Source organism: Eutrigla gurnardus (assembly GCF_963514095.1).
Source record: "Eutrigla gurnardus genome assembly, chromosome: 18".
Taxonomy (NCBI): domain Eukaryota; kingdom Metazoa; phylum Chordata; class Actinopteri; order Perciformes; family Triglidae; genus Eutrigla; species Eutrigla gurnardus.
In genome coordinates, this window is record NC_139929.1 from 19,306,449 (window position 1) to 19,378,537 (window position 72,089).

General features: G+C 42.2%; 1 protein-coding gene and 2 long non-coding RNA genes across 5 annotated transcripts; all 3 read left to right on the forward strand.

The window, feature by feature from the left end:
• Nucleotides 1-15,531: 15,531 nt before the first annotated feature.
• On the forward strand, nucleotides 15,532-59,452 carry LOC311029002. The gene is made up of 3 exons (XR_014598829.1): nucleotides 15,532-15,715; nucleotides 57,752-57,820; nucleotides 57,881-59,452. It is a non-coding gene; the product is annotated as an uncharacterized lncRNA (long non-coding RNA).
• On the forward strand, nucleotides 54,849-57,884 carry LOC311028984 (uncharacterized protein). Its single transcript, XM_084033829.1, has 6 exons — nucleotides 54,849-54,884; nucleotides 54,978-55,114; nucleotides 55,372-55,465; nucleotides 55,558-55,893; nucleotides 55,987-56,143; nucleotides 56,676-57,884. The coding sequence occupies exons 2-6, from the start codon at nucleotides 54,978-54,980 to the stop codon at nucleotides 56,780-56,782; spliced, it is 831 nt and encodes a 276-aa protein (XP_083889955.1). The 5' UTR covers nucleotides 54,849-54,884; the 3' UTR covers nucleotides 56,783-57,884.
• Nucleotides 59,453-65,226: 5,774 nt separating the features above from the next.
• On the forward strand, nucleotides 65,227-67,672 carry LOC311028770. Of its 3 annotated transcripts, XR_014598782.1 has the most exons (5): nucleotides 65,227-65,359; nucleotides 65,454-65,577; nucleotides 66,489-66,582; nucleotides 66,777-66,930; nucleotides 67,336-67,672. It is a non-coding gene; the product is annotated as an uncharacterized lncRNA (long non-coding RNA). The 3 variants fall into 3 exon arrangements; XR_014598781.1 differs by having other exon boundaries at nucleotides 66,489-66,930; XR_014598783.1 differs by lacking the exons at nucleotides 65,227-65,359; nucleotides 65,454-65,577 and adding an exon at nucleotides 65,870-66,395 and having other exon boundaries at nucleotides 66,489-66,930.
• Nucleotides 67,673-72,089: the final 4,417 nt, after the last annotated feature.

A 72,089-nucleotide genomic window follows, 5' to 3' on the forward strand; every position in this document is an offset into this window, starting at 1 on the left:
TCTGAGGGGCTGTTTGGCTGGATGTCATGGTGGAAATGACCTAGGGTGCATTTTACTCCGAACCATCACTTTAACTAACTCACGGTTTTCACTAAACCTGCTTCCTGAAACAGGCCCCAGATCCAGTAAGGGTGCTGCTCTGCTGATTTGTTCGTCAGATACACCCGTCGCTCCTCAGCAGCCCAAATATGGACTTGAGGCTCTAAAGCCGTAGCTCGTCTATGACAGACTCGGTCCTCCATATGAAATCCAGCCTGTTCTGCAGCTTGGTCCCGACATGGGATCATTTAGTTTGTCTGTGATGCTCCCACACACGGCATCATGGGAAGTGTAGTTAGTTAGTCAGGTTAACGTCTACCATGCTCTGTTGTTGTCTGAACCTAAGTTTGTGTGAAGATGGAAGTTTATTTTGAAAAGATATTCTGGCCAAGCTGTTATTTGATGCATTAAAGGTAGAACATGTTGTAAAATTACCATATTAATGATCAAATTTATATATATATATGTAACACCCTTTAGTTACACACACACTGTAATCCCCAATATTTCTAGTTCAACTATGTTGAGCTATACAGTCTGATTGAGTTTTGTAGATGCAGTTCCTTTATTTCACCAGCAGGGTGCGTATTCCACACGCGCTAGCGCCGCGCACGCTCGTAGATCCTTGTATCCCCTGCTTGTTTCTTTCCTTCACTGATGCCGATGAGGACAGACACTAGCCGAGAAGAGAGCTTGCTAATGTTAATAGCTAGACTAAAAGTGGTTAAAACTTTATTTTGTCTTGCGTTATTGATCCGTGAGGTATCCACAATCCGCGAGGAGGTTTTTTTTTGGAGTACCGGACATTACCGCGTTGTTGTGTTTTGTCGAGGAAAAACTCCGGTGAGTAGCAACAATTAGCGCTCAGCATAGCATGCTAGCGGATGCCGACCACGGCTAATGCTGACTCATTTCATGAATACATCCTTAGTATGTTTCGATATGTTTCTGAGAAATGTTTAAAACCAACCGGAGGTATGTAAGAGTGTGTATTTGAGTTGAGAATGTGGTTAATGTTGTATTTCTGTGTGGAAGTTATCAGTGCTAATCGAGCTATATTGCTATTTGCCTCGTGCTATGGCTAAAATGCTAGTTAATGCTAAACAGCTAACCAAGCTGGTTTTGCGAGCTGAAACACGTGCAGCTGTGTTCATTTGAGTTAGTGAGGGACAGTAATTCGATTAATCATTCTTAAACATGATTGATATGTGGTTTAATTCATATTTTATGTGCACTATGCGGTGGTTAAAGCTAAAAAAAAAACAGTTAAAAACATTTCATATTACACACTTTTGTGTGTTGGCTGTTAAAAATTAATTTTATAGCTGTATATGAAACATTGTCAATGTGAATAGTCAAGTTCATTGATTTGAGATTTAAAGAGAATAAATACTGTGCAGTTGATTTAGATAAATGTATAAAAAAAGAGAAAGAGATTAACAATAGATATAAAACTGCTGCTCTATGCAGGTTGGTTTTATTTTGGTGTATGAAACGATTCTGATGGCGAGCCAGAGCCCAAACCCGAGGAACGTGGAGCAGGACACCGGCTTACATGCGTGGAGGGTGTGACGTCGGAACAGCTCATCGTGCATCTGGAGAAAGCATCTATCACACCATACAGTTAAGACTAAAAAAAAAATCACACTACCCGGGTAGATGAACAATTACATGAACAATTGCACTACCATACATTAAAGGACTAATACAAAAACAGTGGACACTGACTAAATTGGACATTTTACTATTTTTGGACTTTATTGGACTTTGTTTGTTTATTATTTTGGGCCCATTATTTCATTTGCACTTTAAACAATATTTTTGTGAGTTGTAAATTTGTTTATGCTGTTGGTTACAACTGAGGTTTTGAATGGGTTAGCTTGGCCCTGTTGTTCTCAGTCACCTTCTGTGGTATGGCCCATTGGGATTTGGGTACTTCTATTCCATACTGGTTGCAGATGTTCCTGTGTACTATCCCAACCACCTGGTTGTGCCTCTCCATGTACGCTGATCCAGCTAGCATCTTACACCCTGCTACTATGAGCTGGACTGTCTCAGGGGCTTCTTTGCACAGTCTGCATCTTGGGTCTGATCTGCTCTGGTAGATCCTGGCCTCTATGGCTCTTGTGCTTATGGCCTGTTCTTGTGCTGCCATGATTTGTGCCTCTGTGCTGTCTTGTCAGTCCTGCATTTTCCAGCCACTGGTAGGATTTCTTGATATCAGCCACTTCCTCTACCTGACGGTGGTACATGCCATGTAGGGGCTTGTCCCTCCAGGTTGTCTGCTCCTCCTCCTCCACACTCTCATCAGGGTTCTGCTGCCTGAGACATTCACTTAGCAGTTCATCCTTCGGGGCCATTTTTTCGATGTAATCTCAAATTTTCGATGTTTCATCCTGGACTGCGGCCTTGACGCTCACTAGCCCTCGGCCTCCCTCTTTCCGCTTAGTGTATAGCCTCAGGGTGCTGGACTTGGGGTGGAACCCTCCGTGCATGGTGAGGAGCTTTCTAGTCCTGATATCTGTGGCTTCTAGCTCCTCCTTTGGCCAGCTTATCATTACAGCGGGGTATCTGATGACTGGTAGTGCGTACATGTTGATGGCTCGGACCTTGTTCTTACCATTCAGCTGACTTTTCAGGACCTGCCTTACTCTCTGGAGGTATTTGGCTGAGGTTGATTTCCTTGTGGCCTCTTCATGGTTTCCATTAGCCTGTGGGATGCCAAGGTACTTGTAGCTGTCTTGGATATCACCTATGTTGCCCTCTGGTAGGTCGATCCCCTCAGTCCTGATCATCTTTCCTCTCTTGGAGACCATCCGGCCACACTTGTCCAATCCGATTGACATCCCTATATCATCACTGTGGATCCTGGTGGTGTGGATCAGTGAGTCTATATATATATATATATATATATATATATATATATATATAAATAATGTGTGTAATACACCTAATGTGTGTGTGTTTAATAACTAATAACTGGTGTGCACTCAGGCCCTTCATCATCATCATCATCATCATCATCATCAACAACATACTCAAATGATAACTCTTAACACACTTGTGAAATGTTTATTTACAGTATTTATAGTACCAGAGCTTATTGTTTCATATACATTTACAGCACAGACCCTCAGGGAGTCGAGAGCCGCCGTCGTCTGCGTGTTTAAAACGATCCATGTTTATTGCTTCAGAGAGAACTGCACCATGGGAAGTCAGTCATTCATGGAAGAGGAAACATGAAACGGCTCTTTACAATACGGTTGAATAAACCTCTTAAAAACAATAAGAATTATTTGCACCATGCGCACAAAATTAGAAAAGTCAAATTTTCTGGCTGCAATATTACACAGAAACACCTGCAATAATAAAAAAAACATGCACACACAAGAGTGTAAAATCATCAAATATTTCCTCTGAGCATGGCACCAAATAAAAATGAGACAAAACACCAACAGGGTGGCGTTTGTTGTTGAGTTTGTGAAGGAGACGACAGGAAACGACCAACATTTGGCTTCGGAATTCAAAAATCAAGTTGCTTCTTGCTGTTGTGTCACATCCCAACGGCAAATCCACCTCTCAGCATCCACCCACATTAAACACAACATGGTGTCTGGGATCTGTGGCAGGACTTCAAAACCTCTGCCGTTTCTCAATATGCGTTCTTCTCTGTACTTCTGTTCTTGTGGACTTGAGAAACGTCATCAGCGTCGGACCGAGTACTGTTCCAATTCAAAGTTCGCATCTGGCCAAGTACGGTCAAATACCCCGGATGTGTTCTTGCCCCGCCCATTTCACCGAGGATGCATCGGAGGAGACTTGTGTGGACTTTGGGCAGTTACGTATCCCAGAATGCATTTCAATAAAGCAATGGCGGAGGAGAAGTCGCACAATTGTTGTTCCGTCCGTCGCCGAATGGCGGCTCTCCTCCGGCGGATGCTCCTCCTCAAACGCTCCGCTTCCTCTTCCGCGTCGACGTACATCGCCCCGGCGATAAAAGTAGCGGCCAACTGCGCCATATGTCGTCAATTTGACAACAACTGACACGTGACAACAACAATAACAATATAAATAGATAATTAGCTAAATTTCCGCTGCGTAACTGCTCTCTCCACTACAACAATAAAACCCACAACATTTTCCCGCCACTCGCCCTTTATATAGGCAATTTTCTGAAAATTTATATTCATATTTGTATAAAAAGAAAACATCATATTATATCCTCAAATAATATATAATAAAATATACAAATGAAACGGAGTTGTTTTTTATAGTGTTTATTTTATTTTAACCAGTGAAAATAACCGGAAGTTGAACGCCGTCAACCGGCAAAAACGATGACGTCATCAAGTACGTTCCTGTTGCAAATGCAGAAAAAACACCGTTCTCCCGTCCTCCCGTACCCCGGGAGTTCGTTCTTCCAACTGAACTCCGCAAGTCTAGACTCCCGGAGTTCACGAGTTCAAACTTGGCGTACTGGGTATTGAGAAACGGCCCTCCTCTTTTTCAACATTGTTCTCCTTTCCCAGAATGCCTTGTGTTCTGTGATCATGTGATCAGTATTGAAAGCTCACAGAAGTAGTGAAATCTAATCTAATTCCAGTATGTTTCAGAATTGGTTTCAAGATTTAAATGATTGCTTTTAAAAGGGATATTTATGTTCTGTACTGATGAAAAAACACAAGTATAAAAATATATACACTGACTTGTCATTTTAACTGGTTAATTGTGCATAAATGCTCAGGTCGTTTTGCGTCTCTAATAACCACTCAAAGAATATTTATCAAAACTGTTTAAGTTCAAACCCCATTGAACAGAGTTTACCTTTACAAAGGGATTAGTCTCAGTGATCCAGTATCAGTGAGGCTCTGATGAGGACTGAAGACTCTCATATGAACCACTGAAACGTGTTGATTCGAGCGACTCACACAGATATCAATCAGTAGATTCGACATTCTGTCATAACTCATGAGGTCACCGTCCGCCATCTTGCCTGTGTTTCCTTTTGACATGTGATCTGTCAGCTCAATAGATACGTTATAAGCAGCAAACATATGTTTAAATGCAACATGGCTCAAAGGTCTTATATTAATATGTTGAAGTAGGTGTCTTTCTCTCTTCTATGTCTGATTGCAATGAATAATATATAAATATATCAGAACACCAAGCAAAATGAACAACAATACATCATTGTCTTCAATAGAAATACAGAATTAGGATTACATGATTCCATATTTGCACGTTAAGTAACTTGATATTCCAGTAGGGGGGATGTGTGTAAATGGAAAAGAAAAATCAAAACAAGAGAAAACCACAGGGTGATGTCACATGACGCCAGAGCTAAACGCTGCATCAGCAGTATGGAACTTTCAGTCTGCATTAGTATGTTATGGACACTCAGCTGCAGCTATGTGTTCAATGGACTTCTGTTGGATATTCCTTTACCCATCCTCGCCTTCAAGTTCTCTCACTGGGAGAGGACCCCTTCATGGACTGTGGGAAATGTGGTTTCATGGGGAATATTTATATAATATAATGCTTGAGTGATATTAGGGGTTTAATTATCATCCAGGGTGGGGGTAGTGTTGCCGGTCTTATGGGTAACCTGCGTATGTGAGGTGAGGTGTGATGGGAAGTGTAGTCCCCGTGGATGTGTGTGGATGTGAGAAGCCGCTGCTCCCTCGCTGCAGCCGGTGAAGATGATGTACAGATGAGTGTTGTTAGCCAGCAGAAGTGTATTAGATGAGCTCAAGATTACAGCCTCACAAGACTGCAGTGTTCCTGTCCTCTTGTAGACGACTCAATGAAAGCCTCTGGTTGGACGGTGAAGGATCTCTCCTGTCATTCTTCTGGTCGTGTCACCCGGACACTAGAAATGCGGGTCACCAGCTGAACGAGCAAAGGTCACGTTAGCATCCACAGCGTGCTCCCAACTAGGGTTCAGGGCCGATAAGCTGGAAAGGTAACACACCGTAACAACAGTGTTTACGGAGGCTTCTGGTTGGACCTATAACAACACACGCCGACCACAAGGTGGTGCTGTTTCCCTGCTATCTGAAGTTATCTGAGGGCTTTATGACATCTGTAGGATGTATGTTTAGAATAAGTTATAAGGTTGTTTATATATAGAAGTTACTCCAGAGGTCCAAGACTGATTCCATGATGATGTGATGTGAAACTATTTGAATTTGAAAACTGCAGCAAAGTGACTGAGAACAATGATTTTACACGTTTGAGTCCACTCCATGTTTTCAGCTTCTATCATTTCTTACATCCAACATTAAAGACAGAGACCAATCGTCAACGTAGACAGACTATTGACTTTTTATTGGAGGAACTGTTTTGGTGGTCTGATGATGTTCTGTAGACGCTGGAGATGTCTTTTTCAGCTGGCACTTCCCAGAATGCTCTCTGCCAACTGGTCAGCTGGAACAAGAAAACAAACATGACAAAGGTGAACATGTGCTACAATGTGACGTGACGTAGCATGAGTGTTCTTAAACAACGTTAACAAGCGAGGCAAAGGTTAGAGGAAATGTTTCCATGAACTAAGACACGCCCAGCAGACAGTTTGTCACGTACCTGTTTACCAGCGGGGTGCAGACGGCAGCAGCTCTCATAAGCAGAAGTCTGGACACGTCTCTGGAGGAGAGCATCTTCTCTGGAGCTTAGACGCTCTGCTGCTTTGCTGCTGGTGAGGAGACAGACAGACTTCATAGAACTGGACCTGATGGACCTGAAGAGAAAGGACAAGAAGAACAGAAAACACCAGACTTAGAGCAGCAGTGGGGAGCAACGCTAGAATATTCTGGAGGAAACTTACAGTATCTAGAGAGACATTTTAAAGAGGTGTGCTTACATAAAGTCACTGCAACATAATCAAGTTCACATACTTTGATGCCTCGCTGTGCTCGTCCAGGTTCTCTGTGGACACGTCGCTTCCCTCATCTTTCTCATCCTTTGGCTTCTTTATGAATGAAAAAACACATTTCATTGATTTATTAAATTGACTTCATGAAGAAAACAAAGGTAAAGGTATTAGATCAAGCATAATAATAATAATCATAATCATAATAGCAGTATAATACAATTTACCTTACCTGGTTCTTCCATGTCAGTATCAAGTCATTGCTTCCCTCGTCTCTCTGGTCTGGTCCTGGGGGTCCTGAGGGTCCTGGGGGTCCTGATGGTCCTGGGGTTCCTCTGGGTCTTCTTGCCAATTCGGGTCCAAGGCAGTGCTGAAACAATCAAATGGATGCTGCATACAACATTAATGTAATTAGTTTCAAGGCCAGGGGCATAAAGAATACAAATCATACATTGTGTAGCTGTCCAACTCACCTTTTGATCCTTCAAGTCCACCACAGGGAGGTTGTGTTGCTGGTGGACCATCAGGTCCAGAGGACACTATTACCTGTTGGATGAACCCCGACTAGAATCCACTAGGAGGAACATTCTTACTTACCTCATTTGTCCTGTTTGCACGGGACATAACAGCTCAGCATAGGACACACGTGATCAGTTGTGTCCTGCCCTGTCTAGTAATGGCCTGTGATGTCCAGAACAGGACAAGACAGGACAGCGCAGGACATCACAGGACAGGAGAGGACATCACAGGACAGGACAGGACATCACACGACAGGGCAGGACATCACAAGACAGGACAGAACAGGACATCACAGGACAGGACTTCACAAGACAGGGCAGGACATCACAAGACAGGGCAGGACATCACAAAACTGAAAAGGACATCACAGGACAGGAAATCACATGATAGGGCAGGATATCACAGGACAGAACAGGACGGGACGGGACATCACAGGACAGAACAGGACGGGACAGAATAGGACAAGACATGACAGGACAGGACGGGACAAGATATCACAGGATGGGACATTACAGGACAGGACAGAACAGGACATCACGGGACAGAACAGGATGGGACATTACAGGACAGGATGGGACAGGACATTACAGGCGTTACACAAAAACTAACAATGCATCAATGTATAGAAACGAAACACTACAACACTACAGAGAAAAAGAAACACTACAACACTACAGCGAAAAACAAACTACAACACTACAGAGAAAAACAAACACTACATCCTAGTATATTAAACCATTAAACACAATATTATTAAAAAACGCCTTATCAGCGCTTCTTTGGAGGGCTGCCTCCCAGCTCTCCAGCAACTCTCTTAAGCCCGCGACCGCTACCCTTTCTGTTCCTCTCTAGCATAAGGGCCCGCAAGTTCCTAACCCACTTCTGCTCTTGGCCCGTTGAGAGCAGCCTTAATGCATCAAGACTTCCCGGGGGGTTTGAGGTGGAGGCAACAGGTGACGAGCTAGGGGCTGAGGCTGTCACAGGGGAACTAGCTAAGGGTCTACTTAGGGTGATCTTTGTCGGAGGATCGGGAGCTACAGGAGTCATGGGGTCCTCTTGTGGCAGGGGGGAGAGGTCGGGGGAGAGTTCAGGGAAGAAACTGAGGGGGGAGAGGTCGCGGGAGAGTTCAGGGAAGTCCCTGGTCCGGTGTAAAACTCTGTACTGTTTTGGGGTCTTCGTGCAGTTTGAATCTCTCTACAGTTTGGGTCAACTCTACAGTTTTGCCAAGTGTGTCAAGTCCAAGTGCTAAAAGAGAACACAAAATGGCCGACAGCCCTTTTATACCTGCTCTGACGTTCTGTTGCGTTCTGTCTCCACGACAATCAGCACGTGCGTTCTTGCGTGTGTGCGTGCGTGTGCTTGGGCATTCCGAAACAGACATTTCATGTTTTTTTTCTCATATTCTCATAATGTATTTTCATGTTCTTGTATTGTCGTCATGTATTTTTCCGACACTGTGACAGGACATCAAATCATCTTCCACTAATGCAGATTCACTCAATGGCTTTACGCTCCACATACAGGGGGGTGATGGACTGATCCTCTATCGATTAAAAAGCAAATCACAACAAGAGAAAACCACAGGGTGATGTCACACGACGCCACAGCTAAACGCTGCATTAAGAGTATGGAACTTTCAGTCTGCATTAGTATGTTATGGATGTGATGGGAATTTTTCATTTAGTAGTTCATTGTAGTATAATTAGTAGGTTGAGTAGTTTCCGATGCCCAATGACAGCCTGGATCGGCTCCAGCCCGGCGTAATCCTGAATACAGGATAAGCGGTAGACGATGGATGGATGGAGAAAACATCTCATCAATCTGCTCGTTGATGGAAATGGCCTTCATGCTCAGGTGAAAGCTGCACTTCCATCACCACCTAGTGCATTCCAGCATCACCTGAAGACTGGGTGATCATCAAAAATCACAGGAGAAAACCCTGGAAGCAAAGACACTACACGGATCCCTTCCAAGTTCTCCTGACCACAAAGATGCATTCAATGCAAACACATTCCAAGTCCGGAGGGAGAAGATCCTGTCACTGGTTCAACTAAGAGGCAAGGATGAAATAACATCTTCCTCCACCAGTAGCATGCCAAGCTCCAACAAGTGACAGCTGTGTCACCACCGACAGTGAGTAGTCAATCGCATCACCACAACCTAACACCCCGGTGCGAGGGGAGGAGTGCAGATTGGGTTCTGCCCGCACTCCGAGCTTCAATACACGTCAAGAAGGTGTGACAGTTGTGGTGACGTAGGAGACGTTCTCTGTCCAACAATGAAGCCATGGCACCCTTTCAGGTTGCATGGTTGGAGTTTGAGAGAAGAAGCATGTGTGTTACTATCACTAACTAGTGATGGCACTTTTCCTCATCTGTGAATTACAGCATGTGACTCCTCCAACATTGCAGAGCCTTTGGAAAAGTCCTCCACAACAACAAAATCATCCACGAAGAAGATGACGACGATGATGTGTTCCCAGAGCTGCCTCAGAGTGGAGAATATCTTGTCAATGGCAGACAAAGGAACACAGGCAAAGACAAACAGAGGAGGAGAGATACTGTGAGTACAGAAATCAGTCGCACGACCAGGAGGTATGGTTATGACATGGAGGAGGAGACCAGCAGTAAGAAGGAGTCTCTGCAGGTCAAGTCTTCCTGGTCGGAGTCAATGAACCAGCTGATAAGGAAACTGGACCACCTTAATCTAGACATAGAGGGGGCTCTGAGTGCAAACCTCTCCCCCTCCGACACACCCTGCACCCGAGGATGCTTTTTCAAAGTCCACGTTACAACAAGCCCTGAATGAGCGAGTTCTCCAAAGACCAGACAGAGGGAATCATTGTCTCCCTGAAGCTCACTCTGGGAACTGGATGAAGACATTCACAAGCGGGAAGCTGTGTGCTTGCAGGAGCCTGGACATTCATTCTCAGCAGAGCACACGTGGACCCAAATCCACAGGTTCATGAAGCAAAGGGTCTGTGCCCTATTCTCAATCTGGACTCCAGTCCTCTACTCACTATCCTCGCAACTGTTCTTGATTTCGGGCCGAAAGTCCTGGATCTCCTACGCATGGTGAAGCACAAGCCGAGCTCCATCACCTTCTCACACTACAACCGTCCCTCCGGATCTGGTGGACATTCTTTTATCAATGAGAGTTCAGATGATGGAGAGTCTTCACTGGAGGAGCCCACAGAAAAGGAGAAGATCAATGTAGAGGATGAGAAGACTTCTGCAAACAAAGCTAAGGATGACAAAGATAGTGATGAGGATTGTTAAAAAGCAAATCACAACAAGAGAGAACCACAGGGTGATGTCACACGACGCCACAGCTAAACGCTGCATTAGCAGTATTGAACTTTAAGTCTGCATTAGTATGTTATGGACACTCAGCTGCAGCTACGTGTTCAATGGACTTCTGTTGGATATTCCTTTACCCACCCTCGCCTTCAAGTTCTCTCACTGGGAGAGGACCCCTTCATGGACTGTGGGAAATGTGGTTTCATGGGGAATATTTATATAATATAATGCTGGAGTGAAATTAGGGGTTTAATTATCATCCAGGGTGGGGGTACACAGCAAAATCAAAAGTGTTAAATTTCCAGTGTTGGTGTTGTATGTTAAAAATACAGTGTTAATTCAACACTTGCTTAGTTTAATTCAACTATTTGAGAGTTAATTCCTCAAAAGAGTTGGTGTTAATCCAGGGAGTTAAATCCAAACAACACTGTTTAAGTGTTCATTTTAAAATCAACACTTAAACAGTGGTACTCCCAGAATTCCAACGGACCTGTGACGTGTTTGTCTAAAGAGCGGGACGACTCGGAGTCAGACTCGAGGCTCGAGCGGGTCGGCAGAGGACGACTTTCTTTTCACCTCCAGACTCCACGGAGTATCTTTCTGTAAGTAAATGAAAGGCGTCATGCCCATTTAATAATACTTTGTAAGCAGTAGTATTTTAATGTTATATGTGTCGAATGTCCTGTCTAACGTTATAGCTCTAACAAGGTAGGCTAAGTCCCATGTTAAGGGTAGCATGGCGGCTGTTTTATATTTTTTCAAGGGTGCATTAATGTTCCTTTTGCACATCAGTGTTGATGAATGTACACAATTTGCTTAGCGTAAGTATAGGCTACACGTTCGGATAACACGGTATATAACTACACATTTCTTGTGAGAGGAAAAAGCTAAGTTAGCTAAAATGACGTAGCGTTAGCACGCGCACGAGGCTAACTGATTTCTGTCGGGAAAAATCTGTCGTTCCGTGCGCGTACAGTAATTAATTAGCTATGGTCTCTGTGAGGGACCCAGTAGTTGACACAGGGACGCAGACTCAGGAGTAGCAACAATAGCTTAAATTTATTTTTCTTTGGTCAAACATAAGTCAAACTCAAAGTTAACAAAAGATTTAGGGCCTTTTAAAGGTTAACGTAACAAAACCAAAGAGACAAAACACAAACACACCCTCCACCTATCTTCTGCCAAATGAAACAAAGGAACTGCTTAAATACTACTTGACTAAACCAAAATAAATGACAGGATAATTATCAAATCAATTAAGCTTACAAAAGAACCAAAAATTGTGAAAAAAGACAAACTAAAGATTTCTACAGAATAACCTATTTAAACTAATATTTACATATATACCCAAAACAATCCAACTCAAATTAAACATAACAAAATCCCAACAAAATCTTAAATCCCCCCCACGACTGGACAGCAGTTGGATCATGCTGAGCAGGTCTTAAACTGGCGGAACCTTTCTGCCCGTCTTTTGGCTGGTTTCCGCCCGGACCCCAATTGTCGCCGCACGCCCCACCACGACGCCGGAGTTGGCCAGACTCAGGACCCCCGCAGCGGGCATGGTAAATAAAGCAGAACAAAAAGAATTAATAACAAATAACAGCAAACCCATAGTCAACACAAATGTGTGCACTTGCAAATGTGTGACCATGACGTGCTTAAAGTAAATAAAGTCTATATGAGGTATGAAATCAAAAGACTATGTGTCGTGTGTTTATTTGTTTACATATGTTCAACGATGTATGTCGATCCTAATAATAATAATAATAACGTGCAGGAATAAACCTAAATGTGCAAATTATACTAATGATTAAAGCATCAAAATGTGAGTGAGTGCAAGGGGAGGGGTTACCGACAGGCAGACGGTGTTTACTGTGGTGTGGACGCGTCTGCGGCCATCACACATCTCGTCTCGATGAAAATGCCAGGCGATAGAGTAACTTAGAGAGCCGGGGCTGGGCCTGGGGGTTGAACTCCTGCCTGCCCAAAGACTGCTGCTAATGCTAAAAGTCAGACTAGCTTTGTGAGTAGGGCAAGTTAAGTTAGCATGTTGCTGCTGTAAGTTAGGCTTCCTGGAGAAACAGACTAGAGCATGACATTTTTCGGGAGTCAAAGTTTTATTAATCCCGTGATTGGGACGGGATGGGAATAAAAATCAACGGGAGCGGGCAGGAGCGGGAACGCCATTAATAGATGATGATTTTCAGCCGTGTTAAACAACCAAAAGGACAGACACGTCCATTTTTGTAGTCATCTTTCAGTGAGCCAAAACTATTTTGACTTGCGTTAGCAAGTCAAAAGAACTACACATCCAACAGTGCTTTGACTTCCGGCCGGGCCGGCCACTACCGGAAGTTAAATGCGCGGAGGGAGGTAGAGGCGATGAAGCCGGGAAGCGAGAGCTACAGACTAAAGTCCGACACAATGATTAATTTAATAATTGATTATTGTTAGATTAATTGTTGCAGCTCTAATGATGGTGATTGCTAATTTGCTTTATCTTTTAGATGGTGAGAGATGCTCTAAAGGCTAAACCGGGTGGACAGATTATTTTGGATGAATATGATAAAATGAAAACATTGATGGATAGCACAAGGAGACAGTTGGTGAACCTTCTTGTGGCTGACATGGTTGAAATTCATGGGTAAGACTTCATTGTTCATTTTTATACTTCACTCAATGCAATTTTTTTTTAACAGAACACTTATTTTAGGACATTGCGTAATGCATATTAGTAAAGCAACTTATTATTTATTTTCTCCTATGAAAGAGATAAATACTAAATGGCTAAAACATGATACAAAAACGAAGTGTTTGAGAGAGACTAAAACTCAGTGAAGCTACAACAGTAAAACTTGTAAGCACTGAAGGAATTGTAGTAATGTCATGTTGATCTTTCAGGAGGAGCCCGCCTGTGTCTGTGCGAAGTAAATATGCTTTGGGCATCATCTCTCTATTTCCCAGCCTCAGAGATCCATACTCAGACAATGGATATGTAAGTATATAAATGAATAGCTTGTATAGCAATTTATGGAGTAGTAATATGGTCTGAACTTACTCTACAATTGAATGTTTTTAATATTACAGGAACACTTCTATGACCCACAGACTGGATCCGGGTACTTGGCCTGGAGGATAAAGACTGTTCAGCGCAACACTGCAGCTCAGTCCCGGAGATCTTCCACCAGCACACCCTACCAGGATAGTCCAAAGAGAAAGAGGGAGGTTCTCAGCACGGATAAGCAGCTGCTTGGTGAGCAGTGTCATGAAGCAATATCCTTTTTGAAACATTCAACTGATGAATCGGCAATCAAAGAGAAGATGAGGGCTACTTTTCAGTACCGCCAAACACTGGTTCAAGATCAGCAGTGCTCTTCGACAGTTTTGGATGTCTTCCCACGATTCCTCGACATCACTGGCTTGGTAAGAAAGACAACTTCTTTATATTTAGTGAATTGTCACTCAATGTATAAACTTTTAAGTTGCATAAGTATAAAAATGTGTGTTCTTTTGTAGATTGACCAGGATTTCACCATGATGTTTGGAGAGGAAGTGTCAGGCAGATTTTTGGCAAAATGGCCTACTTTTTTCAAACCTAGGATCCTGACAGACTGCAAAAAACTGACTTCTAATGAACACATTGAAGACCTCTTGTCTGCGCAGCACGACTCAGGTGGGTCTGGTTAGTTTCTTCTCTTTAAAATGATATGATGTGAATGTGTCAGACATTTTCTCCTGTTTTTCCCCTAGGCTGGGACAGTGACTTATCAAGCATTCTACTGTTGGTTCACTTGCTGCCGCCCACGTCCAAAGGCCACAAAAAGAGTCGAAAAATCAGCGCATGTCAAGCTGAAGACCATGTTGTTTGATATTTGCAGGTATGCAAATAGTAATGTACTTATGTAGGGCTGTTCGACTAATCTTGTGATTGTTTTTAGGTTAACAATTATTAATTTACAAAAACACTGGTACGCCATCTCCATTTTGGAAAGGCTGCAGATAACATGATTAACGAATCAACTTTTCCTTTAACAGATAACAATAACTTTGACCAATTAATTAATAAAAAAAAAAAACACCTATTGTCATCAACTCGTGGAGACATGTGGACATAATTATGCAAACTTTCACTTGTGCCTTCAGTCATATTTCACAGTTTATTTCATGATTTTCTCATAATTCTTGTTTGTATTTTGTTAAAGAATGGATTCAGTGTCGAAACCTTCCTTGCTGGTGTGGCGCCGGGTCAGCCCTTCCTCCTGTGTGTGGGTCAAAAGAAGAACAGCATCCAAAGATACTACATCATCATTGACCACAAGGCCATCCCTTGCAAGGCACAGACATCCTTGGCAGCTTTCGACGAGCTCTTCAAAGCACACTTCATCTTCAGTGTCAACTACCACGAATCCCTCTTCAACTTCTATACATTCATCCAAACCACAGTTTTTAACATTGATGTGGGAAGTGCCAAGGAAAGTCCCAGAGTCAAGGAGCTCAGAGCGAGATTTTTGCACGACGCTGGATGCAAATATGTTTCTTTGTTATGTCTGTAAGGCACACCACAAAAGTTCTGCATTGCTTTGTCAGCATTTAAGACTCCAGCACGGTCTATATCCTGGAAAGACATTACGTTTAAAATGTGGACAGCCGGGATTAGGGTTGTCACGATACCAGAATTTCAGTAGTCGATACCAATACCTGTGAATTTCCACGATTCTCGATACTAATTCGATACCACAATTTAAAAAAAAAACCAACAGGACCCATGTACTTTTAAATTCATTAATTTATTGAAAACTGCTTCAAACTGTCAAGTATTTAACACCACTGTGCTTTAAGATCTTTTTGCACAGAATTTAAATTGCAGTACCAGCTGCCAACAGACCTATAGCCATCCAGTATAAAAACAAACAATACTGTGCTTATAAATATGGTCATAAATAACAACAATAGTCAACTATTTTACATTAAAAAAAGAACAGCAGTGGTCTATAGCTGAGGTGTTTGGCCAGGTTTGACGTGCTTCCTCCTTTGGTCTGAAAACTTCTGAGGCACTTTTTGCATGTCGGCTTGTTTGAATCAAGAATTGCTCCGAATTCATCCGCCTCGAACGCAAAATATTTCCACACGCGACTCTTCGCAGCTGTCATGTCGACGAGCCGATGTGTTGTGCTTTCGCTCCCACCTGCTGAAGCCATTTTTTTCGAAGACGGCAAGTTTTCTTCTTCAGCGCCGCTTACTGCTCTGTGCTGCTCACACGCGTATACTGCCCCCGTCAGTTCCGCCAAGAATCGACACGGCTCGCCGAGTGAAAAGTTGTATATTCGGTTCTGACGATAACAGAAAAAAGCAAGTATCGAATTATTTTTTTCGTGTCGGCATCGAATTGGTACCGAAGTATCGGTTCTTGTGACAACCCTAGCCGGGATGTTGTTTATCGTTTTGCACCTATTCAGGTTTCAAGAAGCATCTTGTTCATTTACATAGAGATGTTGCTTTGACTAATACTGATGACAATGTGGACGCTCAGAATGAAGTTAGTGAGCCCTCAACTTCACAGGCAGTTACAGACTCTCCAACAACTACCGAGCTCTCTGTTGACAATAATCTTGTGTTAAACATGTGTGCTTCTGTTGTAGTACAGTTGCAAGCATCTGGTGTTGCTGAGAGCACAGTCCAAGCAATGGTGGGGTCCATGGAGGATCTTGTAAATGACATTCATACGCAAGCAAGAGAGGCAGTTCTCAGCTGTACTCCAGAAATTCAAGGCACAGATTTTGAAAAGAAGGTGGAAAAGTGTTTTGATCAACTAGAAAATCCGTTCTCAACTTTGAACACGAGTGAAACGACAGAAGTTCTTTGAGGAAAAGTGGGAAATTGTTGAACCTGTTGAATATGTTCTTGGAGTGCGGTTTGATGTTCGCAGGGATCACACAACAGGAACTTACAGTCGGGTCCCTGTAACTGATACATTTGTGTATACACTCATCCTGGGAACTCTTAAGTCTATGTTCAAGAACACTGAATTGTGTGAAAGTTTCTTGCAAGCCAAGCATCAAGAAGAAGGAGTTTATAAAGACATATGTGATGGTTCATACTTCAAGAATAGCGTTTTGTTTTCCCAGAACAAACATGCTCTACAAATTCAACTCTATTTTGATGAGTTTGAGACAGCAAATCCCTTAGGTTAAGTTCTGTATTTAATGTAAATGCATACTGTGAAGTGTCAACCACTAATTGGGTGAAGAACTATGGAACAGAATATCAGATTGGTATGTTTGTTTGCACTGGAACAAATATGGAAGATCCTGTTTTCAGAAAGATCACAAACATTCTTGTACATAATGAGCAAGCATTTATTTTGACATGCAGAGTGGACACTCTTTATTTTGATGATCATTTCAATGCATACTGTATCAGTGAGAGCGCAGATTCACTTTCTGTTTTTCCAGTTAAGGAGTTGATTTATTACAGACCCTATGACAAACAGTTTTCTAATGAGATGTGTGAAAAATATTATATTGTGCCACATTGTCATATCGTGTGACCTGTGTTGGTCATTGTTGGTTATTGCAAAGCCAGTGCTGTTTTAATGTGGTGAGCTTGTTTGAAATAAATACAGATTCAAACTGCAACTTGTGTGGTTTTCTTTGTAAATTATATTATTAGTAGTAGTAGTAGATTTAACACTATCCATAGTGTTAATATAGATTTAACACTATCAATAGTGTTAATATAATCTGAATCTTATTCAGTGTTAAAACAACACAATGATAGTGTTAATATTTGACACTACACACTAGTGTTAGGAAAATTCAACACTGGTGAGTGTTAAATTTCAACTATTGAGTGTTGTTTCAACTCTGTCATGTTTAACACTATCAAAAGTGTTATTTTAACTCGATCTAGTGTGGACCAATACAGACACTTTTAAAGTGTTGAATTTAACTCCCTAGGAGTTGAATTAACACTTCTGAATTTGCAACACTATAGTGTTGCCGGTCTTATGGGTAACCTGGGTATGTGAGGTGAGGTGTGATGGGAAGTGTAGTCCCCGTGGATGTGTGTGGATGTGAGAAGCCGCTGCTCCCTCGCTGCAGCCGGTGAAGTTGATGTACAGATGAGTGTTGTTAGCCAGCAGAAGTGTATTAGATGAGCTCAAGATTACAGCCTCACAAGACTGCAGTGTTCCTGTCCTCTTGTAGACGACTCAATGAAAGCCTCTGGTTGGACGGTGAAGGATCTCTCCTGTCATTCTTCTGGTCGTGTCACCCGGACACTAGAAATGCGGGTCACCAGCTGAATGAGCAAAGGTCACGTTAGCATCCACAGCGTGCTCCCAACTAGGGTTCAGGGCCGATAAGCTGGAAAGGTAACACACCGTAACAACAGTGTTTACGGAGGCTTCTGGTTGGACCTATAACAACACACGCCGACCACAAGGTGGTGCTGTTTCCCTGCTATCTGAAGTTATCTGAGGGCTTTATGACATCTGTAGGATGTATGTTTAGAATAAGTTATAAGGTTGTTTATATATAGAAGTTACTCCAGAGGTCCAAGACTGATTCCATGATGATGTGATGTGAAACTATTTGAATTTGAAAACTGCAGCAAAGTGACTGAGAACAATGATTTTACACGTTTGAGTCCACTCCATGTTTTCAGCTTCTATCATTTCTTACATCCAACATTAAAGACAGAGACCAATCGTAAACGTAGACAGACTATTGACTTTTTATTGGAGGAACTGTTTTGGTGGTCTGATGATGTTCTGTAGATGCTGGAGATGTCTTTTTCAGCTGGCACTTCCCAGAATGCTCTCTGCCAACTGGTCAGCTGGAACAAGAAAACAAACATGACAAAGGTGAACATGTGCTACAATGTGACGGGACGTAGCATGAGTGTTCTTAAACTACGTTAACAAGCGAGGCAAAGGTTAGAGGAAATGTTTCCATGAACTAAGACACGCCCAGCAGACAGTTTGTCACGTACCTGTTTACCAGCGGGGTGCAGACGGCAGCAGCTCTCATAAGCAGAAGTCTGGACACGTCTCTGGAGGAGAGCATCTTCTCTGGAGCTTAGACGCTCTGCTGCTTTGCTGCTGGTGAGGAGACAGACAGACTTCATAGAACTGGACCTGATAGACCTGAAGAGAAAGGACAAGAAGAACAGAAAACACCAGACTTAGAGCAGCAGTGGGGAGCAACGCTAGAATATTCTGGAGGAAACTTACAGTATCTAGAGAGACATTTTAAAGAGGTGTGCTTACATAAAGTCACTGCAACATAATCAAGTTCACATACTTTGATGCCTCGCTGTGCTCGTCCAGGTTCTCTGTGGACACGTCGCTTCCCTCATCTTTCTCATCCTTTGGCTTCTTTATGAATGAAAAAACACATTTCATTGATTTATTAAATTGACTTCATGAAGAAAACAAAGGTAAAGATATTAGATCAAGCATAATAATAATAATAATCATAATAATAATAATCATAATAGCAGCATAATACAGTTATTCTTTACCTGGTTCTTCCATCTCAGTATCAAGTCATTGCTTCCCTCGTCTCTCTGGTCTGGTCCTGGGGGTCCTGAGGGTCCTGATGGTCCTGGGGTTCCTCTGGGTCTTCTTGCCAATTCGGGTCCAAGGCAGTGCTGAAACAATCAAATGGATGCTGCATACAACATTAATGTAATTAGTTTCAAGGCCAGGTGCATAAAGAATACAAATCATACATTGTGTAGCTGTCCAATTTACCTTTTGATCCTTCAAGTCCACCACAGGGAGGTTGTGTTGCTGGTGGACCATCAGGTCCAGAGGACACTATTACCTGTTGGATGAGCCCCGACTAGAATCCACTAGGAGGAACATTCTTACTTACCTCATTTGTCCTGTTTGTACGGGACATAACAGCTCAGCATAGGCATATCACATGACATCAGAGACAGGACATCGCAGGGCAGGTTATGGCATCAACTCTTCATGGTCCACTATGGTCCTTGTTATAAGTGCTCTACACCTCCACAGAGCACCAGACCTGCTGGGTGCCTGGGTCGGCCACTGAGCTGGCTGTACGCCCAACGCTGCCCTGCTCGATGCCTGCGCTGGGGTTTTGGCAGATACGGTGTCCGATACGATACTGCTTTACCTTGACAACGAGTAAAAGAAAAGAGAAATGTGACTCAGGACGTAAATTATAAACTCAGATTGCAGATTGTATATATAAATATGTGCTGACCGTTGTGAGATAGAGTCTGCAAGGGTGGTTGGAGGAGGCCTAGTAAATCCAAGCCTTACTGGAGTTGCAGTTGTTTTTTTATAACTGTAAAACAAACACACGCACACACACACACACACACACACACACACACACACACACACACACACACACCATGGATGGGTTCTTACAATGTAAAGTTCAGTACTGGTAAACAGTACTTCTGCCCAAGAATGGAAAAAGTCACAAGCAAAGACAGATCGCTCTTATTTACAGATGTCATCTAGCCAGCATTATCTATTAGCCGGAGAAGCAATGTTCTGAACTTGCTCTGGTTACTGAACGACCAACAAAGTCAAACGCAAGCCCGGAGTTTTAATACTAGAACGGGGTTAATGACAACTTCACAATTAACACGTCATTGGTAGTGTAAACAAACCAGGCTGTAACAAGTCAGTTTGTTTACACAACTACTACGTTAGCGCTTATGCTAACACTGAAGCTACATCGCCGGTAGTGTAAACAAATTGACTTGACACAGCCAGGATGCAGTCGAATAGACTATTTTGCTTAGGGAGGTTCCTAACTGAAGAAGTGACCCGGAAGTAAACAAGTGGCCGCCATGATAAGAGCCGTTCGGATTCTCTAAATGCAAAGGAGCGGAGCTCCAATTCTTCATTGCAGAGCTCCTTTAGCATAGGATGCAACAGACCTTCCTATACGAAAGGAAAGGAGATTACGCCGACCCACAATTCTCTGCGAGAGCAACATTTAGGTAGGAGTAGAGTCCTTAAGAGAGAGAGTGGCGCCACCTACGTTTACGGCAATGGTTAATTTTTTTCACAGCAATGGCGGAGCATGGAGACCCTCAAAAGTTCCCGGAAGTTAGCAAAAGCTAACTTCCGCCCAACGTAATTCTTATGGAGCACACGGTCGGAGCAACACTTGATCAAGGTAAAATGTTTAAAGAATGACATTTTCACATCAGTAGTTCATTGGAATTAAATTGACATGAGTAATTAGCTATATTAAATATGTTGGCGGATTGTCCCCGTCTAGATTAGAAGATTAGAGAATATTAACGGATAAAAGTTTAAGCTAGCACGCTGGATAACGATAGCAACACATGCAACAGGCGGACGCATGTAAATTCTGTTCACTAAATATAACTTAATCGAACACTGTCAATTTATACCAATAGCCAGCTTAATGTGCAGGGAGTGTGATTGTAGATAAACATCAATTTAATATAATTGAGGCTATATATATATAGGTTTGAGTGCGGGGTGAAAAAGTTCACATTTGAATATTAAATTCAAACTGTGCTGCATCCGCCGATCCTGATGGTGGTAAACTTTCTTGCAAATAATAATAATAAAAAAAAAACCGGGGTGATTCTGGTTGTGTTAATATAATTACCGTGTCTGTATTGGGCAACTTGATTTTTTTTTTTTTTTTCAAAAAGCTGATAGGAGTATAGTGTATATTATAAAGCTGGTGTGTCTACTGTTGTGATTTTGGACGGTGAGAACACAAACTGGGTTTATACCGGCATGGTTATATTTTTCATGCATATGTATCATGTTACTAATTCTCCTTGTGAATATTCTGGAGACTGTATTATGTTGACTCCTGACGTGATCATTCATTGTGCACGCAGCTTTCCTCTCCACTCAATCCTTCGCCACGATTAGCTGCAGCTGTCCCTAATTGATTAATTAGTTCAGAGCAGTCGAGCAGAGGAAAAGGCAAAGGGAAAAGCGAGGAGAAATTAAGCGTTTGGAGTTAAGGTAAGAATAAACTACAAGTAGCCACTGTTTACCAGTTTATTTAGTTAGGTTCCAGTTGATTTTGACCTGTGTGTACACATTTTGGAAAAGTAACCCCCACTATTTATTTGCCAGGGGTGTGGGGGGGGCCTGCATGCACAGCGAATGATCACCATAGCAGTCTCTTCATACATGTATGTGTATGTCGATATATCTACTATATCAGTGTATATCAGTTACCTGCACTTGGTGCTGTGTGGTCAAGAAGCAGTGATGCCTCTTCATAACTTAATTTTGCATGCTGCAGGCCAGGAGTGCTGAGCAGACAGTGGTGAGACTGAAAAGACATAATGCAATGTTTTTCAAGCAGTCATACTAAACAAATGTCCCTAACAGGTGATATCATCTTGCGTATATTTGGGAACCTACAGTAGGAGCACTTTGTAGTGGAGCGTCAGTGATGCTGCAGGCCAGGAGTACTGAGTGGACCACAGTGAGACTGAAAACACAATAGTCAGGCATTATAAATTATACTAGATGGGCATTGCCTTGCAATATTACTAAAGGAATAATACTAAACATAACTATTGCTGTTAGTCATATTATTTGATACACCTGTGCAACATCGTGCAGTGCAGTACAACAGCTGTGCCATAAATTCTGCTTTTATAAATCTTATACATGTTCGGTTTTTGTTGACATAATCAGAGGTGTTCATTCTGTATGTTCATTCTGTATGTATGTATGTTATTGTAGGTTGTGGTGCTGTGCTGGACTGCATTATCTCAACAATTGTTGCTTATATTTTTCCTTATAGTATTTTAATGGAGAGGGGAAAATATCAGGAACACTGATGAATATAATGCACCCCAGCACAGCAGCATCTACTATGACTCCCATAATAAACAACAACCAGAATGATCACCTTTTGAAAATGCCAGCTAAAACTAGAAATGTATAAGTTTGATAAATGAAAAATGTATGGCAGAGCAACTGAAATGGATTGTCTTAGATTGCAAAAGTGCACCTTATATCATGGTTGATGAGTATGTATATTAGTAACTGTAATGAATATGTAGTTAATTTCAAGTAATCATACGGCATTGATGCTGCATACTGCACATCAGGAGAACTGACGAGTAAGGACCAAATATCTTATAGCTCAGGAGTGATGATGACAAGGATGTTACATGTCTCTTGTTAATGATTTGTACTTGGTGGAACAGTGATGTTTACCAGATACAGGGAGGTGGAGGATTCGTGATGTTGGCTGGGGAGGAGCAGTGATAAAGCAGGGGCTGGTAGTTGGTAGAGCAGTGGTGTTTGCTGGATACAGGGAGGTGGAGGATTCGTGATGTTGGCTGGGGAGGAGCAGTGATATAGCAGGGGCTGGTAGTTGGTAGAGCAGTGGTGTTTGCTGGATACAGGGAGGTGGAGGATTCGTGATGTTGGCTGGGGAGGAGCAGTGATAAAGCAGGGGCTGGTAGTTGGTAGAGCAGTGGTGTTTGCTGGATACAGGGAGGTGGAGGATTCGTGATGTTGGCTGGGGAGGAGCAGTGATATAGCAGGGGCTAGTAGTTGGTGGAGGGGCAGTTATATTTTCTGGGTACAGGTAGGTGGAGGATTTGTAAGCCTGGGTGGATGCAGTCAAATGGAGTGTTAATTATCTTGGCTTTGTTCTGGTGGGTGGAGGAGCAGTGATTGTTGGGTGCTTGTAGGTGGAGCATTACTGGTGCTGTCTGGGTTCTGGATAGTAAGGGAGGAGTGATGTGGATTGGGTGCTGGTAGGAAGAGGATTAGTGTTGTTGGTTGGGTGAAGTTAGGTGGGGGATTACAGCAGTGATGCTGGCTTTGTCCCGAAACACTGTCAGCTTTTCCGGGGTTGGCTGATGTTGAACCTAGGCCACTGTTCTTTTTCACTTTCTTGGTTTGGCTCTTGCTTCCAAGATGGCCATCTTTTAAGTGTTGTTTTTTCCTGTCATTTTGTATTTTTTTTGCTTCAATCCGCAACCTCAACCTAATAAATCAACGGATTATCTTTTCTTTTATTTCACAGCATAATGGAAGCCTGCTGGAGAATGCCAGAGCTTCCTTCTCCAACACACCCACTGTGTTTGGAAGCTCCATGAGGGAGGAACCAGTCTTCGTCCTGAACAGTTCCTCGATGTGGTGAATGACATCATAGGCTTCTTGGGAAGGGTGGCAGAGGGCACCTGACTTGAACTCTTTAAAGTTCAACAACATGCTGTTTTCTCCCACAGGATTGTCATCACTGTGCTGTGTTGCAGTTTTGCAGTTTTCACAGATGCTGGCAAACTTGATGATCTTGTGGACAATGTAGCCTGTAAGATGGAAGAGTATACTTTTTTCACTCTTTGTAAGGTCAGGTGCTGCTCTGTCCACCACTGTCAGTTGTTCCACTCTAACTGACGGAGTGACCTTTTGCTCCACTTGGTCCAGGAAGTCTGCCAAGAAGCTACTGTCATCCTCCTGGTAGCTGCCTGACTTGATGGTTGTGAGGAACTGCCCCACGGATATGAGCCTGAGGGCATGGTGGAATTCCACCGGAGTTGGTACAGGATTCTTTGATCTAACACAGCTAAATGTATTTTCAAGGCAGTCTTGAGTGAACCTTGACGTTAACACAAACCTGTGTCCTCTTGCTAGCATCTCCTCCTGTATGGCCAGAATTGATGTGGTTGCCATGATCACCCCTGACTGAACAGGCTTCCACCATCCCTTTGGCCCAATCTTCATGCCCCGGAACAAATGGAAAGTGTCCTGGAGGAAGGTAATGGCCCCGTCATATTCATCAATCTTGAGCTTGCTCAAGGCTGTAATTGGATGCCTAGATGACATTAGAGCAAACCACTTGTCAATTTGTTCCAGGAACCATGCTGTGGTCATGTAGGATACAGGGCGGTTTTCTTGCTGCACCATGTATTTCAGCCCAGCACTTGTTGCCCTACTGAAAACATGCAGAGCTGGCCCAACCTTCATTTTGTCAAAATGACTTGGTCCAATGGCTGCAGCTGTCAGCTGAGGAGCGAGTTTCAATGCCATTCCTTCCTGAAATTGAATCAAGTCCTTAATTGGGAGCACAGAAACCTCGTTAGAGGGGAGGTTCTGTTTTTGGACTACATCCGAAGGAAGGGAAAACACCTGTCCACGGATAAGGGCACTTTTAAGATTTTTCACCAGATGTGGGACATCAGGCATGAAGAAGAGCTGCCTGTCTGGTGTTGCTGGATGTGTCACAGATGTTTTATTGTGGTCGACCCCAAAGGCTTTCCACATGGCCTGGTTAGGGCTACCCATGTCAGTGGTGACATTCATGACATGTAGCCCAATGGATGCTGCCCTCTGAATTATTTCAGTAATGATTGGCCTGTATACTGCTCCCTTGGTAGAATTGCCACTGAAATGGTATGCAACAACTTGCTTCCAGCGTGTTGTGTTTCCAGCCAACATGAACACACACGCATGTGTTGCTACCCCTGTGTGACCCGGCAAGGTCACATCCCCATACAGCTTTCCTGACAGCATGTGTAACTCCACACTTGGTGTTATCGCCATTTCATCCAGGGTCAACACACACTCCCTCTCCAGGTCTGTAAAGCCATCTGCCTTCAGTTTGAGGAAGTCAAACACCTCTGTCAAAATACCAGGCTCAAACCTAACTGACTGCATCCTTCTCTGCAGGGTCCTAATTCCTGGCAGGGGAATCTGCAAGTCCTGCAAGGCCTTGTAGCCAGAGGAACCAGCAGCAAACCTAAGTTTTAACGCCTTCTTGACGGTATCGTTGCTCCATTTCATCCCTCTTGTGGTTGGCCTGCTTAATGCTCCAATTTGATCTTTTGTTAAAATTTTCTTGATGTTTTTGTCCCTAATTTTCATTGTCCTCTTCAGAACTGCATTTTCCTTCTTTAATTTTCTCAGTGCTGCCCTGGTTTTTTTAATTCGATTTTCTTGTCGTTTCAATTGTTTTAGGAGCTGTGATTCTGTCAGCGGTGGCGTCCTGCTCTGCATGGCTGATGTGTGCTCTCCCTGTCTCTCCTCATCTGCCATGTCCTCTCTTTCCTCTATCTCACTTTCCCTTCTCTCACTCTGCTCATCCTTTCTTTCCTCAGTCTTGGAATCTGGTGTAAGTAGAAGCCATTTAACTGTTTATTTTCAAATATTGAATTGTGAATGTATAATTTGAGTCAAACCTTCGTGCAAAAGCATAATTACGGCGAAAGTGTTGCGTGTGTTTTAAAAATAGCGATTTGATGCTAGTGTGAAAGTGTCTGTAGCACTCCCATTGAAAATGAGTTTGAACCAAAAACGAAAATACGGTAAATCTTAAAAGGGCCTCTTTCATCGTAATTATGCTTTTACACAAAGGTTTGACTCGTATACATTCACAAAAAAGCCTAGGTTGCATTTAGCGAGAGTTTCACTTTAAATAAGAAATATTGGTATATTTATCAAGATTTGATATACATTTTACCTGTGTCACTTAAAATACAGTAGCTGTGATCTGCAGCTAAGAACCCTGTCTTTGCAGGTGAAGGGGGGCATCGTGGAGTAGGGGCCCTCCTCTTTCTGACTACTGGCCGATGCACAAAGATGGTGGGTATCGCATCTTCTCTCAGCCTAGTCTTGCCCTTGCTGGTCTTCAAAAACTGGTCAGCCTCAAAATGTGCCTGCAGAGTGACTTCACCTTAGTTCTCACACTCAACAACTCACTTGTATCCGGCACTATGAACGTGTCTAGCATATATCCCATAGTGGTTGAATACACACTATCAGATGGCACATTACACTTAGTAGATATGTTTCAAATCTTTGCACACATAAAACACATCCAGTTCCTGAGGCAACTTGACAAAATGTGTAACACATCAGTGGCTGATTATACTTAACTAACCATGAGCAGGAAGATGGCCTTCAAGTGTTTTTTCCTGTCATTTTCTTTTTCTTCCCCGTTATAATTACAACGTAACTTCCCTTGGTTTTTGCATTGTTTTTCCTGTTCTCTGTTCTGTTTTTAATTAAAAACATCTTAAACTTCCCAGTGGTGTGGTATTTGAAAGTGTGCGAAAGTGCAAATGCATTGTTTGAATATGATTACCTCGCATATTTTTTTGTTAGTAGTGTCTTTGTAGGTGGTTAAATGGCTCCTTCCAACTTTAACCACCCATGCTTTTCGCCTGTCCCTGTCTTTGGGGAAGCCATACATGCGGACACCCCTCTCAGAGCGATTGGAGCATCCCCACGCAGCACAGCACACCATCGTGAAGACTGTCAAGGACTACATAGTGAAAAGGACACAAACAGCTTAACATGCTGATCTGTTTCACTTCTTTACATACTGTTTTAAGGAATTTATTGTGGTATTAAGTGCTTTTGGGAAAAACAAGAGTGTGATTTATTGTGCTACTGATTTATTGTGCATCACTGAGTAGAGTAAGTTTGAGATGAGGAAGAATAGTTAACACATAGTGATAGAAATAGTGATTTATAGTGAATTCAAATCAAAGTGTAATTTATTTGCCATGGATTTCATATTAGAATACAGTTATCATAATGTTGTTACGAGTCCAGACCTAATGTGCAGTCAATGGGCAAATCTTTGTTAGTCACCTTTCTCCTCACTCAAATCTGAAAGTTAAGAAAAAGAGAAAATATTACGACTTTTCAACGACTGTACAGTAAAGTTAAGTTGATAAACTTAACGGAGTTCAAATCAATTAACACAAGAATATACATGTTGCAACGCAAAGCATTTATTGACCATTATTTACCGATCGTCGTGGTTTTCCTAGTGTTTTTCAATTGCCCGCCAAGCACTTCCGGGAACTTTTGGAGGCTACATGGACCACGTGATCGGCCGGCGTTTTGAACTTCCGTTGTCGCCACTCTCTCTCTTAAGGACTCTAGGTAGGAGGAGCTGCTGGACCTGAAGCCGGTCAGTGAACAAGCTTTTATTAAACCAACATGTGGAGAAGTGGACGATGCGCTTTTTGTAGTCCATTATTGTAGTTTTATCCAGCGCAGACGCACGTCAGTCGCCGGTGCCGATCATCAGCTGTCAATCATCAGCGGCCGCGTTATAATGACGTAGCTTAGTGAAAGTCCGGTCGGATTCTCTGAGCACCGCGGCCGTCTTTTCCTAAATCCTTTTGAGTTCTCCTATCGCCTTTCCTTAACCCCGTGACGTTTTCCCCAGAGGTCAAGGAATAGGAGTTAGGACTTTATTTTTTGACTATTCGACTGCACCCCAGGTTTCTTTACACAACCAGTGAAGTTAGCGCTGATGCTAAAGCTAGCGTTAAGCTAGCGCTAATCTTCCTTGCACAAATTACAGTATTACAGAACTATAGTAACTGATAACTGATAGCATCTGGATGCTGCGTTATCACATGTAATGTTGCGCGTTTACTAAGCAAACTAAAAGTACCTCTTCCAGCAGAAACTCCGCGACCATCTCATCTCTTTTGAGATCCGGATGAAGCCGCATTAGCCTCCGCCATCGCTGGAAAGCAGAACCGATGTTGACTCGCGTCCTGCCTCTCGACTCATCGAGTGTTTTCTTTAGTGCAGCTTTTTGTGAAATAGTCTTCTTTTTGATGATAGTTTTCTCTGTGGGAGCAGCCTGGGTGGAAGTGGCGGCTCACCTTGGTCGTCATTGTCAGTTCTTTGCCGTTCCGTGCTCTCAGACCGCTCTGCTGGAGAGGCGCGCGACCCGCAAGCCGTGACCGCGGTAGGCGACGCTGCGACGGATGACGGGCAGGAAGTTCGACCAATCAGTTTATTCGGTCCGAATAAAATCATTGGTCAGACTTTTATCAGAACTATATGAGAATTAAATATTGATGAGTTTCAAGACCTGATGGATTTATTTTACATTTTGGTATGCCGTACGCTTATTAGGAGCATTTTAAGATTCCAAAAGATAAATAAAATAATAAATAAAATGTGAATATTGAAAACATATGGAATTGAATTCGAATAGTATAATAAAAGAAAATTAACAGCTATGTTAATTATTAATGAATTTTGAATGAATTAATTATTATTTCAAGGTTCTTTATCACCTGCACAGATGAGATGCAACATAAAACAGACAACAACAAAAACATGATATCGGCATTATAGATTGGCCATCGGCTGTCCTGCTCTTTCAATATCGGCATCAGCATCGGCCATTGAAAAACACAGGTAGAGCACGAAGGTCGCGACTCACCTTGTGGAGGTCAAAGCGGGAAGCAATGCCGTCTTGTATGAAAGAAATTTCATGTCCACAAAATAAATGGCTTCAAGTAAATGTGTCCACCCTCCCACTGTCCTTTACTACACAAGTACAGTATATGCTTTATGGTAGGAGTCACATTCATTCAGAGTTTAACAAGTATTCTGCATTATTACAATCCCACAGTGAAAGTAGAAACCTTAGCAGGTCTTTTAAAGTGCAGCTCAATAGCAAGTTCTTAGCAATGCATATAGAAATTGGTCTCACCAGCAAGGCTTTGTTCCTGAGTTAAATCCTAATATATTCCCCGAACATCTTCTTTTTTTTAATCCCTTTTGGTCTCAACTCGATGAAAGATCCAAGGATCGTTTTTCAACACGCAGACCACGACAACTCGATGAAAGATCCAAGGTTCCTGTGCAGTGACTAAACCATTGCAGCGTATCCAAAGCTGCAGCACGCCTTATCTTCAGTCTACCCAAATTCTCCCATGTGACCCCCCTCCTCCGTGACCTCCACTGGCTCCCCGTTGCAGCCTGCATCTAATTCAAGATGATGGCACTGGCCTTCAAGGCCATCAATGGAACGGCAGCCATCTACCTTCAAACACTGGTCAAACGCCCCGAAGCGAGCACTTCGCTCCTCTACTTCAGCTGGCCGGCTGGTACCACCATCGCTGAAATCAAACAAATGTCGCTCAGCAACGTCCAGACTCTTCTCTGTTCTGGTCCTCAGTGGTGGAACGAACTCCCAACCAATGTCAGGACAGCAGAGTCACTGCCATCTTCTGAAAAAGGCTCAAGACTCAGCTGTTCAGACTTCACCTACAGGAGGATGAAGAGAGGTGTGTTGGGATGTTGGGTGTTGCTGTCTCTGCAAAGCTTCAGGAAGCACAGAAGCCAAATGTTTGTGGCTTCAAGGTATACAGATAAATAGTGACATCTGGTGGAAAAGGCTTGGTTTCATGATAAAACAGGGAAAATATTTAAGTGAACTGGATGGCAACCCTGTCTCTTATACAACTAAACTGCAGGTTCAAGAAGAGAAAGGTTTCTTCCAGACTGAATTGTTGCAGAGTTAAACAATCAAATCAAAACGTTAATGAACCAAGTTCATTTTCATATTTAATTATTTCCCAATATATAATGTTTTTTATGTTTACTAACTCCTTACCTATTTATCTTTTTATTTATTTCTGTTTTTCTTCATCTATATGTGTATATCTGGCAGCAGGAAATGCCATAAAGTACCAATGCAGAGAGCTACTAAGATGACTTTAACGCTTAGCTGTAGAGTTGACCTGCAACTATGACGATGACTTTGTTAACAGCTTCACACCAGAATCCAGATGGATGCAGGGGCCCGTTTCAGAAAGCAAGTTTAACAAACTCTGAGTCAAAACCTGAACTCTAGCTTGACCAACTCTGAACTGTCAAACTCAGAGTTTTTGGTTTCAGAACAGGTGTTACGATTTAGTTCAATCAACTCTGAGTATTAATTGTAGAAAAAAAAGAAATGTTTCGTCTTGAGTGTTCCACTCATTCAACATTTATATTCTATGTGTGTTTGAGCACACAGGTACAACCTAACCGGCTCAAAACGGACCTGGCAGCAACTAAAGATGAAATATAAAGATATAGTCCAAACAGGTAAGGTCAAATTTAATTACAAGCAATAGTGGTGTTGTTTAGCCTGCCCTCATTAAACAGCATTCAGTGGCTCCATTCAACATGTGAAAGAAATATTTAAGTAATTAGGGAAACAAAGACAAAGTCAAATCTTCAGCCATCCCATCACTGCCAGTATTAAATATTGTCTATATGAGATCACACCTAAATGCCTGTTGGACATGCATGTGTCTGTTTTGTGGATATGTTAAAATTTGACCTCCTGTATAGCCAACAGAAAAAAGGCGGAGGCCAGCAAACCGGTTGTCGGTTCACCACCACCGCTCACAGAGGCTGAAGAGATGGCCCTCAGTCAGAACAGTGGGCAACATATTGCTGAGGGCCTCTCTGGGGGGATCTCATCAGAGCCAGCCACGCCCCAGGACACAAGGGCCTGCATAAGAGGTAAATTATTCAAATGACTGGCATATATGGCGTTCAGGATGAATGTACATATATGTACACCCTTTTTCTAGTGTTAGCTCAGTAATCCATTCATCATAGACACAACTTGGCACACTGATTTTTCTTGTAGCAGTAGGCTACACTTCTCTGTAATTGGCTGCTGTTCTCAGATATCAATCTATTTCAAGGTGACTCAGAGTCTGAGCTGCGACCTGCACACTATTGTTTAAAAAAGGAAATGTACATTAGGTGGGCACTTTTCTGGGTAATCATCAACTGACTAATCTTCTTCTTGCAGTTACTAATGGTGTAATCTGTCTTGTGGAGCCTTCTGCTATAACAGACCTCCATGCTGTTATAAGTACTCTTAATATTCCACATTTTCATGATGGGTAGAATATAACACAACAATTCTGTTTTATTGCAGGGAAGATGCAGAAAGGCCTGTTGAGGTTTTTATTTATTTATTTCGATCATGTTTACAGTGTACCAACCAATGCAACATCATTTACATCAGGTTGACCGAAAAAAAAAGGTTTAGGCTGAAGCTAATTAGCTTATACATGCCTAACCTTTGTACTTTACAACCTTGTTGCTAAAAACAAGAAAGATTAAACAAACAAAACGCTAACAAACAACCAACAGATATTTAAATATCAACTATGTCCATGAACTTCAATGTCTGTAAATTTAAAAACAGTTCATTTGTCTGTTCACGATAACCTACATTACTAACTACTCGTATTGCTCTTTTTTCCTTTGTGCATAATGTCTGTAAATTGCTTTTGTAAGTGTTTCCCCACACCTCCACACAATAAGTCAAATAAGGTAGTATAAGAGTACAGTACAAAGTGAAAAGTGATTTCTGGTTCAGGATATGCCTTGTGTCACGGGGTCCTTAAACCAGGTTCAAATGACATATAAATGATGGCGTAGTCGACAAGTATTTCCTTTGGTGGATTTATTTGCTTCACCTAGTGATGTGACTTCCGAAACGGGCGTGTCGGCGCTTCTCTGAAGTCCCGGATCGAAACGTTTCGAAACGTTGTGCCGAAAAGCGGTTCTGAAATGCGCATGTCACGTGACTGTAGTTCAGTGATTGAAGGAACGCCTCTATGTTTCGAAACGGCTATTCCAAGACGGGCAGATCCTTTGAAATACTGGCAAGAGCGACGTGCTGTCTTCCTTAATTTCTACCAACTGACTAAGAAATGTTTAAGTGTCCCTGCAACAAGTGTACCCTGTGAAAGGATTTTTTCAAAAGCAGGGGAAGTGTTATCCAAAAAAAAAGAAACAGACTCAGCTCAAAAAGAGCTGAACAAATATTATTTTTGAATAAAAATCTTTGATTATTGTATTGCATATAACAACGTGTCATTTATTTATTTTTAATAATGTTTCTTTAATTCAACCCTACTTAACTTAAGGAAACCTAAGACTGGCTCATTTCATTGTGGCACATAATTAGGAGTTTTCTTTGGCCAGAGCATTTAGTTCACAGAAGTGGCCACTAGATGCCACTGTAGAGTCAGGTTTCATATTCGTTTCAAGGCTTCAACACATACGGAAACAGCGCTTCGAACTGTTTCGAAGCTTCCCTTTGCCCATCACTAGCTTCACCCAGTGCAAAACATAAACCATACAGGACATACAAGGAGCTCTGCAACAGCTCAAAGCAGCAGCCCAACACTAACTGACCGGGCCTGGGCCAAAGCAGCCCTCTTTTAAAGGTAAGGCTCCTCCCACTGAGCCGGGTATTCTTATGAAAACAATTATCAATCACACATACTCATATCAGAGAAACCATTTCACCATTCAGGGTTATTCATTATTTTACCAAATATATTTCCATGATTTACCAGATGCAATGTCAACTCCACATGCCTTATATAAACATGAAAAATGAAACAAACAATAACGGCACAATCACCGCCGGTCACATGACCACAAACCCCGCCCAGTGACGTATATAACACCGGGAAATCCTTTGTCCCGGTTTGACTGAGGACACACCCACCCCGGTGAGTTACGATGCAGGTAAGTGTATGCACAACAGAGACCAAAGCTGTGTCCCAATTCAGGGTCTGCAGCCTTCGGAGGCTGCATTTGAAGGCCGCTTACGTCACAGAGCTGCGCGAAGGCTGTCCCAATTCGTCTAAATTCGAAGGCTCCTCCAAATGCGGCCGACAAATGTGTCCTCCTTTCCCCCGTATTCGGAGGATGCACCGCTACTATCCTTCGCGGCCTCCCATATCCCAAGATGCTTTGCGCGCCGCTGTTCAACCAACAATGGCGGCGAAAGACGGTAGCAGCACCGGCAGCCGGTAAGTAACGGGTTTTTGCTTAACGTCGGACGTTCAAGGGGCCTTAAATCACATTTGAGTGTTAAAATGCGTGAAGTTAATAATGCTAATACGTGTAGACACCGGAATGTAGGGCCAGCTACGTGATGTAGCTTAAGGCTGTTGATACGAGCTCAGTTAACGTTAGCCTTTAAACGTAACGTAAGCCTAAAACCCTTCACGTTTAAATGTTACAAGCTCCGATGGTAACTTATATCTTATTGTAACCGTGGAGCTGTTCAGTTAATTTGTTCTCGTTGTAAGTCGTGTAGGCTACAGTCCGCTCCTCTCGCAGCTGAACATATAACGTTAACGATGGGTGGTGAGCCCCGCTGTATTTCTAGGCTGTAAAACTGTAAACGTTTGGATTTAATACAGAGCTGACCGTAGGATCATTATTACTGTTAATATCGTTATTATATCGTACAATCATTTTGCATGTTGACATAACAGGAAATGTGCTTTACATGTCGTTTTGTTGTAGAGAGCAAGGAGCAGACTGAGGATTTGATCAAACTCCGGGTCCGGGATGAGAACGACCACCTGTTGAGGCCAAGAACACAGAGCCACCGACAGCAGCAAGAACGAGGAAAAGAGATGAATGCTGGATTTGATCAGGGAGGACATGAAGTTACAGAGGGAGAGCGGAAAGGAGAGGATGGAGAGACTTTTTAGTTTATTGGAGAGTTCTGTGTTGATTTGTAATTTAAATAGTTAATTAAAAATATTGTATTGTTCCATTTTCTTTTCCAAATATTGTATATAGGTAAATTAAAATCTTATAACCTTGTAACATTATCTGTTCCATTTCTTATTTACAACTAAAGTCAACTTTTGAACTGCTTTTCAGTGACAAGAAAATAATTTATTTTTTGTGTAATTAACAAATATTTACAAAGTTACAATAACTATTGACAAGTGGGTGTTCTTAACATGTAGAACTATTTACAAAAGATCAGCAGAAATAACTATTTACAGAGAACATACAGTATATACAGTATTGACTGAGCAGGAGTCCCTGGTGGTGCTGCTGGACTGGATGGGATGCTAAGGACCCTGGACTCTTCTGGCTCTGTGTGGGACATCATCTGGGAGGTGGGGGGTGTGGGATGCATGTCTCCACTGTCCACCACATCGTCCATCATCGGGGTTTGCAGGGCTGATGCAATCGACGGATGCCATGTCACTAAAATGTTTAAAAGAGAGGCAAGAATAAAATATTGAATTAAGTCGGGGTTATTTGCAGGGTTCGTACACATTTTACTATTCAATTCAATCACTTTATAAGCCAAGGATTTAGACTTAAATTCAAGCACTTTTCAGACCTTGAAAAACAGCATTAAAATTACAGCATTTTCAAAGATTTTACATTTTAAGCACCTGTACGAACCCTGTATTAAGTCTTATGCTTAAATGACATTATCCATGTCAATCTATACTTAATATGGCTTGTCACTTAGCAGTATCATTTATTAACGGGTATATTAATTACCACGTACTACGCTAGCTATGTATGAACATTAATATGGGTTAAAATAACAGCTTTAACGTTACCTCCCCACGGCTCTCTCCCAGCCGGAGATAAACAAGCCGCTTTCCATCATGTTCGTCTGTCGTATTTTTGTTTTGACCGGTGTTTTTCCCGGGCTTGGCCGGCAGAAGTGATGACGTCGCGACGCAATCAGGAAATGCTTCGTAGGTTAGACCGTCCCATTTACCGACGGTTGACCCAGCCTTCGGAGGAGTCTCCGGAGGAGTCTCCGAAGGTGTTGCCTCCGTAGACCGCGAAGGCTGGGTCCTCCGAAGGCTGCAGACCCTGAATTGGGACACAGCTCATGTGTGCACCCATGGTCTCCTTACAGAGCTGGGAGGAAAAAGGATCGTTAACATGATCATTTACTGAACTGAGATGAACAGAGGGAAGAAACGAGTGTGGCGTGTGTGTGTGTGTGCGAGCATCAGCGTCTCTCAGCGCCACGCGCTGCTCCCCGTGCGCCATGCGCCATGCGCTGGGCACGGACCGTGACGGCGCTCCGTCACACTTGCTTTACCTATGATTCCAATACTTCTTGCTAACTTTGATCGAACATACTTTATATGGGGTTTCCAGCTGAAACTGTGGTCAATGATTACTCCCAAGAAAGGATTCTCAAAAACCCTTTCTAATTCTACATTATCAATCGTTATCTCAACTTGTGTATTTAAATTTATTTTCCTTTTGCCAAATATGATGAATTTGTTTTTTTTTTAGATTTAGTGATAACTTGTTTGTGTCAAACCACAATTTCAGCTTACACAATCCTGCTGAGACTACTTCCAACAGCTGCTGTAAATTCTCCCCAGAACAAAAGATATTGGTGTCATCGGCAAAAACAACCACAATACTGGAAACTTTACAAATATCATTGATATATAAAATAAATAATTTTGGTCCCAATATAGAACCTTGCGGCACACCACATGTAATGTCTAGGCTAGTTGATCTATATTCACCCATTTGAACAAACTGTTGCCAGTTTCCAATGTAGCTACGTAACCAATCATACCCCACCCCTCTAATTCCAAACCTGTTCATCTTTTGCAATAAAATAATAAAATATCATGATCGATTGTATCAAATGCTTTCTTCAAGTCAATAAAAACCCCTACAGCATATTTCTTATTGTCAAGTGAACTTGTTAATTCTTCAACTAATTCCATTAAAGCCATTGAAGTTGATCGGTTTGTTCTAAAACCATACTGGCAATCCATTAGTAACTGATGCTTTTCAATGAAACTGTCCAAACGTACAACAAATAATTTCTCCAGAATTTTTGAGAACTGAGAAAGCAAGGAAACTGGCCTGTAATTGGTGAAAAGATGTTTGTCTCCAGCTTTGTATAATGGGATCACCTTAGCGGTTTTCATTTTGCTAGGAAATGAGCCTGATTTAAAAGATAAGTTACAAATGTATGTTAAAGGATCTGCAATAGCAATAATTACATTCTTGATCACCATCATATCAATGTCATTCCAATCTTGTTCTTGAACATGTTAACAATATTAATTATTTCGTTTCTATCCGTATCCCTCAAAAAAATTGTCTCTGGATTTCTTTCACCAAAATATTGAGAGACATCTCCCCCTTGTGGAGGCTTTATTTCTCTTGCTAGCCCGGGTCCCACGTTCACAAAGAAATTGTTAAACCCTTCAACCACATCATTAATGTTGGTGATTGACTTTTCATTATTAATAAAAAGGTCTGGGTAGCTTGAGTTAGTTGTTCTACTTCTAATGATTTTATTTAATATATTCCATGTACCCTTGATGTTATTTATGTTCTTTTCTAATATATCATTATAATAATCTTTCTTACATTTCCTAATAATATCAGTTAATTTATTTTTATATATTTTATATTTGGTTTCTTAATCTCTCTTTTTTTTACAGGCTTTTGACAATCCCCTTGTGAACCAGGGCTTATCTGGACACTTTGGTTTCTTCCTGCATTGTCACAAAGGACAGTTTTTGTCATATAGGAAAAGGAATGAGTTTGAAAAAGCATCATATGCTGATTCAACATCCTCTGCTTCATACACATTCTTCCAGTCCCGGGATATCAATTCACTTCTAAATGCATTAAGTGCTTCTTCCGTTCTTACTCTCACATAGCCAATACTATTCACAACCTTCTTCATCCTATAATCACAGTAATAGATCACAAAAACTGGCAAATGGTCACTGATATCATTCATTAACAATCCATTCACTATATTGTTTTCCATGTTATTAGTAAAAATATTATCAATTAATGTAGCAGAGTGAGATGTTATTCTACTAGGCTTGGTGATACTAGGATATAAACTCATGCTATAAATTGCAGCAATAAACTCATCTGCCGATGAAAGCTTGTTAGGATTAAGCAAGTCTATATTAAAATCACCACAAATGAACATGACCTTTTGCTCCATCTTTGTAAACATGTCTTCCATCAAATTCTTAAATATGTCAATATTGGAGCTGGGAGCTCTGTAAACACAGCTGACAATAATATTTTTCTTTTTTTCCATGACAATCTCTATGGTTATACATTCACACACATCCTCAATTGTAGTAGTCATACCCTCTACAATGTTATATTTTAACCTTCTGTCCACATAAAGAGCTGTCCCCCCTCCTGTTTTGTTTGCTCTGTTCATGAAATTAAAATCATATCCTTCCAACTGAAAGTCGACTCCTTTCTCCAACTTGAGCCATGTCTCTGAAATTGCAATCACATTGAATGGCGTGCTGAACTGACTTAAATAATCCTTAATACTTTGAAAATTAGCATATAGACTTCTGCTGTTGAAGTGAATAATTGATATACTATTATCTAATTTGATGTTTTTATTAAACTGTTCGTCAGTATAATAACAGCAGTTTTCTGTATTACCATACTTGAAGAAGTTGCTCTCCGGGTCAATATCTTCATCCAAACGCATGTTGAAAGGCCACTGTTCTTCAGTAAGTGTTTTTTGTTCACTAGTCATTGTTCAAGTGTCCTAATTTCACGCATGATACACCTTTTTAAAATAACTTTCAGTTAATGATGGTGTTCCACAATGCAACTTCCAGCTTCTTTCTCTCTAACAGAGCAATGCTGGAAATTACAATGAGGAAGAGGGTCCTTTAACCTCCACAGCACAGCTTACCTCAGTAAGATGTTGTTCAGCATTGAGCCACAACTAAATATGACACTTGGTAGACATGGCACTGTGAAATTCAACGTTATTTGTGTTCCCTATAGCTGCCTGTGAGACAATTGTACAAAGTGTATTTGAAAACACAAATCGATAAATCACATCTGGAAATGGATCACATCAGGCTGCAGATTCAAAAGGAACAAATGGAAATACAACTACTGGATCATCAGTTAAAGGTGGGTGATGTGCCCACAGGTGGATGATTTTTAATTGTTTCAACAACAAAAGATTAACTGTCCAACATTTGTACTTCCAGGAAATAAAGAAGACCTCATAAAATAACAGGCATATTGTCTTTCTTCGATCGACACTGGTGATGGGTCGCTTAGAAATGATTGAAGCGTATCATGTCTCTAACAGCTCTTCCATCTCGTGCATCAGCAGGGGGGTTGGGACTATTGTCTGTATCATCAGGGCAAGAGTAGGACATTGTTCCCTTCTGGTTGCACACTTGTCAACACTTGTTTACCTGATAATACAAGCATTTCTAAAAAGATTCAGCAAAACTTTTTCATATGGATGTCATGTTGGAAATGACCTAGGGTGCATTTTACTCCGAACCATCACTTTAACTAACTCAAGGTTTTCACTAAACCTGCTTCCTGAAACGGGCCCCAGATCCAGTAAGGGTGCTACTCTGCTGATTTGTTCGTCAGATCCACCCGTCGCTCCTCAGCAGCCCAAATATGGACTTGAAGCTCTAAAGCCGTAGCTCGTCTATGACAGACTCGGTCCTCCATATGAAATCCAGCCTGTTCTGCAGCTTGGTCCCGACACGGCCGCTCATTTAGTTTGTCTGTGATGCTCCCACACACGGCATCATGGGAAGTGTAGTTAGTTAGTCAGGTTAACGTCTACCATGCTCTGTTGTTGTCTGAACCTAAGTTTGTGTGAAGATGGAAGTTTATTTTGAAAAGATATTCTGGCCAAGCTGTTATTTGATGCATTAAAGGTAGAACATGTTGTAAAATTACCATATTAATGATCGTGTATAGATACATCCTCGGATGCGTTGGGACACATCATCAGTGATGTTGTTTCCTGAGCTCATCGGGTGTTTCGGGTCTCTCAACATCAGACACCCTCCCTCAGGCGACCCAGCCGGGGTGATCAATCCCCGGCTTGTGTCCCAGCAGCGTTAGCCCACATTTCAGACCTTTTAATCCAAATCCACCTAGAGGCTCTCTCTGCAGCCTCTGTGGCGGACTTGATGGCTCTCCTCTTTGCAGCTCCTGAGATGCCAAGAAGGCTGTAGGCCCTGCACAGAGAACGTGCAGCGAAGCCCCGACATCCCACCTCTATTGGCTCACAGCGGGCTTTCCAGCCTCTCCTCCGACAATCTTCGATGAGCTCCTGGTATTTGAGTCGCTTGCGCTCATTGGCCTCTTCCATGCGGTCCTCCCAAGGGACTGTCAGTTCCAATAAGAGGACTTGCTTCGACGAGGCAGATGTCAGTACCAGGTCTGGTCTCAAGGAAGTTGATGTTACGTATTCTGGGAATTTGAGTTGCCTGCCCAAGTCAACTCGCAGTTCCCAGTCTGATGCCGATGAGAGAAGACTGGCCGATGGTGTTGGCTTTGGCAGTCCTGATCATCTTGCCTCTCTTGGAGACCATCCGGCCACACTTGTCCAATCCGATTGACATCCCTATATCATCACTGTAGATCCTGGTGGTGTGGATCAGTGAGTCTATATATATATATATATATATATAAATAATGTGTGTAATACACCTAATGTGTGTGTTTAATAGGGAAGCATGTAGACAGTGAAAAGGGTGGGTCAGTCCTCGGACCCACCCTTTGCACTGTCTACATGCTTCCCCTTGGCCGTGTCATCAGCCGGCATGGAATATATTTCCATTGCTATGCTGATGACACCCAACTTTATTTCAAAATCAACCCAGCATCCTCTGACACCCTGCCATCTTCCACACTCACCACCTGCCTGGGGGAGACAAAGGCGTGGATGAAGGAGAATTTTCTGCAGCTTAACAGTTCAAAAACTGAAGCCATTCTCATTGGCACCCCACATCAGACCCGGTCATCCACCATTACCAGTATCACCTTCGCCGGCCACGACATCCACCTTTCTCCATCATTCACCAACCTTGGTGTAATAATGGACCCCCACCTGACCTTTGAACTTCACATCAAACAGCTTTGCAAAAACTCTTTTTACCACCTAAAAAACATTGCAAAACTCCGTCCATCACTCTCTCTCCCAGATGCAGAAAAACTCGTCCATGCCTTTGTCTCCACCAGGCTGGACTACTGTAATGCTCTTCTTGCCGGGATCTCCAACAAAAACATCCAAAAACTCCAATACATTCAAAACTGTGCTGCCCGGATCCTTACAAGGACACGAAAATTTGACCACATCACACCAATTCTCAAATCCCTCCACTGGCTCCCTGTCCCATTCAGGATTGAATACAAGATTTCCCTACTGACCCACCAGTGCCTCCATGGTAATGCTCCTATTTACCTGAAGGAGCTAATCACCCCTCAGCCCACTTCACGACACCTCAGCTCCGGTCAGGCAAACCTCCTGCAGATCCCAAGGACCAAACTCCGAACCATGGGAGACAGAGCTTTCTGTCACGCCGCTCCCTGTCTTTGGAATGCTCTCCCTGACCACCTGAGAGCACCACTGACCCTGGACACTTTTAAAAAAGGCCTAAAAACCTACCTTTTTAAAAAAGCCTTTCATTAGTTGTTTCCTTTGGAGGACTGTCTCTCCAAATTTTAACTTTTACTTTTCTTTTTTTATGTAGCACTTTGAGATTGTTTGCTCAATATAAAGTGCATTACTACGGAAGCGTATTGTATTCACTTGAGTAATTTTTTTTTGGGGTTTGTTTTTTGGAGTAATTATTCCTGTTTTTCTGAGTAATTTATTTCTGTGGTCTGTTTTTCTGAGTAATTTTTTTTTGGTCTGTTTTTCTGAGTAATTTTTTTTTGTTTGGTTGTTTTTCTGACTAATTATTTTTCCTGATTTTCTGAGTAATTCTTTTCCTGTTTTTCGGAGTAATTTATTTTCTGTTTTTCGTGGTAATTTTTTTTCTGTTTTTCGTGGTAATTTTTTTTCTGTTTTTCGTGGTAATTTTTTTTCTGTTTTTCGGAGTAATTTTTTTTCTGAATTATCGCGATACTTCGAACTCCCGCGAGAACCTGCAAGTGACTCCCATGGACCTGTAGTGACTCCTGCATACACATGCCCCATCTTCAGCTATTCAGCCGCAAAGTCCTCAGGTGCCTGCGTAAAGTGGATACACTTATGGTAATACCATCTATATGACTCAAAGACAGGACTATCTCCCAGTGTCTTAATCCCAGATCAAAGTAGAACTTGATCAAACTAAACAAGTCGGTCATGTTGGCCTCCATTATCGAGCTTTCACAAAGGAATGAATGCGTCTATTGTTTCAAATGCTGTCTAAACTCAGAAAAAAAATTATTCAGAAAATCAGAAAAAAATTACTCTGAAAAACAGAAAAAAAAAAAAATTACTCCGAAAAACAGACCAAAAAAAAATTACTCAGAAAAACAGACAAAAAAAATTTACTCCGAAAAACAGACCAAAAAAATTACTCCGAAAAACAGACCAAAAAATTAATTACTCCGAAAAACAGACCAAAAAATTAATTACTCAGAAAAACAGACCAAAGAAATAAATTACTCAGAAAAACAGACCAAAGGAATAAATTACTCAGAAAAACAGACCAAAGAAATAAATTACTCAGAAAAACAGAAATAATTACTCCAAAAAACAAACCAAAAAAAAATTACTCAAGTGAATGCAATACGCTTCCGTACATTACAAATAAAATTCATTATTATTATTATTATTATTATTATTATTATTATTATTAATAATAACTAATAACTGGTGTGCACTCGGGCCTTTCATCATCATCATCATCATCATCATCATCATCATCATCAACAACATACTCAAATGATAACTCTCAACACACTTGTGAAATGTTTATTTACAGTATTTATAGTACCAGAGCTTATTGTTTCATATACATTTACAGCACAGACCCTCAGGGAGTCGAGAGCCGCCGTCGTCTGCGTGTTTAAAACAATCCATGTTTATTGCTTCAGAGAGAACTGCACCATGGGAAGTCAGTCATTCATGGAAGAGGAAACATGAAACGGCTCTTTACAATACCGTTGAATAAACCTCTTAAAAACAATAAGAATTATTTGCACCATGCGCACAAAATTAGAAAAGTCAAATTTTCTGGCTGCAATATTACACAGAAACACCTGCAATAATAAAAAAAAAACATGCACACACAAGAGTGTAAAATCATCAAATGTTTCCTCTGAGCATGGCACCAAATAAAAATGAGGCAAAACACCAACAGGGTGGCGTTCTTGTTGAGTTTGTGAAGGAGACGACAGGAAACGACCAACATTTGGCTTCGGAATTCAAAAATCAAGTTGCTTCTTGCTGTTGTGTCACATCCCAACGGCAAATCCACCTCTCAGCATCCACCCACATTAAACACAACATGGTGTCTGGGATCTGTGGCAGGACTTCAAAACCTCCTCTTTTTCAACATTGTTCTCCTTTCCCAGAATGCCTTGTGTTCTGTGATCATGTGATCAGTATTGAAAGCTCACAGAAGTAGTGAAATCTAATCTAATTCCAGTATGTTTCAGAATTGGTTTCAAGATTTAAATGATTGCTTTTAAAAGGGATATTTGTGTTCCGTACTGATGAAAAAACACAAGTATAAAAATATATACACCGACTTGTCATTTTAACTTGTTAATTGTGCATAAATGCTCAGGTCGTTTTGCGTCTCTAATAACCACTCAAAGAATATTTATCAAAACTGTTTAAGTTCAAACCCCATTGAACAGAGTTTACCTTTACAAAGGGATTAGTCTCAGTGATCCAGTATCAGTGAGGCTCTGATGAGGACTGAAGACTCTCATATGAACCACTGGAACGTGTTGATTAGAGCGACTCACACAGATATCAATCAGTAGATGTGACATTCTGTCATAACTCATGAGGTCACCGTCCGCCATCTTGCCTGTGTTTCCTTTTGACATGTGATCTGTCAGCTCAATAGATACGTTATAAGCAGCAAACATATGTTTAAATGCAACATGGCTCAAAGGTCTTATATTAATATGTTGAAGTAGGTGTCTTTCTCTCTTCTATGTCTGATTGCAATGAATAATGTATATAAATATATCAGAACACCAAGCAAAATGAACAACAATACATCATTGTCTTCAATAGAAATACAGAATTAGGATTACATGATTCCATATTTGCACGTTAAGTAACTTGATATTCCAGTAGGGGGGATGTGTGTAAATGGAAAAGAAAAATCAAAACAAGAGAGAACCACAGGGTGATGTCACACGACGCCAGAGCTAAACGCTGCATCAGCAGTATGGAACTTTCAGTCTGCATTAGTATGTTATGGACACTCAGCTGCAGCTACGTGTTCAATGGACTTCTGTTGGATATTCCTTTACCCATCCTCGCCTTCAAGTTCTCTCACTGGGAGAGGACCCCTTCATGGACTGTGGGAAATGTGGTTTCATGGGGAATATTTCAGTAGTGTATTAATGCTGGAGTGATATTAGGGGTTTAATTATCATCCAGGGTGGGGGTAGTGTTGCCGGTCTTATGGGTAACCTGCGTATGTGAGGTGAGGTGTGATGGGAAGTGTAGTCCCCGTGGATGTGTGTGGATGTGAGAAGCCGCTGCTCCCTCGCTGCAGCCGGTGAAGTTGATGTACAGATGAGTGTTGTTAGCCAGCAGAAGTGTATTAGATGAGCTCAAGATTACAGCCTCACAAGACTGCAGTGTTCCTGTCCTCTTGTAGACGACTCAATGAAAGCCTCTGGTTGGACGGTGAAGGATCTCTCCTGTCATTCTTCTGGTCGTGTCACCCGGACACTAGAAATGCGGGTCACCAGCTGAACGAGCAAAGGTCACGTTAGCATCCACAGCGTGCTCCCAACTAGGGTTCAGGGCCGATAAGCTGGAAAGGTAACACACCGTAACAACAGTGTTTACGGAGGCTTCTGGTTGGACTTATAGCAACACACGCCGACCACAAGGTGGTGCTGTTTCCCTGCTATCTGAAGTTATCTGAGGGCTTTATGACATCTGTAGGATGTATGTTTAGAATAAGTTATAAGGTTGTTTATATATAGAAGTTACTCCAGAGGTCCAAGACTGATTCCATGATGATGTGATGTGAAACTATTTGAATTTGAAAACTGCAGCAAAGTGACTGAGAACAATGATTTTACACGTTTGAGTCCACTCCATGTTTTCAGCTTCTATCATTTCTTACATCCAACATTAAAGACAGAGACCAATCGTAAACATAGACAGACTATTGACTTTTTATTGGAGGAACTGTTTTGGTGGTCTGATGATGTTCTGTAGACGCTGGAGATGTCTTTTTCAGCTGGCACTTCCCAGAATGCTCTCTGCCAACTGGTCAGCTGGAACAAGAAAACAAACATGACAAAGGTGAAAATGTGCTACAATGTGACGTGACGTAGCATGAGTGTTCTTAAACAACGTTAACAAGCGAGGCAAAGGTTAGAGGAAATGTTTCCATGAACTAAGACACGCCCAGCAGACAGTTTGTCACGTACCTGTTTACCAGCGGGGTGCAGACGGCAGCAGCTCTCATAAGCAGAAGTCTGGACACGTCTCTGGAGGAGAGCATCTTCTCTGGAGCTTAGACGCTCTGCTGCTTTGCTGCTGGTGAGGAGACAGACAGACTTCATAGAACTGGACCTGATGGACCTGAAGAGAAAGGACAAGAAGAACAGAAAACACCAGACTTAGAGCAGCAGTGGGGAGCAACGCTAGAATATTCTGGAGGAAACTTACAGTATCTAGAGAGACATTTTAAAGAGGTGTGCTTACATAAAGTCACTGCAACATAATCAAGTTCACATACTTTGATGCCTCGCTGTGCTCGTCCAGGTTCTCTGTGGACACGTCGCTTCCCTCATCTTTCTCATCCTTTGGCTTCTTTATGAATGAAAAAACACATTTCATTGATTTATTAAATTGACTTCATGAAGAAAACAAAGGTAAAGGTATTAGATCAAGCATAATAATAATAATAATCATCATAATCATAATCATAATAGCAGCATAATACAGTTATTCTTTACCTGGTTCTTCCATGTCAGTATCAAGGCATTGCTTCCCTCATCTCTCTGGTCTGGTCCTGGGGGTCCTGAGGGTCCTGGGGGTCCTGATGGTCCTGGGGTTCCTCTGGGTCTTCTTGCCAATTCGGGTCCAAGGCAGTGCTGAAACAATCAAATGGATGCTGCATACAACATTAATGTAATTAGTTTCAAGGCCAGGGGCATAAAGAATACAAATCATACATTGTGTAGCTGTCCAACTCACCTTTTGATCCTTCAAGTCCACCACAGGGAGGTTGTGTAGCTGGTGGACCATCAGGTCCAGAGGACACTATTACATGTTGGATGAACCCCGACTAGAATCCACTAGGAGGAACATTCTTACTTACCTCATTTGTCCTGTTTGTACGGGACATAACAGCTCAGCATAGGACACACGTGATCAGTTGTGTCCTGCCCTGTCTAGTAATGGCCTGTGATGTCCAGAACAGGACAAGACAGGACAGCGCAGGACATCACAGGACAGGAGAGGACATCACACGACAGGGCAGGACATCACAAGACAGGACAGAACAGGACATCACAGGACAGGACTTCACACAATACGGCAGGACATCACAAGACAGGGCAGGACATCACAAGACTGAAAAGGACATCACAGGACAGGAAATCACATGATAGGGCAGGACATCACAGGACAGAACAGGACGGGACGGGACATCACAGGACGGGACAGAATAGGACAGGACGGGACAAGATATCACAGGATGGGACATTACAGGACAGGCGTTACACAAAAACTAACAATGCATCAACGTATAGAAACGAAACACTACAACACTAAAGAGAAACGAAACACTACAACACTACAGAGAAAAACAAACACTACATCCTAGTATATTAAACCATTAAACACAATATTATTAAAAAACGCCTTATCAGCGCTTCGTTGGAGGGCTGCCTCCCAGCTCTCCAGCAGCTCTCTTAAGCCCGCGACCGCTACCCTTTCTGTTCCTCTCTAGCATAAGGGCCCGCAAGTTCCTAACCCACTTCTGCTCTTGGCCCGTTGAGAGCAGCCTAAATGCATTGAGACTTCCCGGGGGGTTTGAGGTGGAGGCAACAGGTGACGAGCTAGGGGCTGAGGCTGTCACAGGGGAACTAGCTAAGGGTCTACTAAGGGTGATCTTTATCGGAGGATCTGGAGCTACAGGAGTCATGGGGTCGCAGGAGGGTTCAGGGAAGAAACTGAGGGGGGAGAGGTCGCGGGAGAGTTCAGGGAAGTCCCTGGTCCGGTGTAAAAAGGTTCAGGTCCGGTGTAAAACTCTGTACTGTTTTGGGGTCTTCGTGCAGTTTGAATCTCTCTACAGTTTGGGTCAACTCTACAGTTTTGCCAAGTGTGTCAAGTCCAAGTGCTAAAAGAGAACACAAAATGGCCGACAGCCCTTTTATACCTGCTCAGACGTTCTGTTGCGTTCTGTCTCCACGACAATCAGCACGTGCGTTCTTGCGTGTGTGCGTGCGTGTGCTTGGGCATTCCGAAACAGACACATTTCATGTTTTTTTTCTCATATTCTCATAATGTATTTTCATGTTCTTGTATTGTCGTCATGTATTTTTCCGACACTGTGACAGGACATCAAATCATCTTCCACTAATGCAGATTCACTCATTGGCTTTACGCTCCACATACAGGGGGGTGATGGACTGATCCTCTATCGATTAAAAAGCAAATCACACCAAGAGAAAACCACAGGGTGATGTCACACGACGCCACAGCTAAACGCTGCATTAGGAGTATGGAACTTTCAGTCTGCATTAGTATGTTATGGATGTGATGGGAATTTTTCATTTAGTAGTTCATTGTAGTATAATTAGTAGGTTGAGTAGTTTCCGATGCCCAATGACAGCCTGGATCGGCTCCAGCCCGGCGTAATCCTGAATACAGGATAAGCGGTAGACGATGGATGGATGGAGAAAACATCTCATCAATCTGCTCGTTGATGGATATGGCCTTCATGCTCAGGTGAAAGCTGCACTTCCATCACCACCTAGTGCCTTCCAGCATCACCTGAAGACTGGGTGATCATCAAAAATCACAGGAGAAAACCCTGGAAGCAAAGACACTACACGGATCCCTTCCAAGTTCTCCTGACCACAAAGATGCATTCAATGCAAACACATTCCAAGTCCGGAGGGAGAAGATCCTGTCACTGGTTCAACTAAGAGGCAAGGATGAAATAACACCTTCCTCCACCAGTAGCATGCCAAGCTCCAACAAGTGACAGCTGTGTCACCACCGACAGTGAATAGTCAATCGCATCACCACAACCTAACACCCCGGTGCGAGGGGAGGAGTGCAGATTGGGTTCTGCCCGCACTCCGAGCTTCAATACACGTCAAGAAGGTGTGACAGTTGTGGTGACGTAGGAGACGTTCTCTGTCCAACAATGAAGCCATGGCACCCTTTCAGGTTGCATGGTTGGAGTTTGAGAGAAGAAGCATGTGTGTTACTATCACTAACTAGTGATGGCACTTTTCCTCATCTGTGAATTACAGCACGTGACTCCTCCAACATTGCAGAGCCTTTGGAAAAGTCCTCCACAACAACAAAATCATCCACGAAGAAGATGACGACGATGATGTGTTCCCAGAGCTGCCTCAGAGTGGAGAATATCTTGTCAATGGCAGACAAAGGAACACAGGCAAAGACAAACAGAGGAGGAGAGATACTGTGAGTACAGAAATCAGTCGCACGACCAGGAGGTATGGTTATGACATGGAGGAGGAGACCAGCAGTAAGAAGGAGTCTCTGCAGGTCAAGTCTTCCTGGTCGGAGTCAATGAACCAGCTGATAAGGAAACTGGACCACCTTAATCTAGACATAGAGGGGGCTCTGAGTGCAAACCTCTCCCCCTCCGACACACCCTGCACCCGAGGATGCTTTTTCAAAGTCCACGTTACAACAAGCCCTGAATGAGCGAGTTCTCCAAAGACCAGACAGAGGGAATCATTGTCTCCCTGAAGCTCACTCTGGGAACTGGATGAAGACATTCACAAGCGGGAAGCTGTGTGCTTGCAGGAGCCTGGACACTCATTCTCAGCAGAGCACACGTGGACCCAAATCCACAGGTTCATGAAGCAAAGGGTCTGTGCCCTATTCTCAATCTGGACTCCAGTCCTCTACTCACTATCCTCGCAACTGTTCTTGATTTCGGGCCGAAAGTCCTGGATCTCCTACGCATGGTGAAGCACAAGCCGAGCTCCATCACCTTCTCACACTACAACCGTCCCTCCGGATCTGGTGGACATTCTTTTATCAATGAGAGTTCAGATGATGGAGAGTCTTCACTGGAGGAGCCCACAGAAAAGGAGAAGATCAATGTAGAGGATGAGAAGACTTCTGCAAACAAAGCTAAGGATGACAAAGATAGTGATGAGGATTGTTAAAAAGCAAATCACAACAAGAGAGAACCACAGGGTGATGTCACACGACGCCACAGCTAAACGCTGCATTAGCAGTATTGAACTTTCAGTCTGCATTAGTATGTTATGGACACTCAGCTACAGCTAGGTGTGTTCAATGGACTTCTGTTGGATATTCCTTTAACCATCCTCGCCTTCAAGTTCTCTCACTGGGAGAGGACCCCTTCATGGACTGTGGGAAATGTGGTTTCATGGGGAATATTTATATAATATAATGCTGGAGTGAAATTAGGGGTTTAATTATCATCCAGGGTGGGGGTACACAGCAAAATCAAAAGTGTTAAATTTCCAGTGTTGGTGTTGTATGTAGAGTTGTCACGATACCAAAATGAGTAACCACGATACTATACCAGACAAAGTATCACGGTTCCGGGTAATATAACGATACTGCGGCCTTTTTTTTAAATTATTGTTTTTATGAACTGCAATGTATTTGTACAAGTTAAATAATAAAAAAATAAAATAAATACTTATTAATTACTTAGAATGTTTGGTGCATGATAAACATAATACTGGTGAAGTAAGAATTAGACTGGAACAAATATTTTTATGAATAACATTTATTAAAAAGTTAAATTTAAGAAAAACAAAAAAAAACAACAGACCCACTGGCCTTTTCTCTGCGTGTTTGTGTGTCTCGTCAAACGTTGAGGTATTTAACTTAAAGGACAGAACTTATGCAAAGGCATATCAAAGGCTACTTCATTGAACTGTAGCTCAATTCTATAAATAATAACTTAACAAAATACTGAACAGTATATTCTGAACAATAAATATAATACAATATAGAAAGAGTCTACATTACTCCTGTGACCTCTTCTTAATTTCACGCAGGTTTTTGGAAATGAAAACAAGCATGTCTAATCTTTCTGGATCTAATCTGCCCCGTCTGGGGGTGCAGATCCCTCCAGCAGTGCTGAACACCCGTTCAGAGGCACAGCTGGATGCTGAAATGCACAAGTATTTTCGTGCACATTGGGAGAGGAGTGGCAGAGTCCCAGAATTTAATTTCCACCACTCAAGAGGGTTGTTGTCTCCGCTGATCTCTGTCATTCTGGCATAGACATCAAGCTCATGTTGGATTTTCTGTGTATTGGTCGTCCTATCCCCAGATCCAGGGGAGCAGGGGATGGCACTGACCTCTCCTTTCTTTTTTGTTTTGATGCTTGCGAGGAGCCTTTGCATGTCTGTTCTTGGCCGCTTCTCTGGTGAATCTACCTCAACTTCAGCCTCAGTGTGTTGCAGAGTTTCTTGCTCCTCGATGTCCTTGATGAGACGTTCTTTCACCTCAGGTGTCATCGCCACAAAGGTGTCTTTGAAACTAGGATCAAGATATGTGGCACAGTTAAGAATAATCTGTAAATCCTTGTTAGGGCTGTTCGATTAATCGATTTTAAATCGTAATCGCGATTATGTATTTAGAACGATGTTAAAACGTGAAACTCGTAAAATCGATTTTTCACACACCTCTACCTCCTTCATGGGTTACATTATTATTGAGCATGCAAAGACCCAGTTTAGTTTAATTAGAAAATGTCTTGTTTTATTTAATTGGAAATATAACTTACTGTATGTTTGCAAGTGCTGATTTGCTGATTTTTTTCTTATATTTTTTCAAACTTTATTTATTTTACAAAAAGAGTTTTGCACTTTATTCATTCATTTTTTGTTTAATAAGAGCAAATTGCATTTAAAGCCCAATGGGGGAAATGTTCAATAAAAAAGCAGCATATTTGAAATAATTTCTTTGCCTTTTGTCATTTCACAAAATAATCGTAATCGAAAATCGGATTTTGAGAGAACAAAATCGAGATTTTATTTTTAGGCAAAATCGAACAGCCCTAATCCTTGTCTGCGTATCTTTTGTTGAGATCCTGTAGAACTTTCTCCTTCATTTCACGGCACAGGGGGACATCATCTTCAGATGCAGCAAGGCAAGAGGATATTTCCCACATGACCACTTGAACTGCAGAGATTGTGGGGAGTTTCTCTCCACTGAGAACATCTGTGAACCGTCGCAGTGGTCCAAGCACCTCCTTTACTGTTTCAAGTGTGGTGATGTCAGTGTCCCTGGGCATGAGATGCCATTTCTTCCTCTCGGTGGCCAGGGCAGCACTAACAGCCTGCTGCTGATCCAGGAACCTATCTACCATGTCATAACCAGAGCTCCAGCGTGTTGGTGTATCATGAAGCAGCTTTTTCTGAGGTAGACCCAAGTCTGTCTGTTTTTCTAGCAGTAGCCTGGACATCTTTGGTGACCTGGAAAAGGCAGAGACAGTTTTCCGTAGTCTGGATAAGGCGGATGACACCCTGTCGATAGCCAGCGCTTTGTTAGTGGCCAAATCGAGATTATGTCCAAAACATGGTATCCAGGTGTATCTTTGTGAAAAGGCTTTTATGTTGTTTGATGCATTGTCAGTAGTGACAGCCGACATCTTGTTTTTGTCCATATTCCAATCTTCCATCGTTTCCTCCAGGGCTTCCAGTAGGTTTTCAGCATTGTGGTCACTGTTCATCTCAGAGCACTCCAAGCGCACCATGCATCCATCTCCCAGCTCTCTGTTATCATCTGCACAGTGATGGTCATGTAGGCATCCATGGCCCTGCTGGTCCACAGATCAGTAGTACAGGAGAAGTACTTGTTGGGTCCTGACAGCCGCTCCATAACTGCCTCTCTGGTTTCTGTGTAAAGCATGGGTATTTCTTTATACATGAAGAAATTCCTCCCAGGAAGCTCATATTTACAATTCAATTTCTTCACCAATTCCTTGAAGCCAGACTTCTCCACTGTGTATATTGGAATTTGGTCCAAACATATGAATTCAGCCACTGCTCTGTTCAATGTTGTGGCTTCCTTTGAAGTTGGCTGATATTTTCTCTGTTGCTCATACATTTCAGGTATGGTCTTGGCAATGGGTTGCTTTCCTTTTGGGTTGGATGGCTCTCTCTGAAATAAGGGGTGGGAAATACATAACATGAATTACCCTAATGGTCCTAGTTCATAACTGGGTCAACAAGAGTACATTAACAAAAGCATATAAGCAATAAAAAACAAATAAATGAAGTTAGAATTTATATGGTTGAAATTAAATAATCATTCAGTTTCCTTAGCACATACATTTATGTTTAACTAATATAAATAATCAACTTTGACTTTAAAAAAAAAATCACAATAATGCTTCTTCTCCAATATAATATATTTTTATGTTTATGCATTTTCTATGTGCTTTATACTTTGAAATCTTTAACTCTTCATTCCTCAGCCTGTACACGGAGCATATAGCCTAATATTAGCCAATGAGTAAATAACTAGGGCATACTAACCTGGTATTCCACATATAAATCTGGGTGACGACACTGCAGGTGTTTGATGAGGTTTGATGTGTTCCCTCCTTTTGCTCCTATTGCTTGGTGGCAGCGCCTGCACAGTGGACGGGCATCGTCAATGGCTTTACCGTCTGCCCCTTGTTTTAAGCCAAAATAGCTCCATATGTGGCTTTTGGAGTTCGTTTTTTTTAGCAAAATTAGCGGTGCCACTGACGACGACAACGCCGCCGCGGCAGACTCGCCGCTCGGGCCCGGTGCTTCTGCCATGGTGCGTGTGTTGTATTGTGTTGTGTTGTTTGTGAGTGTGTTGTGTTGTGTTGATTGTGACTGTTAATAAGCCGGGCGCGCGTCTGGGCGAGACAGAACTTGTTGTGAAGCGGAGCTGTCTTGAGTTCGTCTTCCCGGCAGAAACACACGAACAGCCAATCAGATAACAGACGGGCGGACCCAGCGTACGGAAACAGCCTATCATATCCCTGGACGTCACAGTAACAGGCAAACAGCCAATCATTCAGCAGCTGTGTAGTTAGGTTGCAGTAGTTGCCATGTGGGTCTGTTTACATGCAGTGAGAAGCCGGGAGGAGAGGAGAGGCGGCTGCTACGTAGCGGAAACTGGCACCGGTAGTAGTAATCCACGGTAGTACCGTCGTGTAGAATTTCTAGTATAGTAGGAACCGTTACGTTTTGGCACCGCGGGTTACCGTGGCTACCGTGGGTATCGTGCAACTCTAGTTGTATGTTAAAAATACAGTGTTAATTCAACACTTGCTTAGTTTAATTCAACTATTTGAGAGTTAATTCCTCAAAAGAGTTGGTGTTAATCCAGGGAGTTAAATCCAAACAACACTATTAAGTGTTCATTTTAAAATCAACACTTAAACAGTGTTACTCCCAGAATTCCAACGGACCTGTGACGTGTTTGTCTAAAGAGCGGGACGACTCGGAGTCAGACTCGAGGCTCGAGCGGGTCGGCAGAGGACGACTTTCTTTTCACCTCCAGACTCCACGGAGTATCTTTCTGTAAGTAAATGAAAGGCGTCATGCCCATTTAATAATACTTTGTAAGCAGTAGTATTTTAATGTTATATATGTCGAATGTCCTGTCTAAGTTATAGCTCTAACAAGGTAGGCTAAGTCCCATGTTAAGGTTAGCATGGCGGCTGTTTTATATTTTTTCAAGGGTGCATTAATGTTCCTTTTGCACATCAGTGTTGATGAATGTACACAATTTGCTTAGCGTAAGTATAGGCTACACGTTCGGATAACACGGTATATAACTACACATTTCTTGTGAGAGGAAAAAGCTAAGTTAGCTAAAATGACGTAGCGTTAGCACGCGCACGAGGCTAACTGATTTCTGTCGGGAAAAATCTGTCGTTCCGTGCGCGTACGGTAATTAATTAGCTATGGTCTCTATGAGGGACCCAGTAGTTGACACAGGGACGCAGACTCAGGAGTAGCAACAATAGCTTAAATTTATTTTTCTTTGGTCAAACATAAGTCAAACTCAAAGTTAACAAAAGATTTAGGGCCCTTTTAAAGGTTAACGTAACAAAACCAAAGAGACAAAACACAAACACACCCTCCACCTATCTTCTGCCAAATGAAACAAAGGAACTGCTTAAATACTACTTGACTAAACCAAAATAAATGACAGGATAATTATCAAATCAATTAAGCTTACAAAAGAACCAAAAATTGTGAAAAAAGACAAACTAAAGATATCTACAGAAATAACCTATTTAAGCTAATATTTACATATGTACCCAAAACAATCCAACTCAAATTAAACATAACAAAATCCCAACAAAATCTTAAATCCCCCCCACGACTGGACAGCAGTTGGATCATGCTGAGCAGGTCTTAAACTGGCGGAACCTTTCTGCCCGTCTTTTGGCTGGTTTCCGCCCGGACCCCAATTGTCGCCGCACGCCCCACCACGACGCCGGAGTTGGCCAGACTCAGGACCCCCGCAGCGGGCATGGTAAATAAAGCAGAACAAAAAGAATTAATAACAAATAACAGCAAACCCATAGTCAACACAAATGTGTGCACTTGCAAATGTGTGACCATGACGTGCTTAAAGTAAATAAAGTCTATATGAGGTATGAAATCAAAAGACTATGTGTCGTGTGTTTATTTGTTTACATATGTTCAACGATGTATGTCGATCCTAATAATAATAACGTGCAGGAATAAACCTAAATGTGCAAATTATACTAATGATTAAAGCATCAAAATGTGAGTGAGTGCAAGGGGAGGGGTTACCGACAGGCAGACGGTGTTTACTGTGGTGTGGACGCGTCTGCGGCCATCACACATCTCGTCTCGATGAAAATGCCAGGCGATAGAGTAACTTAGAGAGCCGGGGCTGGGCCTGGGGGTTGAGCTCCTGCCTGCCCAAAGACTGCTGCTAATGCTAAAAGTCAGACTAGCTTTGTGAGTCGGGCAAGTTAAGTTAGCATGTTACTGCTGTAAGTTAGGCTTCCTGGAGAAACAGACTAGAGCATGACATTTTTCGGGAGTCAAAGTTTTATTAATCCCGTGATTGGGACGGGATGGGAATAAAAATCAACGGGAGCGGGCAGGAGCGGGAACGCCATTAATAGATGATGATTTTCAGCCGTGTTAAACAACCAAAAGGACAGACACGTCCATTTTTGTAGTCATCTTTCAGTGAGCCAAAACTATTTTGACTTGCGTTAGCAAGTCAAAAGAACTACACATCCAACAGTGCTTTGACTTCCGGCCGGGCCGGCCAATACCGGAAGTTAAATGCGCGGAGGGAGGTAGAGGCGATGAAGCCGGGAAGCGAGAGCTACAGACTAAAGTCCGACACAATGATTCATTTAATAATTGATTATTGTTAGATTAATTGTTGCAGCTCTAATGATGGTGATTGCTAATTTGCTTTATCTTTTAGATGGTGAGAGATGCTCTAAAGGCTAAACCGGGTGGACAGATTATTTTGGATGAATATGATAAAATGAAAACATTGATGGATAGCACAAGGAGACAGTTGGTGAACCTTCTTGTGGCTGACATGGTTGAAATTCATGGGTAAGACTTCATTGTTCATTTTTATACTTCACTCAATGCAATTTTTTTTTAACAGAACACTTATTTTAGGACATTGCGTAATGCATATTAGTAAAGCAACGTATTATTTATTTTCTCCTATGAAAGAGATAAATACTAAATGGCTAAAACATGATACAAAAACGAAGTGTTTGAGAGAGACTAAAACTCAGTGAAGCTACAACAGTAAAACTTGTAAGCACTGAAGGAATTGTAGTAATGTCATGTTGATCTTTCAGGAGGAGCCCGCCTGTGTCTGTGCGAAGTAAATATGCTTTGGGCATCATCTCTCTATTTCCCAGCCTCAGAGATCCATACTCAGACAATGGATATGTAAGTATATAAATGAATAGCTTGTATAGCAATTTATGGAGTAGTAATATGGTCTGAACTTACTCTACAATTGAATGTTTTTAATATTACAGGAACACTTCTATGACCCACAGAGTGGATCCGGGTACTTGGCCTGGAGGATAAAGACTGTTCAGCGCAACACTGCAGCTCAGTCCCGGAGATCTTCCACCAGCACACCCTACCAGGATAGTCCAAAGAGAAAGAGGGAGGTTCTCAGCACGGATAAGCAGCTGCTTGGTGAGCAGTGTCATGAAGCAATATCCTTTTTGAAACATTCAACTGATGAATCGGCAATCAAAGAGAAGATGGGGGCTACTTTTCAGTACCGCCAAACACTGGTTCAAGATCAGCAGTGCTCTTCGACAGTTTTGGATGTCTTCCCACGATTCCTCGACATCACTGGCTTGGTAAGAAAGACAACTTCTTTATATTTAGTGAATTGTCACTCAATGTATAAACTTTTAAGTTGCATAAGTATAAAAATGTGTGTTCTTTTGTAGATTGACCAGGATTTCACCATGATGTTTGGAGAGGAAGTGTCGGGCAGATTTTTGGCAAAATGGCCTACTTTTTTCAAACCTAGGATCCTGACAGACTGCAAAAAACTGACTTCTAATGAACACATTGAAGACCTCTTGTCTGCGCAGCACGACTCAGGTGGGTCTGGTTAGTTTCTTCTCTTTAAAATGATATGATGTGAATGTGTCAGACATTTTCTCCTGTTTTTCCCCTAGGCTGGGACAGTGACTTATCAAGCATTCTACTGTTGGTTCACTTGCTGCCGCCCACGTCCAAAGGCCACAAAAAGAGTCCAAAAATCAGCGCATGTCAAGCTGAAGACCATGTTGTTCGATATTTGCAGCCATGCAAATAGTAATGTACTTATGTAGGGCTGTTCGACTAATCTTGTGATTGTTTTTAGGTTAACAATTATTAATTTACAAAAAAACACTGGTACGCCATCTCCATTTTGGAAAGGCTGCAGATAACATGATTAACGAATCAACCTTTCCTTTAACAGATAACAATAACTTTGACCAATTAATTAATTAATAAAAAAAAACTCCTATTGTCATCAACTCGTGGAGACATGTGGACATAATTATGCAAACTTTCACTTGTGCCTTCAGTCATATTTCACAGTTTATTTCATGATTTTCTCATAATTCTTGTTTACATTTTGTTAAAGAATGGAGCCAGTGTCGGAACCTTCCTTGCTGGTGTGGCGCCGGGTCAGCCCTTCCTCCTGTGTGTGGGTCAAAAGAAGAACAGCATCCAAAGATACTACATCATTGACCACAAGGCCATCCCTTGCAAGGCACAGACATCCTTGGCAGCTTTCGACGAGCTCTTCAAAGCACACTTCATCTTCAGTGTCAACTACCACGAATCCCTCTTCAACTTCTATACATTCATCCAAACCACAGTTTTTAACATTGATGTGGGATGTGCCAAGGAAAGTCCCAGAGTCAAGGAGCTCAGAGCGAGATTTTTGCACGACGCTGGATGCAAATATGTTTCTTTGTTATGTCTGTAAGGCACACCACAAAAGTTCTGCATTGCTTTGTCAGCATTTAAGACTCCAGCACGGTCTATATCCTGGAAAGACATTACGTTTAAAATGTGGACAGCCGGGATTAGGGTTGTCACGATACCAGAATTTCAGTAGTCGATACCATCCATCCATCCATCCATCCATTTTCTACCGCTTATCCTGTATTCAGGGTCACGGGGGGGCTGGAGCCGATCCCAGCTGTCATTGGGCGAAGGCAGGGTACACCCTGGACAGGACGCCAGTCTATCACAGGGCCGACATGTAGAGACAGACAACCATTCACGCTCACATTCACACCTACGGACAATTTAGAGTCACCAATGAACCTATCCCCACATGCATGTCTTTGGACTGTGGGAGGAAGCCGGAGAACCCGGAGAGAACCCACGCTTACACGGGGAGAACATGCAAACTCCACACAGAAGGAACCCGGGCCGACCCGGGGATCGAACCCGGGACCCTCTTGCTGTGAGGCGACAGTGCTACCCACTACACCACCGTGCAGCCTTAGTCGATACCAATACCTGTGAATTTCCACGATTCTCGATACTAATTCGATACCACAATTAAAAAAAAAAAAACAACAGGACCCATGTACTTTTAAATTCATTAATTTATTGAAAACTGCTTCAAACTGTCAAGTATTTAACACCACTGTGCTTTAAGATCTTTTTGCACAGAATTTAAATTGCAGTACCAGCTGCCAACAGACCTATAGCCATCCAGTATAAAAACAAACAATACTGTGCTTATAAATATGGTCATAAATAACAACAATAGTCAACTATTTTACATTAAAAAAAGAACAGCAGTGGCCTATAGCTGAGGTGTTTGGCCAGGTTTGACGTGCTTCCTCCTTTGGTCTGAAAACTTCTGAGGCACTTTTTGCATGTCGGCTTGTTTGAATCAAGAATTGCTCCGGATTCATCCGCCTCGAACGCAAAATATTTCCACACGCGACTTCGCACCTGTCTTGTCGACGAGCCGACGTGTTGTGCTTTCGCTCCCACCTGCTGAAGCCGTTTTTTTCGAAGACGGCAAGTTTTCTTCTTCAGCGCCGCTTACTGCTCTGTGCTGCTCACACGCGTATACTGCCCCCGTCAGTTCCGCCAAGAATCGACACGGCTCGCCGAGTGAAAAGTTGTATATTCGGTTCTGACGATACCAGAAAAAAGCAAGTATCGAATTATTTTTTTCGTGTCGGCATCGAATTGGTACCAGAGTATCGGTTCTTGTGACAACCCTAGCCGGGATGTTGTTTATCGTTTTGCACCTATTCAGGTTTCAAGAAGCATCTTGTTCATTTACATAGAGATGTTGCTTTGACTAATACTGATGACAATGTGGACGCTCAGAATGAAGTTAGTGAGCCCTCAACTTCACAGGCAGTTACAGACTCTCCAACAACTACCGAGCTCTCTGTTGACAATAATCTTGTGTTAAACATGTGTGCTTCTGTTGTAGTACAGTTGCAAGCATCTGGTGTTGCTGAGAGCACAGTCCAAGCAATGGTGGGGTCCATGGAGGATCTTGTAAATGACATTCATACGCAAGCAAGAGAGGCAGTTCTCAGCTGTACTCCAGAAATTCAAGGCACAGATTTTGAAAAGAAGGTGGAAAAGTGTTTTGATCAACTAGAAAATCCGTTCTCAACTTTGAACACGAGTGAAACGACAGAAGTTCTTTGAGGAAAAGTGGGAAATTGTTGAACCTGTTGAATATGTTCTTGGAGTGCGGTTTGATGTTCGCAGGGATCACACAACAGGAACTTACAGTCAGGTCCCTGTAACTGATACATTTGTGTATACACTCATCCTGGGAACTCTTAAGTCTATGTTCAAGAACACTGAATTGTGTGAAAGTTTCTTGCAAGCCAAGCATCAAGAAGAAGGAGTTTATAAAGACATATGTGATGGTTCATACTTCAAGAATAGCGTTTTGTTTTCCCAGAACAAACATGCTCTACAAATTCAACTCTATTTTGATGAGTTTGAGACAGCAAATCCCTTAGGTTAAGTTCTGTATTTAATGTAAATGCATACTGTGAAGTGTCAACCACTAATTGGGTGAAGAACTATGGAACAGAATATCAGATTGGTATGTTTGTTTGCACTGGAACAAATATGGAAGATCCTGTTTTCAGAAAGATCACAAACATTCTTGTACATAATGAGCAAGCATTTATTTTGACATGCAGAGTGGACACTCTTTATTTTGATGATCATTTCAATGCATACTGTATCAGTGAGAGCGCAGATTCACTTTCTGTTTTTCCAGTTAGGGAGTTGATTTATTACAGACCCTATGACAAACAGTTTTCTAATGAGATGTGTGAAAAATATTATATTGTGCCACATTGTCATATCGTGTGACCTGTGTTGGTCATTGTTTGTTATTGCAAAGCCAGTGCTGTTTTTATGTGGTGAGCTTGTTTGAAATAAATACAGATTCAAACTGCAACTTGTGTGGTTTTCTTTGTAAATTATATTATTAGTAGTAGTAGTAGATTTAACACTATCCATAGTGTTAATATAGATTTAACACTATCAATAGTGTTAATATAATCTGAATCTTATTCAGTGTTAAAACAACACAATGATAGTGTTAATATTTGACACTACACACTAGTGTTAGGAAATTCAACACTGGTGAGTGTTAAATTTCAACTATTGAGAGTGTTGTTTCAACTCTGTCATGTTTAACACTATCAAAAGTGTTATTTTAACTCGATCTAGTGTGGACCAATACAGACACTTTTAAAGTGTTGAATTTAACTCCCTAGGAGTTGAATTAACACTTCTGAATTTGCAACACTATAGTGTTGCCGGTCTTATGGGTAACCTGCGTATGTGAGGTGAGGTGTGATGGGAAGTGTAGTCCCCGTGGATGTGTGTGGATGTGAGAAGCCGCTGCTCCCTCGCTGCAGCCGGTGAAGTTGATGTACAGATGAGTGTTGTTAGCCAGCAGAAGTGTATTAGATGAGCTCAAGATTACAGCCTCACAAGACTGCAGTGTTCCTGTCCTCTTGTAGACGACTCAATGAAAGCCTCTGGTTGGACGGTGAAGGATCTCTCCTGTCATTCTTCTGGTCGTGTCACCCGGACACTAGAAATGCGGGTCACCAGCTGAATGAGCAAAGGTCACGTTAGCATCCACAGCGTGCTCCCAACTAGGGTTCAGGGCCGATAAGCTGGAAAGGTAACACACCGTAACAACAGTGTTTACGGAGGCTTCTGGTTGGACCTATAACAACACACGCCGACCACAAGGTGGTGCTGTTTTCCTGCTATCTGAAGTTATCTGAGGGCTTTATGACATCTGTAGGATGTATGTTTAGAATAAGTTATAAGGTTGTTTATATATAGAAGTTACTCCAGAGGTCCAAGACTGATTCCATGATGATGTGATGTGAAACTATTTGAATTTGAAAACTGCAGCAAAGTGACTGAGAACAATGATTTTACACGTTGGACCTGATGGACCTGAAGAGAAAGGACAAGAAGAACAGAAAACACCAGACTTAGAGCAGCAGTGGGGAGCAACGCTAGAATATTCTGGAGGAAACTTACAGTATCTAGAGAGACATTTTAAAGAGGTGTGCTTACATAAAGTCACTGCAACATAATCAAGTTCACATACTTTGATGCCTCGCTGTGCTCGTCCAGGTTCTCTGTGGACACGTCGCTTCCCTCATCTTTCTCATCCTTTGGCTTCTTTATGAATGAAAAAACACATTTCATTGATTTATTAAATTGACTTCATGAAGAAAACAAAGGTAAAGGTATTAGATCAAGCATAATAATAATAATAATCATAATAATAATAATCATATTAGCAGCATAATACAGTTATTCTTTACCTGGTTCTTCCATCTCAGTATCAAGTCATTGCTTCCCTCGTCTCTCTGGTCTGGTCCTGGGGGTCCTGAGGGTCCTGATGGTCCTGGGGTTCCTCTGGGTCTTCTTGCCAATTCGGGTCCAAGGCAGTGCTGAAACAATCAAATGGATGCTGCATACAACATTAATGTAATTAGTTTCAAGGCCAGGTGCATAAAGAATACAAATCATACATTGTGTAGCTGTCCAATTTACCTTTTGATCCTTCAAGTCCACCACAGGGAGGTTGTGTTGCTGGTGGACCATCAGGTCCAGAGGACACTATTACCTGTTGGATGAGCCCCGACTAGAATCCACTAGGAGGAACATTCTTACTTACCTCATTTGTCCTGTTTGTACGGGACATAACAGCTCAGCATAGGACATCACATGACATCAGAGACAGGACATCGCAGGGCAGGTTATGGCATCAACTCTTCATGGTCCACTATGGTCCTTGTTATAAGTGCTCTACACCTCCACAGAGCACCAGACCTGCTTGGTGCCTGGGTCGGCCACTGAGCTGGCTGTACGCCCAACGCTGCCCTGCTCGATGCCTGCGCTGGGGTTTTGGCAGATACGGTGTCCGATACGATACTGCTTTACCTTGACAACGAGTAAAAGAAAAGAGAAATGTGACTCAGGACGTAAATTATAAACTCAGATTGCAGATTGTATATATAAATATGTGCTGACCGTTGTGAGATAGAGTCTGCAAGGGTGGTTGGAGGAGGCCTAGTAAATCCAAGCCTTACTGGAGTTGCAGTTGTTTTTTTATAACTGTAAAACAAACACACGCACACACACACACACACACACACACACACACACACACACACACACACACACACACACACACACACACACACACACACACACACACACCATGGATGGGTTCTTACAATGTAAAGTTCAGTATTGGTAAACAGTACTTCTGCCCAAGATTGGAAAAAGTCACAAGCAAAGACAGATCGCTCTTATTTACAGATGTCATCTAGCCAGCATTATCTATTAGCCGGAGAAGCAATGTTCTGAACTTGCTCTGGTTACTGAACGACCAACAAAGTCAAACGCAAGCCCGGAGTTTTAATACTAGAACGGGGTTAATGACAACTTCACAATTAACACGTCATTGGTAGTGTAAACAAACCAGGCTGTAACAAGTCAGTTTGTTTACACAACTACTACGTTAGCGCTTATGCTAACACTGAAGCTACATCGCCGGTAGTGTAAACAAATTGACTTGACACAGCCAGGATGCAGTCGAATAGACTATTTTGCTTAGGGAGGTTCCTAACTGAAGAAGTGACCCGGAAGTAAACAAGTGGCCGCCATGATAAGAGCCGTTCGGATTCTCTAAATGCAAAGGAGCGGAGCTCCAATTCTTCCTTGCAGAGCTCCTTTAGCATAGGATGCAACAGACCTTCCTATACGAAAGGAAAGGAGATTACGCCGACCCACAATTCTCTGCGAGAGCAACATTTAGGTAGGAGTAGAGTCCTTAAGAGAGAGAGTGGCGCCACCTACGTTTACTGCAATGGTTAATTTTTTTCACAGCAATGGCGGAGCATGGAGACCCTCAAAAGTTCCCGGAAGTTAGCAAAAGCTAACTTCCGCCCAACGTAATTCTTATGGAGCACACGGTCGGAGCAACACTTGATCAAGGTAAAATGTTTAAAGAATGACATTTTCACATCAGTAGTTCATTGGAATTAAATTGACATGAGTAATTAGCTATATTAAATATGTTGGCGGATTGTCCCCGTCTAGATTAGAAGATTAGAGAATATTAACGGATAAAAGTTTAAGCTAGCACGCTGGATAACGATAGCAACACATGCAACAGGCGGACACATGTAAATTCTGTTCACTAAATATAACTTAATCGAACACTGTCAATTTATACCAATAGCCAGCTTAATGTGCAGGGAGTGTGATTGTAGATAAACATCAATTTAATATAATTGAGGCTATATATATATAGGTTTGAGTGCGGGGTGAAAAAGTTCACATTTGAATATTAAATTCAAACTGTGCTGCATCCGCCGATCCTGATGGTGGTAAACTTTCTTGCAAATAATAATAATAATAAAAAAACCGGGGTGATTCTGGTTGTGTTAATATAATTACCGTGTCTGTATTGGGCAACTTGATTTTTTTTTTTTTTTTCAAAAAGCTGATAGGAGTATAGTGTATATTATAAAGCTGGTGTGTCTACTGTTGTGATTTTGGACGGTGAGAACACAAACTGGGTTTATACCGGCATGGTTATATTTTTCATGCATATGTATCATGTTACTAATTCTCCTTGTGAATATTGTGGAGACTGTATTATGTTGACTCCTGACGTGATCATTCATTGTGCACGCAGCTTTCCTCTCCACTCAATCCTTCGCCACGATTAGCTGCAGCTGTCCCTAATTGATTAATTAGTTCAGAGCAGTCGAGCAGAGGAAAAGGCAAAGGGAAAAGCGAGGAGAAATTAAGCGTTTGGAGTTAAGGTAAGAATAAACTACAAGTAGCCACTGTTTACCAGTTTATTTAGTTAGGTTCCAGTTGATTTTGACCTGTATGTACACATTTTGGAAAAGTAACCCCCACTATTTATTTGCCAGGGGTGTGGGGGGGGCCTGCATGCACAGCGAATGATCACCATAGCAGTCTCTTCATACATGTATGTGTATGTCGATATATCTACTATATCAGTGTATATCAGTTACCTGCACTTGGTGCTGTGTGGTCAAGAAGCAGTGATGCCTCTTCATAACTTAATTTTGCATGCTGCAGGCCAGGAGTGCTGAGCAGACAGTGGTGAGACTGAAAAGACATAATGCAATGTTTTTCAAGCAGTCATACTAAACAAATGTCCCTAACAGGTGATATCATCTTGCGTATATTTGGGAACCTACAGTAGGAGCACTTTGTAGTGGAGCGTCAGTGATGCTGCAGGCCAGGAGTACTGAGTGGACCACAGTGAGACTGAAAACACAATAGTCAGGCATTATAAATTATACTAGATGGGTATTGCCTTGCAATATTACTAAAGGAATAATACTAAACATAACTATTGCTGTTAGTCATATTATTTGATACACCTGTGCAACATCGTGCAGTGCAGTACAACAGCTGTGCCATAAATTCTGCTTTTATAAATCTTATACATGTTCAGTTTTTGTTGACATAATCAGAGGTGTTCATTCTGTATGTTCATTCTGTATGTATGTATGTTATTGTAGGTTGTGGTGCTGTGCTGGACTGCATTATCTCAACAATTGTTGCTTATATTTTTCCTTATAGTATTTTAATGGAGAGGGGAAAATATCAGGAACACTGATGAATATAATGCACCCCAGCACAGCAGCATCTACTATGACTCCCATAATAAACAAAAACCAGAATGATCACCTTTTGAAAATGCCAGCTAAAACTAGAAATGTATAAGTTTGATAAATGAAAAATGTATGGCAGAGCAACTGAAATGGATTGTCTTAGATTGCAAAAGTGCACCTTATATCATGGTTGATGAGTATGTATATTAGTAACTGTAATGAATATGTAGTTAATTTCAAGTAATCATACGGCATTGATGCTGCATACTGCACATCAGGAGAACTGACGAGTAAGGACCAAATATCTTATAGCTCAGGAGTGATGATGACAAGGATGTTACATGTCTCTTGTTAATGATTTGTACTTGGTGGAACAGTGATGTTTACCAGATACAGGGAGGTGGAGGATTCGTGATGTTGGCTGGGGAGGAGCAGTGATAAAGCAGGGGCTGGTAGTTGGTAGAGCAGTGGTGTTTGCTGGATACAGGGAGGTGGAGGATTCGTGATGTTGGCTGGGGAGGAGCAGTGATATAGCAGGGGCTAGTAGTTGGTGGAGGGGCAGTTATATTTTCTGGGTACAGGTAGGTGGAGGATTTGTAAGCCTAGGTGGATGCAGTCAAATGGAGTGTTAATTATCTTGGCTTTGTTCTGGTGGGTGGAGGAGCAGTGATTGTTGGGTGCTTGTAGGTGGAGCATTACTGGTGCTGTCTGGGTTCTGGATAGTAAGGGAGGAGTGATGTGGATTGGGTGCTGGTAGGAAGAGGATTAGTGTTGTTGGTTGGGTGAAGTTAGGTGGGGGATTACTGAGGGTGGCTGGGGTTATGTTGGTGGAGGGGCAGTGATGCTGGCTTTGTCCCGAAACACTGTCAGCTTTTCCGGGGTTGGCTGATGTTGAACCTAGGCCACTGTTCTTTTTCACTTTCTTGGTTTGGCTCTTGCTTCCAGGATGGCCATCTTTTAAGTGTTGTTTTTTTCCTGTCATTTTGCTCCACTTGGTCCAGGAAGTCTGCCAAGAAGCTACTGTCATCCTCCTGGTAGCTGCCTGACTTGATGGTTGTGAGGAACTGCCCCACGGATATGAGCCTGAGGGCATGGTGGAATTCCACCGGAGTTGGTACAGGATTCTTTGATCTAACACAGCTAAATGTATTTTCAAGGCAGTCTTGAGTGAACCTTGACGTTAACACAAACCTGTGTCCTCTTGCTAGCATCTCCTCCTGTATGGCCAGAATTGATGTGGTTGCCATGATCACCCCTGACTGAACAGGCTTCCACCATCCCTTTGGCCCAATCTTCATGCCCCGGAACAAATGGACAGTGTCCTGGAGGAAGGTAATGGCCCTGTCATATTCATCAATCTTGAGCTTGCTCAAGGCTGTAATTGGATGCCTAGATGACATTAGAGCAAACCACTTGTCAATTTGTTCCAGGAACCATGCTGTGGTCATGTAGGATACAGGGCGGTTTTCTTGCTGCACCATGTATTTCAGCCCAGCACTTGTTGCCCTACTGAAAACATGCAGAGCTGGCCCAACCTTCATTTTGTCAAAATGACTTGGTCCAATGGCTGCAGCTGTCAGCTGAGGAGCGAGTTTCAATGTCATTCCTTCCTGAAATTGAATCAAGTCCTTAATTGGGAGCACAGAAACCTCGTTAGAGGGGAGGTTCTGTTTTTGGACTACATCCGAAGGAAGGGAAAACACCTGTCCACGGATAAGGGCACTTTTAAGATTTTTCACCAGATGTGGGACATCAGGCATGAAGAAGAGCTGCCTGTCTGGTGTTGCTGGATGTGTCACAGATGTTTTATTGTGGTCGACCCCAAAGGCTTTCCACATGGCCTGGTTAGGGCTACCCATGTCAGTGGTGACATTCATGACATGTAGCCCAATGGATGCTGCCCTCTGAATTATTTCAGTAATGATTGGCCTGTATACTGCTCCCTTGGTAGAATTGCCACTGAAATGGTATGCAACAACTTGCTTCCAGCGTGTTGTGTTTCCAGCCAACATGAACACACACGCATGTGTTGCTACCCCTGTGTGACCCGGCAAGGTCACATCCCCATACAGCTTTCCTGACAGCATGTGTAACTCCACACTTGGTGTTATCGCCATTTCATCCAGGGTCAACACACACTCCCTCTCCAGGTCTGTAAAGCCATCTGCCTTCAGTTTGAGGAAGTCAAACACCTCTGTCAAAATACCAGGCTCAAACCTAACTGACTGCATCCTTCTCTGCAGGGTCCTAATTCCTGGCAGGGGAATCTGCAAGTCCTGCAAGGCCTTGTAGCCAGAGGAACCAGCAGCAAACCTAAGTTTTAACGCCTTCTTGACGGTATCGTTGCTCCATTTCATCCCTCTTGTGGTTGGCCTGCTTAATGCTCCAATTTGATCTTTTGTTAAAATTTTCTTGATGTTTTTGTCCCTAATTTTCATTGTCCTCTTCAGAACTGCATTTTCCTTCTTTAATTTTCTCAGTGCTGCCCTGGTTTTTTTAATTAGATTTTCTTGTCGTTTCAATTGTTTTAGGAGCTGTGATTCTGTCAGCGGTGGCGTCCTGCTCTGCATGGCTGATGTGTGCTCTCCCTGTCTCTCCTCATCTGCCATGTCCTCTCTTTCCTCTATCTCACTTTCCCTTCTCTCACTCTGCTCATCCTTTCTTTCCTCAGTCTTGGAATCTGGTGTAAGTAGAAGCCATTTAACTGTTTATTTTCAAATATTGAATTGTGAATGTATAATTTGAGTCAAATCTTCGTGCAAAAGCATAATTACGGCGAAAGTGTTGCGTGTGTTTTAAAAATAGCGATTTGATGCTAGTGTGAAAGTGTCTGTAGCACTCCCATTGAAAATGAGTTTGAACCAAAAACGAAAATACGGTAAATCTTAAAAGGGCCTCTTTCATCGTAATTATGCTTTTACACAAAGGTTTGACTCGTATACATTCACAAAAAAGCCTAGGTTGCATTTAGCGAGAGTTTCACTTTAAATAAGAAATATTGGTATATTTATCAAGATTTGATATACATTTTACCTGTGTCACTTAAAATACAGTAGCTGTGATCTGCAGCTAAGAACCCTGTCTTTGCAGGTGAAGGGGGGCATCGTGGAGTAGGGGCCCTCCTCTTTCTGACTACTGGCCGATGCACAAAGATGGTGGGTATCGCATCTTCTCTCAGCCTAGTCTTGCCCTTGCTGGTCTTCAAAAACTGGTCAGCCTCAAAATGTGCCTGCAGAGTGACTTCACCTTAGTTCTCACACTCAACAACTCACTTGTATCCGGCACTATGAACATGTCTAGCATATATCCCATAGTGGTTGAATACACACTATCAGATGGCACATTACACTTAGTAGATATGTTTCAAATCTTTGCACACATAAAACACATCCAGTTCCTGAGGCAACTTGACAAAATGTGTAACACATCAGTGGCTGATTATACTTAACTTACCATGAGCAGGAAGATGGCCTTCAAGTGTTTTTTCCTGTCATTTTCTTTTTCTTCCCCGTTATATTTACAACGTAACTTCCCTTGGTTTTTGCATTGTTTTTCCTGTTCTCTGTTCTGTTTTTAATTAAAAACATCTTAAACTTCCCAGTGGTGTGGTATTTGAAAGTGTGCCAAAGTGCAAATGCATTGTTTGAATATGATTACCTCGCATATTTTTTTGTTAGTAGTGTCTTTGTAGGTGGTTAAATGGCTCCTTCCAACTTTAACCACCCATGCTTTTCGCCTGTCCCTGTCTTTGGGGAAGCCATACATGCGGACACCCCTCTCAGAGCGATTGGAGCATCCCCACGCAGCACAGCACACCATCGTGAAGACTGTCAAGGACTACATAGTGAAAAGGACACAAACAGCTTAACATGCTGATCTGTTTCACTTCTTTACATACTGTTTTAAGGAATTTATTGTGGTATTAAGTGCTTTTGGGAAAAACAAGACTGTGATTTATTGTGCTACTGATTTATTGTGCATCACTGAGTAGAGTAAGTTTGAGATGAGGAAGAATAGTTAACACATAGTGATAGAAATAGTGATTTATAGTGAATTCAAATCAAAGTGTAATTTATTTGCCATGGATTTCATATTAGAATACAGTTATCATAATGTTGTTACGAGTCCAGACCTAATGTGCAGTCAATGGGCAAATCTTTGTTAGTCACCTTTCTCCTCACTCAAATCTGAAAGTTAAGAAAAAGAGAAAATATTACGACTTTTCAACGACTGTACAGTAAAGTTAAGTTGATAAACTTAACGGAGTTCAAATCAATTAACACAAGAATATACATGTTGCAATGCAAAGCATTTATTGACCATTATTTACCGATCGTCGTGGTTTTCCTAGTGTTTTTCAATTGCCCGCCAAGCACTTCCGGGAACTTTTGGAGGCTACATGGACCACGTGATCGGCCGGCGTTTTGAACTTCCGTTGTCGCCACTCTCTCTCTTAAGGACTCTAGGTAGGAGGAGCTGCTGGACCTGAAGCCGGTCAGTGAACGAGCTTTTATTAAACCAACATGTGGAGAAGTGGACGATGCGCTTTTTGTAGTCCATTATTGTAGTTTTAATCCAGCGCAGACGCACGTCAGTCGCCGGTGCCGATCATCAGCTGTCAATCATCAGCGGCCGCTTTATAATGACGTAGCTTAGTGAAAGTCCGGTCGGATTCTCTGAGCACCGCGGCCGTCTTTTCCTAAATCCTTTTGAGTTCTCCTATCGCCTTTCCTTAACCCCATGACGTTTTCCCCAGAGGTCAAGGAATAGGAGTTAGGACTTTATTTTTTGACTATTCGACTGCACCCCAGGTTTCTTTACACAACCAGTGAAGTTAGCGCTGATGCTAAAGCTAGCGTTAAGCTAGCGCTAATCTTCCTTGCACAAATTACAGTATTACAGAACTATAGTAACTGATAACTGATAGCATCTGGATGCTGCGTTATCACATGTAATGTTGCGCGTTTACTAAGCAAATTAAAAGTACCTCTTCCAGCAGAAACTCCGCGACCATCTCATCTCTTTTGAGATCCGGATGAAGCCGCATTAGCCTCCGCCATCGCTGGAAAGCAGAACCGATGTTGACTCGCGTCCTGCCTCTCGACTCATCGAGTGTTTTCTTTAGTGCAGCTTTTTGTGAAATAGTCTTCTTTTTGATGATAGTTTTCTCTGTGGGAGCAGCCTGGGTGGAAGTGGCGGCTCACCTTGGTCGTCATTGTCAGTTCTTTGCCGTTCCGTGCTCTCAGACCGCTCTGCTGGAGAGGCGCGCGACCCGCAAGCCGTGACCGCGGTAGGCGACGCTGCGACGGATGACGGGCAGGAAGTTCGACCAATCAGTTTATTCGGTCCGAATAAACTGATTGGTCAGACTTTTATCAGAAATATATGAGAATTAAATATTGATGAGTTTCAAGACCTGATGGATTTATTTTACATTTTGGTGTGCCGTACGCTTATTAGGAGCATTTTAAGATTCCAAAAGATAAATAAAATAATAAATAAAATGTGAATATTGAAAACATATGGAATTGAATTCGAATAGTATTATAAAAGAAAATTAACAGCTATGTTAATTATTAATGAATTTTGAATGAATGAATTATTATTTCAAGGTTCTGCACAGATGAGATGCAACATAAAACAGACAACAACAAAAACATGATATCGGCATTATAGATTGGCCATCGGCTGCCCTGCTCTTTCAATATCGGCATCAGCATCGGCCATTGAAAAACACAGGTAGAGCACGAAGGTCGCCACTCGCCTTGTGGAGGTCAAAGCGGGAAGCAATGCCGTCTTGTATGAAAGAAATTTCATGTCCACAAAATAAATGGCTTCAAGTAAATGTGTCCACCCTCCCACTGTCCTTTACTACACAAGTACAGTATATGCTTTATGGTAGGAGTCACATTCATTCAGAGTTTAACAAGTATTCTGCATTATTACAATCCCACAGTGAAAGTAGAAACCTTAGCAGGTCTTTTAAAGTGCAGCTCAATAACAAGTTCTTAGCAATGCATATAGAAATTGGTCTCACCAGCAAGGCTTTGTTCCTGAGTTAAATCCTAATATATTCCCCGAACATCTTTTTTTTTTTAATCCCTTTTGGTCTCAACTCGATGAAAGATCCAAGGATCGTTTTTCAACACGCAGACCACGACAACTCGATGAAAGATCCAAGGTTCCTGTGCAGTGACTAAACCATTGCAGCGTATCCAAAGCTGCAGCACGCCTTATCTTCAGTCTACCCAAATTCTCCCATGTGACCCCCCTCCTCCGTGACCTCCACTGGCTCCCCGTTGCAGCCTGCATCTAATTCAAGATGATGGCACTGGCCTTCAAGGCCATCAATGGAACGGAACCCATCTACCTTCAAACACTGGTCAAACGCCCCGAAGCGAGCACTTCGCTCCTCTACTTCAGCTGGCCGGCTGGTACCACCATCGCTGAAATCAAACAAATGTCGCTCAGCAAAGTCCAGACTCTTTTCTGTTCTGGTCCTCAGTGGTGGAACGAACTCCTGACCAATGTCAGGACAGCAGAGTCACTGCCATCTTCTGAAAAAGGCTCAAGACTCAGCTGTTCAGACTTCACCTACAGGAGGATGAAGAGAGGTGTGTTGGGATGTTGGGTGTTGCTGTCTCTGCAAAGCTTCAGGAAGCACAGAAGCCAAATGTTTGTGGCTTCAAGGTATACAGATAAATAGTGACATCTGGTGGAAAAGGCTTGGTTTCATGATAAAACAGGGAAAATATTTAAGTGAACTGGATGGCAACCCTGTCTCTTATACAACTAAACTGCAGGTTCAAGAAGAGAACGGTTTCTTCCAGACTGAATTGTTGCAGAGTTAAACAATCAAAACAAAACGTTAATGAACCAAGTTCATTTTCATATTTAATTATTTCCCAATATATAATGTTTTTTATGTTTACTAACTCCTTACTTATTTATCTTTTTATTTATTTCTGTTTTTCTTCATCTATATGTGTATATCTGGCAGCAGGAAATGCCATAAAGTACCAATGCAGTGAGCTACTAAGATGACTTTAACGCTTAGCTGTAGAGTTGACCTGCAATTATGACGATGACTTTGTTAACAGCTTCACACCAGAATCCAGATGGATGCAGGGGCCCGTTTCAGAAAGCAAGTTTAACAAACTCTGAGTCAAAACCTGAACTCTAGCTTGACCAACTCTGAACTGTCAAACTCAGAGTTTTTGGTTTCAGAACAGGTGTTACGATTTAGTTCAATCAACTCTGAGTATTAATTGTAGAAAAAAAAGAAATGTTTCGTCTTGAGTGTTCCACTCATTCAACATTTATATTCTATGTGTGTTTGAGCACACAGGTACAACCTAACCGGCTCAAAACAGACCTGGCAGCAACTAAAGATGAAATATAAAGATATAGTCCAAACAGGTAAGGTCACATTTAATTACAAGCAATTGTGGTGTTGTTTAGCCTGCCCTCATTAAACAGCATTCAGTGGCTCCATTCAACATGTGAAAGAAATATTTAAGTAATTAGGGAAACAAAGACAAAGTCAAATCTTCAGCCATCCCATCACTGCCAGTATTAAATATTGTCTATATGAGATCACACCTAAATGCCTGTTGGACATGCATGTGTCTGTTTTGTGGATATGTTAAAAATTTGACCTCCTGTATAGCCAACAGAAAAAAGGTGGAGGCCAGCAAACCGGTTGTCGGTCCACCACCACCGCTCACAGAGGCTGAAGAGATGGCCCTCAGTCAGAACAGTGGGCAACATATTGCTGAGGGCCTCTCTGGGGGGATCTCATCAGAGCCAGCCACGCCCCAGGACACAAGGGCCTGCATAAGAGG

What these genes read in the sequence shown, in the direction of transcription:
- LOC311028984 (XM_084033829.1), top strand. Translation starts at nt 54,978, where the DNA reads ATGGTGAGAGATGCTCTAAAGGCTAAACCGGGTGGACAGATTATTTTG. An exon ending in CATACTCAGACAATGGATAT is followed by an intron (nt 55,466 to 55,557) that starts GTAAGTATATAA and finishes TTAATATTACAG; the next exon opens with GAACACTTCTATGACCCACA. An exon ending in GTCTGCGCAGCACGACTCAG is followed by an intron (nt 56,144 to 56,675) that starts GTGGGTCTGGTT and finishes ATTTTGTTAAAG; the next exon opens with AATGGAGCCAGTGTCGGAAC.